This window comes from Rattus norvegicus, chromosome 3 (genome assembly GCF_036323735.1).
Source record: "Rattus norvegicus strain BN/NHsdMcwi chromosome 3, GRCr8, whole genome shotgun sequence".
In the NCBI taxonomy this organism is placed as follows: Eukaryota; Metazoa; Chordata; class Mammalia; order Rodentia; family Muridae; genus Rattus; species Rattus norvegicus.
In genome coordinates, this window is record NC_086021.1 from 24,222,255 (window position 1) to 24,294,343 (window position 72,089).

Genomic DNA, 72,089 nt, shown 5'->3' on the forward strand with positions numbered 1-72,089 from the left:
AGGGAAATGACACCCTTCACAATAGTCACAAATAATATAAAATACCTTGGTGTGACTTTAACCAAGCAAGCGAAAGATCTGTATGACAAGAACTTCTAGTCTCTGAAGAAAGAAATTGAAGAAGATCTCAGAAAATGGAAAGACCTCCCATACTCATGGATTGGCAGGATTAATGTAGTAAAAAATGGCCATTTTGCCAAAAGCGATCTACAGATTCAATGCAATCCCCATCAAAATTCCAACTCAATTCTTCATAGAGTTAGAAAGAGCAATTTGCAGATTCATTTGAAAAAGCAAAAAACCCAGGATAGGGAAAACTATTCTCAACAATAAAGAACTTCTGGGGAAATCACAATCCCTGACTTCAAGCAGTATTACAGAGCAATAGTCATAAAAACTGTATGGTATTGGTACATTTACACAGTGGAGTATATATCACCCAGCTGTTTTAAAAAATGGCATCATGAATTTGAAGGTAAGTGAATGAAACTAAAAAAAAGAATTACCCCAAGTGAGGTAGCCCACACCCAGAATGACAGATATGGTATTCATTCACTTATTAGTGGGTATTTCCTATTAGGTAAATGATAACCAAGGTATAATCTACAGACTCAGAGAGGATAAGTAAAGAAGAGGGCTACAGGGGGGAAGCATGGATCTCCTTCTAAAGGGGAAATAGAATCCTTTCTGTGAGTAGACTGCGGTTTGATGGCAACAGAAGGAGGAGGGATCAGTTGGGGGTGCAGTGAAGGGAAAAAGTAAAATGCAGAGCAAACTTGAGCCTCAGGACCACAGGTAAGACAAACCTTCCTGCTCCAAGCGATCTGCCTGGTGAACTCAGGCCACACAGAGGCAAAATCCCTCTAGGACCGGACACTTCTGGTTTTTAGCGGGATTCCAAAACTCACGGATCCCTGCCCGCAGCAGCTCACTGCTCCCAAACCCCGTGGGAGAGAGAGCTCACCGCCCAGATAAGTGGGCACTCCTGAGACTGCAGAGCGGAAGAGACCACCAACACTGTCCACCCCTGCCAACATCCCTGGCCCAGGAGGAAACTGTATACGGCCTCTGGGTTCCTGGAGATAAGCGCACAGGAGCAGCAGGTCCCCTGCATCTGAGACACCGCCTGAACATGAAGGGACCGATCAGATAAACAGTTCTTTGCACCCAAATCCAGTGGGAGGGAGAGCTAAACCTTCAGAGAGGCAGACACGCCAGGGAAACCAGAAGAGACTACACTCTGCCCACATTACTGATTCCAGAGGAAAACACCAAATGCCATCTGGAACCCTGGTGCACTGAAGATCCTGTAAAGGGCGGCACAGATCTTCCTGGTTGCTGCACCCATGGAGAGCTCATAAGCAACACCCCACGAGCAAACTTGAGCCTCAGGACCACAGGTAAGACAAACCTTCCTGCTCCAAGCGACCTGTCTGGTGAACTCATGACACAGGCCCACAGGAACTGCTGAAGACCTGTAGATAGGAAAAACTACACGCTGTTCCCATAACTGGCTGAAAGAAAACAGGAAAAGAGGTCTACAGCACTCCTGACAGGCTTATAGGACAGTCTAGCCTCTGTCAGAAATAGCAGAACAAAGTAACACTAGAGACAATCTGATGGCGAGAGGCAAGCGCAGGAACCCAAGCAACAGAAACCAAGACTACATGGCAACAACGGAGCCCAATTCTCCCACCAAAGCAAACACGGAATATCCAAACACACCAGAAAAGCAAGATCTAGTTTCAAAATCATATTTGATCATGATGCTGGAGGACTTCAAGAAAGACATGAAGAACTCCCTTAGAGAAACACAGGAAAACATAAATAAACAAGTAGAAGCCTACAGAGAGGAATCACAAAAGTCCCTGAAAGAATTCGAGGAAAACACAATCCAACAGTTGAAGGAATTAAAAATGGAAATAGAAGCAATCGAGAAAGAACACATGGAAACAACCCTGGATATAGGGAACCAAAAGAAGAGACAAGGAGCCGTAGATACAAGCTTCACCAACAGAATACAAGAGAGAGAAGAGAGAATCTCAGGAGCAGAAGATTCCGTAGAAATCATTGACTCAACTCTCCAAGATAATGTAAATCGGAAAAAGCTACTGGTCCAAAACATACAGGAAATCCAGGACTCAATGAGAAGATCAAACCTAAGGATAATACGTATAGAAGAGAGTGAAGACTCCCAGCTCAAAGGGCCAGTAAATATCTTCAACAAAATCATAGAAGAAAACTTCCCTAACCTAAAGAAAGAGATACCCATAAGCATACAAGAAGTCTACAGAACTCCAAATAGATTGGACCAGAAAAGAAATTCCTCCCGTCACATAATAGACAAAACACCAAATGCATAAAATAAAGAAAGAATATTAAAAGCAGTAAGGGAAAAGGGTCAAGTAACATGTAAAGGCAGACCTGTCAGAATCACACCAGACTTTTCGCCAGAGACTATGAAAGCCAGAAGATCCTGGACAGATGTCATACTTACCCTAACAGAACACAAATGCCAGCCCAGGTTACTGTATCCTGCAAAACTTTCAATTAACATAGATGGAGAAACCAAGATATTCCATGACAAAACCAAATTTACACAATATCTTTCTACAAATCCAGCGCTACAAAGGATAATAAATGATAAAGCCCAACATAAGGAGGCAAGCTACACCCTAGAAGAAGCAAGAAACTAATTGACTTGGCAACAAAACAAAGAGAAAAAAAGCACACAAACATAACCTCATATCCAAATATGAATATAACAGGAAGCAATAATCACTATTCCTTAATATCTCTCTCCATCAATGCTCTCAACTCCACAATAAAAAGACAGAGATTAACAAACTGGATACGCAACGAGGACCCTACATTCTGCTGCCTACAGGAAACACACCTCAGAGACAAAGACAGACACTACCTCAGAGTGAAAGGCTGGAAGACAACTTTCCAAGCAAATGGTCGGAAGAAGCAAGCTGGAGTAGCCAATCTAATATCAAATAAAATCAATTTTCAACTAAAAGTCATCAAAAAAGATAAGGAAGGACACTTCATATTCATCAAAGGAAAAATCCACCAAGATGAACTCTCAATCCTAAATATCTATGCCCCAAATACAAGGGCACATACATACGTAAAAGAAACCTTACTAAAGCTCAAAACACACACTGCACCTCACACAATAATAGGAGTAGATTTCAACCCCCGCTCGTATCAATGGACAGATCATGGAAACAGAAATTAAACAGACACATTGACAGACTAAGAGAGGTCATGAACCAAATGGACTGAACAGATATATATAGAACATTCTATCCTTAAGCAAAAGGATATACATTCTTTTCAGCTCCTAATGGTACTTTCTCCAAAATTGACCTTATAATTGGTCAAAAAACGGGCCTCAACAGGTACAGAAAGATAGAAATAATCCCATGCGTGCTATCAGAACACCACGAGCTAAAGCTCGTCTTCAATAACAATAAGGGAAGAACGCCCACATATACGTGGAAGTTGAACAATGCTCTACTCAACGATAACCTGGTTGTGGAAGAAATAAAAAGAGAAATTAAAGACTTCTTAGAATTTAATGAAAATGAAGGTACAACATACCCAAACTTATGGGACACAATGAAAGGTGTGCTAAGAGGAAAACTCATAGCTCTGAGTGCCTGCAGAAAGAAACAAGAAAGAGCATATGTAACCACCTTGACAGCACACCTAAAAGCTCTAGAACAAAAAGAAACAAATACACCCAGGAGGAGTAGAAGGCAGGAAATAATCAAACTCAGAGCTGAAATCAAACAAGTAGAAACAAAAAGGACCAGAGAAAGAATCAACAGAACCAAAAGTTGGTTCTTTGAGAAAATCAACAAGATAGATAAACCCTTAGCCAGACTAACGAGAGGACACAGAGAGTATGTCCAAATTAACAAATACGAAATGAAAAGGGAGACATAACTACAGAATCAGAGGAAATTCAAAAAATCATCAGATCTTACTATAAAAGCCTATATTCAACAAAACTTGAAAATCTGCAGGAAATGGACAATTCCTAGACAGATACCAGGTACCGAAGTGAAATCAGGAACAGATAAACCATTTAAACATCCCCATAACTCCTAAGGAAATAGTAGCAGTCATTAAAGATCTCCCAACCAAAAAGAGCCCAGGTCCAGACAGGTTTAGTGCAGAATTCTATCAGACCTTCATAGAAGACCTCATACCAGTACTATCCAAACTATTCCACAAAATTGAAACAGATGGAGCACTACCGAATTCCTTCTATGAAGCCACAATTACTCTTATACCTAAACCACACAAAGACCCAACAAAGAAAGAGAACTTCAGACCAAATTCCCTTATGAATATCGACGCAAAAATACTCAATAAAATTCTGGCAAACCGAATCCAAGAGCACATCAAAACAATCATCTACCATGATCAAGTAGGCTTCATCCCAGGCATGCAGGGATGGATTAATGTATGGAAAACCATCAACGTGATCCATTATATAAACAAACTGAAAGAACAAAACCACATGATCATTTCATTAGATGCTGAGAAAGCATTTGACAAAATTCAACACCCCTTCATGATAAAAGTCCTGGAAATAATAGGAATTCAAGGCCCATACCTAAACTGCATAGTAAAAGCCATATACAGCAAACCAGTTGCTAACATTAAACTAAATGGAGAGAAACTTGAAGCAATCCCACTAAAATCAGGGACTAGACAAGGCTGCCCACTCTCTCCCTACTTATTCAATATAGTTCTTGAAGTTCTAGATAGAGCAATCAGACAACAAAAGTAGATCAAGGGGATATAGATCGGAAAAGAAGAAGTCAAAATATCACTATTTGCAGATGATATGATAGTATAGTTAAGTGATCCCAAAAGTTCCACCAGAGAACTACTAAAGCTGATAAACAACTTCAGCAATGTGGCTGGGTATAAAATTAACTAAAATAAATCAGTAGCCTTCCTCTACACAAAATAGAAGCAAACCGTGAAAGAAATTAGGGAAACGACACCCTTCATAATAGACCCAAATAATGTAAAGTACCTCGGTGTGACTTTAACCAAGCAAGTAAAAGATCTGTACAATAAGAACTTCAAGACTCTGAAGAAAGAAATTGAAGAAGACCTCAGAAGATGGAAAGACCTCCCATGCTCATGGATTGGCAGGATTAATATAGTAAAAATGGCCACTTTACCAAAGCAATCTACAGATTCAATGCAATTCCCATCAAAATACCAATCCATTTCTTCAACGAGTTAGACAGAACAATTTGCAAGTTCATCTGGAATAACAAAAAACCCAGGAGAGCTGAAACTATCCTCAACAATAAAAGGATTTCAGGGGGAATCACTATCCCTGAACTCAAGCAGTATTACAGAGCAATAGTTATAAAAAACTGCAAGGTATTGGTACAGAGACAGACAGATAGACCAATGGAACAGAATGGAAGACCCAGAAATGAACCCACACACCTATGGGCACTAGATTTTTGACAAAGGAGCCAAAACCATCCAATGGAAAAAAGAGCATTTTCAGGAAATGGTGCTGGTTCAACTGGAGGTCAACATGTAGAAGAATGCATATCAATCCATGGCTATCACCAAAGCTGAAGTCCAAGTGGATCAAGGATCTCCACATCAAGCCAGATACACTCAAACTAATAGAAGAAAAACCTGGGCAGAATGTCAAACACATGGGCAATGGAAAAAGTTTCCTGAACAAAACACCAATGGTTTATGCTCTAAGATCAAGAATCGACAAAGCTTCTGTCAGGCAAAGAACACTGTTGTTAGGACAAAACAACAACCAACAGATTGGGAAAAGATCTTTACTAATCCTACAAATGATAGAGGGCTTATATCCAAAATATACAAAGAACTCAAGAAGTTAGACTGCAGGGAAACAAATAACCCTATTAAAAGAAAGGGTTCAAGTGTGGGGATTTAGCTCAGTGGTAGAGTGCTTGCCTAGTAAGTGCAAGGCCCTGGGTTTGGTCCCCAGCTCCAAAAAAAAGAAAAAGAGAAAAAAAATGGGGTTCAGAGCTAAACAAAGAATTCACAGCTGAGGAATGCCAAATGGCTGAGAAACACCTAAAGAAATGTTCAACATCTTTAGTCATAAGGGAAATGCAAATCAAAACAACCCTGAGATTTCACCTCACACCAGTCCGAATGCCTAAGATCAAAAACTCAGGAAATGCTGGCGAAGATATGGAGAAAGAGGAGCGCCCCTCCATTCTTGGTGGGATTGCAGACTGGTACAACCATTCTGTTAATCAGTCTGAAGGTTCCTCTGAAAATTGGATATTGAACTACCTGAGGACCCAGGTATAACACTCTTGGGTGTATACCCAAAAGATGCCCCAACGTATAACAAAGACACATGCTCCACTATGTTCATACCAGCCTTATTTATAATAACCAGAAGCTGGAAAGAACCCAGATGCCCTTCAACAGAGAAATGGATACAGAAAATGTGATACATCTACACAATGGAATATTTCTCAGCTGTCAAAAACAATGACTTTATGAAATTCATAGGAAAATGGATGGAACTGGAGAATATCATCCTGAGTGAGGTAACCCAATCACATAAAAAGACACATGGTATGCAATCATTGATAAGTGGATATTAGCCCAAATGCTTGAATACCCTAGATGCACAGAACACATGAAACTCAAGGATGACCTAAATGCGAATGCTTCACTTCTTCCTTAAAAGGGGAACAAGGATACCCTTGGGGGAATAGGGAGGCAAAGTTTAGAACAGAGGCAGAAGGAACACCCATTCAGAGCCTGCCCCACATGTGGCCCATACATATACAGCCACCCAATTACATAAGATGGATGATGAAAAGAAGTGGAGGCCGACAGGAAGCGGATGTAGATCTCTCCTGAGAGACACAGCCAGAATACAGCAAATACATAGGCGAATGCCAGCAGCAAACCACTGACCTGAGAACAGGACCCCTGTTGAAGGAATCAGAGAAAGGACTGGAAGAGCTTGAAGGGGCTCGAGACCCCAAAAGTACAACAATGCCAACCAACCAGAGCTTTCAGAGACTAAGCCATTACCCAAAGACTATACATGAATTGACCCTGGGCTCCAACCTCATAGGTAGCAATGAATAGCCTAGTAAGAGTACCAGTGGCAGGTGAAGCCCTTGGTGCTGCCAAGACTGAACCCCCAGTGAACGTGATTGTTGTGGGGAGGCTGGTAATGGGGAGAGGATGGGGAGGGGAAGCCCATAAAGAAGGGAAGGGAAGGGGTTAGGGGTATTTGGACCCAGAAACCAGGAAGGGGAATAACAATCGAAATGTGAATAAGAAGTACTCGCGTTAATAAAGACTAAAAAAAGAAGAGCAGTATATGTTATCATAAAGCTAGGTTCTTCTATTTAAAGATTCTACCACATAAAGAGGAAACATATATTCAGACATACCCATGCCATACTCTACAGGGAAGATAAAAACAAGGGCAAGAAATAGATGTATGTAAACTTATCTGCAGGTCCAATATAATTTTTAATATCAAATATAATCTAGAAATAGACTAAAGATAGTTTTTACCTTAGGGCCAAGGAATATTTGATAGGACCAAATTGGGATTATCTAAGGATCCAGCTTGCCACTATCATTGGACATGAGGACAAAGGACCATGTTTCTTTCTAACATCCTACCTGTATAATTATGACAAATTACAGATGAAATATCTTTTTTCTTTGCCTGTTCTTATGCCAAAATATCTGAAAAAGACTACTTAATAAATAAATGGCTTATTTGAGATTAGAGCTCATGATACAGTGCACAGGAGAAGTAATAATACACAGCTAGTAACCCATCCTGTATTGTCAGCAAGCAGAAAGAGGTGAATGCTGATGTTGCCCCATTAATCAATTAAATTCAGAACCCACATTACAGATATTTCCTGAAGTTTGTCTCCTAGGTGATTTTAGGTCCTGTCAAGTTGACAACAAAATTAATCACCGTGATGTGTATAAATAGCCATGAAAAGAATAAAATAAGAATTTGTGCTTCCAGTATAAAGACCATGCTGCAGATAGACGTGTTTTTTAAATTAAACTCTTTTCTAAAATGAAAAAAGGCATGAAAGGTCAAACCTTTTATGCCTTCCAACTTTTCTAAAACATACAAGATTGAACAATCACATTTTTAAGTAAATTTTTATGGCAATACAATGATACTTTCTCTATGTTACTTGATAATCCCTAAATTTTTTCTATTTTTGTGAGTGTAGGGTTTTTATTATCCACTGTTATTTGTAGAAATTTAGTGTTTACTTAGTGTGCATTCCTTTAGATATAGGTGACTGTAGAAACTAGAGGTTGCCATCCATTCTTTCCTACCTTATATGTTATTTATCTATTTAAAGTTTTACTTCTTCAATTAAAAAATAAAATTAGAGAAAATACATTTTGGTTATATTTTTTCTTCTCATTGAAATCTACACAAATACTCCAAACCTATCTACAAATCCATGTTTATGCTTTTTCTAGAACTCTATCTTTCCCTTTCTTAAGAATATAAAGCCTACCCGAAAATCAACTAAAAATAAACACAGAAGTAATAAGACAAAATAATAACCAAACAAACAAAATGAGATAAGGTACACACAGAGGCACACAAAGAACTGTAGAGTCAATAATGTGCTGCCCAACACTCCAGGGCATTTTTTTTTTCCTTTCTAGTGAGTGAAATTGGTATACCATGATACTGCTTTGGAGAAAATCAGTTTTTGCTTTGTCAGCAAGTTTCAATCACCAACAACTTCTTGCTGGGGATGAGACTTTTTATATATGTTTCCTTCTCAGTGCTAGCTTTTTAATCTGGTTTGAGCTTGCGCAGAAATTGTGCAAGCTGTCAGAGTTCCTATGACTTCATATGTGTATCTGTATGATTGTGTTTTGAAAATATGGTTTCTTTGAAGTCATCACCTAACCTCTGACTCTTTCATTCTTTCTGCCTCCTCTTCCATACAGATGCCTGACATTTTAGGTAAGGGGTATGATAAAAAAATCTCACTTATGATAGTGAGTTCAAAATTCCATCACTATCCAAACTCTATATTAGTTCCCTTCAACTGAAAGAAAGCTTCTCTTATGGAGGCTGAACATGGCACTGATCTACACGTATAGCAACAGTACATTAGCAGGAGCCATTCACTTTATTGCTATGTTCCTTTAGAATAATAAAATTATTGCTTTTCTCTAAATGTATGTGAAAATACACACACACAAACACACACATGTATATATATACATATTTATACATGTTCATATATATACATATATACATATATATATTCTCAGGTTTGTGGGCTACTTTATCAGTGTCAGATATGAATTCTGTCTCACAGAGTGGGGCTCAAATACAATGTAAAAGAAAAGAGGTTGTTTATTCACACATTTATACCACTATTAAGTGAGTACATTTTTTTAACCAACTGACTGTTATAGATTATACGGCTTATATCTAAATATTTTTCCCTTCCAGCATCATAAGCACTAGTCAATAGGAATGAAACATTTATCTGGGCTCTGGCTACTTCTCCATGTTCGACATTGTATGTTATCCTCAGCAGTAAACATTTATTATCATGTTATAGAGAGTAAATAATACCCAGAAGAACGGCCTGTGATGGGAGGGGTGATCTATGGTATCGTCTTTCATCAATGATTTAAGAATAGGCAAGGCATTCCTGGCCGAATGTGACATATGATATCTATTTAGAACTTCATCTTTGATGACTCCATCTATCTTCCTTTCATATAATGTATGTGTGTGTGTGTGAGAGAGAGAGAGAGAGAAAGAGAGAGAGAGAGAGAGAGAGAGGAAGAAGAGGAAGAGGGGAGGAGGATGGTGAGGGAAGAATGAAGAAGGAGGAAGAGAAGAAAAAGAAGAAGAAGAAGAGGAAGAGGAGGAGGAGGAGGAAAAGGAAAAGTCATGTGGAGTTCAATAGAATATGTATTCTATTAGGTTTTAGATAAGCAACAATAACAATTGCTATCATGTATGGTTATTATTTTGACATAGTTCCCACTAAGACTATTGCACGATCAATTTAATTTTATCCTTACAGTGAACAGAGGAGGAATGTTACATCTCTAAGAATATGTAGATTTTCACAGTGTTATATCTTTCAGACATCCACAGATGAAACACAGGTCTGTCAGAAACCATCTATGTTGATCACCATGTTACCTTGCAGCATTACCTAGAGTATGCGTTGCTCAGTTGGAGTCTTGTCCTTTTAGATATCATTTCCAGTTCTTTCTATACTGAAATGGCCAGTGAATGCAGCAATATTTCAAATCACTGCTTCAGTTAGATCAGGTATCTGGAGTTAGTCAGATGGATCAAGAGAAAAGAGACAACATTGATTGCTGACACTGCAGTGCATCGGGAGGAAAGCAAAATGCTCAGTCTGGCAGAGAAGAGCAGTCATTTCAGCTACTTGTACCCAGAGTGTTGAACTAGCAAAATATCTGACTTTTTAGTTTATTTTTTCACAGGACACCTTTGTAAACATGTCAGTTAGAGAAATGCTTGTTGGCTGCTTAAGCCTTAGCTGTGTAGATACAGTATGTCTAAACTTTTATTTCTGCTTGAACTTACTATTTCCAGAAGCCCAAATCATATCATGATACAAAAAAAGAAATGAATTCACAACTTGAAGTAACATTTCAAATCAGTTGGAAACATTCTAAATTATGATTATCAAAACACATTGATTTCTGTTTAGGAGGGGACATTTGAAATTATGAAAAGTAAATAGCAATGGCCACATTCTAAAAGTTCTTAGATGACATGGGGTAGGTTTTATTATCAGACCATAGAAATTCCGAATCCTGACTGTAAATATAATTTACCAAATTTACAGAGAGTGAAAACAGCAGTCTTCAGAATTACTCAGAAGTGACGATAAGACATAATCTAGTGTGGGAAAGAACTTGCTGCAGAAAGAAGAGAATTCAAATTTCTGTGCCTGCACTTTAAAACAGTCATGATTGTATACAGCTATACCCCAGTGCTATGATGACAGAGAAAGAATTTCTGGAGCTTGTGCACAGCAAGATAGCATCAGTATTAGTGAAAGGCTTTGAATTGAAAAAAATGTGTAGAAAATCATAAAAGAGGATACTATTTACTTTCTCTGTCTTCCTCTTGAACACATAGGCATGAAGACACAGACAGAGAGACAGACAGACAGATAGACACACACACACACACACACACACACACACCATATCACACACACTAATTCTTGGTGGTCACGTACTGAGGAATATTAAATTAATAATTTATAACCTTGAACTCATGAAAATGTCCACTTGACCTTTATAATTGCCATTGATCATGAATACTATTTTGTGAACCATGGATGTACATATGTAAAATAAATCAGTTGTCAGAATAAAGTAAGGGCATGACATATTAATATTAGAAAATTTTAAAAACATTAGTTTACTATTTTTTGATGTGTGTGTGTGTGTGTGTGTGTGTATGTATGTATGCTGCATGTGTGTGTGTTCACGTAGGTCTTCTGATTCCACAGCTTGTGTATAGGCCAGATGGCCAATTTCTGTAATGGGTCATTATCTATGGATTCCTATGATTAAAGTGAGGGTGTTAAGCTTGTTCTGCAAGTCCTTTTTCCCTCTTGCTGGCCTAAAATAATTGTCAAAATTTAAATGAATTTCTTATAAGCAATTGATGAAGGTTATTTACTCATCATGAAGTTAGAAGTTCATATTGAAGCTCAGCAAGTCTCTGGAGTGACAATTCCATTTTATGTCAGCATAGGAGACTTGGATATCATTTGATAAGGGCTTATGACTAGTTACATTAATATTCATAAAATGACCAAATTGTATGATCCTTGAAGAAGATACCATTAAATTGGAAGACAAAGAACAAGAGCCAAATAAGTCCAGCAGCTACTGAGATGCAGTCACTGACTGAGCTGAGTCTGAGCAAACACCAAAGAAACAGTGAGCTGTACTGTAGCCTAAGTAACGATACAAGCAAAAGCACTAAAATTCCTTGAATGAGGCATATAGGTATGGGAAAAGCTCTTCAACCTGGAACTTCACTTGACTTAGGCTGCATAAAAATCTACCTTCCAGAAATATACCTAACAATGAAGTTGCTCACCTCATCTCACCTGCATGAAGCTGTATACATACCAAACAATGGACTAAGACTCCCTGCACAAAACACTGGTTATAAACTTTTCTTTCATGATCAACTTCCATTCAAAAGTATTCAATAGCATATCCACATACTGGAGGGAGAAATCTGTTTCAACTGGCCTGAGACAGTTTAGAGTATATACTCAGTAAGTCGTATTGAATCCTCTGGAAAAACTTTCAAGGGAAACATCCTTAATGTCATATACCTAGTGATAATTTAATATGCATTTGATTAAATCAAATGCATCATGGAAACTGATGTTCACAGTAAATTAAGGCTTGCCTAATCAAAAAAAGTCAATCAAAACAGAAATATCCGCACAGAACTCTGAGTAAACAATTCTTCCTTCTCGAGAGGTCCACAAATTAAAGCTACACTGAATACCTGTGTTTCTCACTTTGCTTTTGAATAAAATTTCTTTGACACCTTGCTCTCTGTGACTTCTTGTAATAAGATGAGAACATCCTGGAAACACCTCACCTAGACAGTAACCTCAGATAAAACTGATAAGCATCTTCTTCAAATAATGACACGAATTATGGAAGCTCTAAAAGAACTCTCCTGTTACTTTCTTGTAAGAACTTCTAAGAATGACACAAGCCATGTCTAATCTCATGCCTATTCAATGAAATCAGAAGTTATAAAAAAATTCATCCTAGTGTTGTTTTTTGTACCAATTTCAACTTTAAGATATTAAGTACAATCACATTGGAATTCCTGTTTTCTCAGAAGTTTTGATAATGTCACCTACAATTAAGCAAGAGGAGAATCCTTAATGAATTTCTCTAAAATACATTTGCATGATAGATAAAATATTAACTCTAGAATGGGAATATTAGAAAAATGCTTGTTTCTGTGTTACTGCATTGAAAATGTAATTTATACCCCTTTGTCATTTTCAAAATGCAGATGTTCATAGTATACATATTAGATTATGTGGACTATTAATAATAATAAAAGTTTCTAACAATAATTGAAGAACAGAGCCAGTAGTTTGAGACAATAATGCTTCTGTCACCTTTAATGTATATAGTTTTTGCTATAGGTACACAATGATTTCTACATATGAAAGTCTAAATGCTCTACAGCTCATGCTTTCTGGTTTCAAGAAGTGAAAACTTCAGTAATAGCTTTTAACTTCAAAATCAAAATGAAAACAAAATGCATGAACAGAAAGAACAGAAGGAAAATAAAAGAAGGGAAGGAAGAAAGCATGGAAGGAAGGAAGGAAGGAAGGAAGGAAGGAAGGAAGGGAACAGGAAGAAACAGGAAGAGATTTGGTAAGTTGCTCATTTGACAGGCTACATGCCAGTATGGAAGACACCCTTGGATGAGTTCCAAAACTCTACAAGATCAGGTATGGTTGTTCGTATCTATAATTTATTGGTGAATATCAGACATTCAAAGTCATCACTTGATATATAGTGAGCTTCAGGCAAGTCTGGGGTTTATGAGACCCTGTGGAAAAAAGAGAGAAAGAGAGAGAGAGGGAAGGAGCTAGGGACCTAGGGGTAGAGGAAGAAAGGAAGGACTGACTTCGAGTGATAGCGGTGCAAGATGGCAGCCACCACAGGCTCTGGAGTAAAAGTCCTTTGAATCCGACTGTTGGAAGAGCTGGAAGAAGGCCAGAAAGGAGTAGGCGACAGCACAGTTAGCTAGGGTCTGGAGGACTATGAGGACATGACACTCACAAGATGGACCGGCATGATAATTGGGCCTCCACGAACAATTTATGAAAACCGAATATGCAGCCTTAAGATAGAGTGTGGGCCACTCTAGTATCCAGAAGCATCCCAGTCTGTGAGATTTGTAACAAGAGTCAATATGAACGGCGTGAGGAGTTCTAATGGAGTGGTGGATCCACGAGCCATGGCAGTGTTGGCAAAGTGACAGAATTCCCACAGCATCAAAGTTATCCTGCAGAAGCTGCCACAGCCACCAGAAGGACAGTGTTACAGCCATTAGTCACCAAGGCCCCGGCCTCCCTTCCCCATCCAACCCAAGTCTTCATTTTCCACAGTATTGAATTTTCTAGATCCATCTGTAGACCTCAAAGTACTGGAGAGGAAGCTCCACTCAGAGTTCATCCTGAGACACTGCTCTGATACTAACTTCTTGTCCATTTGAAATACCTAAGTTGTGCTGTGTAACATCATCTGTCGAGTATAACCACTGTCTGCCTGGTTGAACTTCTGGGATCAATAAGGTGTGTTGAAATCGGTTTCCTTTGGGAGCGGTGGGCATAGCTAACGCAACTGTGGACAGACACATCTCACACAATCACCTGCTGCTGGCACTTGGCTTGGGTATGCTTTTGCCCGCCCCGCCCTCTGCCACAGCTGTGTGGTGGCCCATAGAATAGATGGGGAGGTTTCAGGTAGCAGCTGTGGGACTGACCACCACTAGGCTTGGGGTGCTCTGGCTCTACCCATGCTTTCTTAAGTCTTAAGTGATTGCCCCATCCAAGCCATGTTCCCCACTCCTCCATTCCCACCCTTGGTCAAAGCTTAGATTGTAACCTCCCCTCCCCTGAAATTGGCCGCGGGTGAGGAATTCAGAGCTTCCAGTCTCCCCACCTTTATCAAGGGGTGCTGCTTTCCCCTCCTCAAGTCCCTTGTTGCCCATCACCACCCAACACTTGCTGTAGCCAGAAGCCATCAGATGAGGTTGAAAAAGCCTGGCCTCCCTCCCTTAGCTCTGGGCCACACTTGTTCAACTGCCACCAGCCTGGGAAGGGAGCGCTGGGTCCGCGGCCCTGCCACCACCATCAGCTCCTGAGCTTTGAGCTCAGGTCTATAGGTGAACAGAGCAGTCACAGGGCGACTCAGACAGGCCACCGCTCAGGGTCCTAGAATATATGCCTAGAGAAAGGCCATGTGGAGAGTCCTCGGTGCGCATGGATCTGAGTTGGTTCCTTTTCCCATAATTGCTTTGTTTTTACACGTTGAAGAGGTTTGAACAGGGCTCTCAGTCACCCTGACCACCCATCGGGTCTGGAGTGGAGTCTGACAGCTGGAGCAGGAGGCCCTGACTCTGCTCCTCAGTGTTGCTCCTCAGACCCTGGGCAGGGACCCAGAGGAGCTCTGTGTCACCATGTACACAGATCGTTTGCAGATAGGTGGGCCTGGCTCCTGGCTCATTGACAAGCTCCCCACTCTGCTCAGGACCTCTAAATGTTGAAATGTGGATGCATACTGAAATAAAGGCAATTCGAGGTGTTGCAAAGAGGAAAAAAAAAAGGACTGAGCAGATGACACGTTGGTGATTCTTTCTTAGTCCATTCAAGCCTCATTAAGTTTCAAATTTTTCAAACTAGCCATATGTACGGCAAAATTCAAAAAGACAATGATAATAACCACATGGCAGTCACTTGGGGAGGGAATTTGCTCACAGTGGTAGAATGTAAATGAGCCGAGTTGATAGTATAAGAATAAGACAAATCCTCAACTGATTGATTTGAAGTATCTTTTCCCACATATGAGCTTACTTTATTGAGAGGAATCGTGGACATGTCAACCTTTAATGAAGTACAATTTTTTAAGCCTTCTCTATTCCTATTTTCAGTCATGGTGACTTCATGCAGGGTTTTCTGGTAGTATATATCAGAATGATATCATCTTACTAAAATCAATAGGATATACAGTCCAAATTTTTGAATCCCAGTTAATTAAAGATGAATATTTACACAAAATTGTTTGTATCAAATTCGACGAATTTGTTTTCATGAATAAGAAAGGCACACAGAACTAAACCCTTAACAAAAATTAAAATCAGGACCTATAGAAAAGGCTCATGGGTTTTCCTTGGTCTCTAGTAGAGAACCTAAGTTCAGTGTCCAGTATCTATACTTGGTGGGTCATTACTACTTGTCAATCGAGCTCTGGAAATTGGGTACCCTCTCCTACATTTCGCAAGTACCTGTACTCATTTGTGCACACATGTACAGATGCATGAAGCATATATTTAAAACCGCTTTTAAATATGAAAAACTAAAAAACCTCAAAAAGAAAATGAAGGACAAAGAACAATGATTTGAATGTAAGTCATGTTAATGCTGTACATATCTATAAAAGAAGTCATTTAACATAACCTTGAAACAGCATAATTCAGATAGTTAAAATGCAGTCCCACACTCCTACCCAGTATTTAATATCAAATTATTTTCTATAGTTATTCAAATCAATATTCAAATCAATAATTTCTACAGGTGCATTTAATAGTCTTTGTTCATTAAACTAATCAAAATCTATGTTGTAGTTATTTGAAGAGAAAGAATTTTATGAATCACGTGATATCAACTGAATAAATATGAAAATTACGTATGCAAACTTTACAAAAGTTAGTTTCAACACAAAAGTATAAATTTACAATTTAATAAACAAGGAACTAATTGATCAACCAAATGTTAACAACTAAAATTCATCTATGTATGCAATAGAAAATAATATTTGAGATATAAAATTAAGACTTATGTTAGTAAAATAATGCATAAGTTATTTTACTTAAAAAGAAAATCTTATGATCATATTAATACAGCTAGAAAACATTAAGAAAAACTTAATACTCTTAAAAATGAGATACACATGCACACAAATTTAGAAAAGTGTGATACATATACATTATATTATAATGTCACTTCAAAAGATAGAACTATCATTGTGTTTGTTATGAATGAAAGGAAAATGTTTCAGACCATAAACAGAAATAAAATTTTCTGGAATTTTACATAAATAAAAGGCATTTACATAAATAAAAAATTTTAATAACATCTCCATCATAATTAGATGAGTATGTTCCTGCCTTCTGTCAATGAACATTGAATTGATCTCTATTGTATCAAGAAAATTGTGATAGCTGTTAGGTACAGAGAATGAAAAGCTGTCCTCTGGACAGCTCATGGTTATCACACTCATGAACCCACAGCACCTGTGTTAACACAATACTTTCACATGATCAAGCCAGCTAGAGTCAGGGCTTAGATGGGGTGACCAACCCTTACCAATGCCATATTGAGGGGCTTTTGGCATTTGATGGCTACTGGTGAATGAAGAATCATTCATTTGGGGGGGGGTATTGCCTTGGTAATTTGCTTATGCTTCAATAGATTCCCTTCACGAGTGACACAAGATTCTGATTCTTTGATGAGATCTAAAAACTAAAGAGATGAAGATGTGGTGTCAGGAGATGTATTATAGGAAATCTGGTGAGATTTGGTAAAGAGAATGTAGAGTGCATACAAGTATATTTCTTTATATAAAAAATAAAGAAAAATATGAAAGGACAAATGTTTACTTAATTAACAGAAGATAGAATATCTCTATAGAGAAATTCTAAATAGCTTATAAACATAAAGCTAGAAATAATAGATGAGTTTAAAAGATGTACAAATTTTCTTCACTGTTTAAGAGATCATCGTAAGAGATCATGGGAGAGAATGTAATGTATTATAATACACTTTCAAATGTAAAAGATTATAACTTTAGCTTTCTAATAAATACAAGTTTTTCACTGACTGAGATTATGTATAATCAGTTTGAGCTAATTCCTCCCTGTTAAATTATACGCATTTCTAAATTCCTCAGAAAAACAACTTTAGAAAAACTACTTTTAGTCCCCCAAAGTCCAGGGAATTGGGGCAAAAACTCTTCAATGGTTTCTTCAAGCTGTACATAATTATTTTTATATTTATTACTAAACTAAAATTATGATCTTTTACATTGGCACAGAATGTATTTGATACAAATTTAGATTTTTAAGATTTTCTTTAATATAAATTTCTCATTGATTTAAAATTAATATTGTTACTTTGATGTACACGTATTGTGCCTATACAACACATTTCAGCATAGATGGCTTATACCCAGTCCTTTTCTGCTATTAAAAAATGAAGCTGAGATGATTAAGCACGTGAGTTTAAGGCCAAATAGCAAATTCATGTCTCTAAGTTTATTGTTAGAATGCTTTCAAGATAATTTATTAAGATAATGAATGGACAACAGTCCAGATTGCTTATATAGTTAGATGGTTTCTAAAAAACACCGGAAGTCCACAAAATATGACATTTAATGTTAACTTTCATTGAGACATGTCCGCACCCACCAGCTCCCCCTTGGTATATTCAAAGAAGAAATTGAAAATCTCCACCTCCACGTGAGGTGATTTATTGTGGCAGACAGGCACTATGCAAAAATTGCTCCAATTCTTCTACAGACTGATTACTGTCCAGAAAAGGAAACATTGCAGAATAAGTTGGTTGAAAATTTCTGCCAAGCCAGAATGATTAGCCCTTCAAAATTCAGTGTTTCAAAAGTCTGTCTGATGATGCTAGGCCAGAAGCCTGAAGACTTGCTCTCACGTGTTGCTCACAGGGGACTGTGCAAATAGAAAATTGTCTCTATAACCTGTCTCAGTTCTAGAAGCCATGCTAGGCTTCCTATATTTACAGATATATGGCTCATTCTCAGATTACTGGCAGGGTTGAAAACTTAGTATAATCTTATAACCCACTCAGACTATTTAACGTTGACAATACATATTTAATTAGTTAGTTATCAGATAATACATGAGCTAGCCAGGATATAACAGATTTTAAGCCTTTTAAAAGCTAAAATATATAACTAAATGTTCTGTTTAACTGATAAAAGTTGGGCTGGGTGTTAGGTACATCTTATACTTTTAAATTACAGAATGATAATAGTTGTGCTCAACTTATATTTGAGAAAAAAGTTTCTGTTTTTTTTTTAATTAAAAGGGTAAAAGAGTAGATTGATGTCATTATTAAGGGAAGGGAGGTACAGTATAGAACCAGGCCTGTCATTGGATAAGAAGGAAGAATGGGTGGGAGAAAAGTTTTAGAGAGGCTGAGGAAGCCAGAGTGAGAATGTGAGAGCACAGAGAACATGGCAGTAGATGTTTAGATGCCTCTCTGTACATATTATAGGTTGTTATGCCTATTCTCAAGGGATGGGTGTGTACAGGATTTTGTGCTGTCTGGATTGGCAAATTATATCTTATCAATTGGATCAGAAAATATTGTTTGATGTGTTCTTTCTTAAGGCAACTTAATTGAGTTTAAGAGAGTATATGGTGGCCAGATGCATGGGCCTACCAAAGAATTGGGATGTGTATGCCTGGCGTGATGGAAACCCAACCAAGAGAGCTGTGGATGAGGGAGGAGCAGCCCGACAGGGTGCCGTGTTGGGAAGAATAGTGTGTCAGAAAGTAGATGGGGTGGCATGGAGCCACTGAGATAAATTATTGCTATTTCCAATGGCACCAGAAATATTAAGGGAGTGAGACAGCTAGGGTATACCTGGGAACCAGTTCTGTTGGGTTTTTTGTTTTTTGTTTTTTTTTTTTTGTTGTTTTTATTTTTACTTCAGCCCATATATTGTGTATCGAGTGTCCTGAAGGGAAAATATGCTTAAGTCCTTGAGTATGAAGTGATTTATTGCATCATGGCCACATATAACCATGATGGGATACCAAAGACAAAGATAGGAGAGTGAAGATTTTTAATTTCTAAGAAATTATAGGATTTTGGTGTTCCTCAATCATACGATTTTTTTGGGGTAGGATATATACCTTGTGATCTAGACTAATAGATGAATCACAGAAAGAAAAAAGGTGGAGGCAGAGTTACCATTAAAGATTTTTGGGGCCTGGAAATCAGATGCAAGTGACAGAGAGACTACAAGGCCACAGAACAAGTTGCTTATCAATTATATTGAGGTTACAAAGGGGATGGCAGGTTTGAGGAAAGCAGCTAGTTAGACAGGACTGTGATCTAACACTTCCCTGCTTATGAAAGAAAATTCAAAAGTCACATCAGCTGGAAAGTCTTATGAATACTATGAAGTACCTATTAATGTGGGGAGCCAGGACTGCCCAAGGCTGTCTGAAAGACCTGGACAAAAGAATAACTGGAACACTAGTTCTATGCCCTTACCCAGGATCACACTTGTCAAGGCCTGTCTGATGCTGAAGCCAATGTCTTAAAGGAGTCAAGGTTGAGGGAAGAGACTCTTCCCTTAGGTTGTGGATATCAGTTCTTAGGCAGCTGTAACTGTGGTATCCCATGTTCTTTTCGTCAGCATTGTCTGACTTAATCATTTGCTGCCTTAGTTGTTCCCCATGTACAACCACCAGTACCCCCAGGACTTCAAATTATAAATATGATTCTACAATTTCTAATAAAGTGCAAATAAATTTCAAGCAATCATCACAAAAATGTTTACTAACAGCAATCACATTTTAAATCAGACAAACTAAAAATAAATTGAACATGATGTGCTCCAGCTGTATATCCTCGGGACATAACCCCAAGACACCAAATTACTACAGAGGTACTTGTACAGTTTCACCCATTGTTGCTTTTTCCTAGCAGGGAGGAAATGCAATTCATATGAATCCTAATGGGGTGACTGCTCTACATTTCCTATCAGTTATTTTGCTATACTGCCACTATGCCATCCTCACCGTGCAATCCTAGATAACACAGTGATCTATGACTCCAAGATACAATGTTTGACTATGTAATTGCAAATATTGGAAGAGAAATGAAGTCTTAAACACTGCTATATATTTATTTAAATGTCCCTGTTTTTTTTTTTATTCCAGAGACTGTGCTGCAAAAGGTATATACACACTTCTCCCTCATTTCCTCTGCTGAAGGCTGTGTGGCTCAGTTTTATTTCTCATGTGATAAAGTATCAAATTCTCTATACTATTTCAAGAGATGTATCTCTCTTATTCCTTTTCTATTTAAAGAGTCTAAACTGTCCTTATATCAAACTATGCTGTTTATATAACAGGCAAACCCAGAAATATCAACTGTGCTTCACAAGGTAAGTATGCAAAATACGGTTTTATAGAATTGCTTGTAATGCATCTACTCCTATTTTTATTTTCTGGTCTATTCAGGTGTGTTTTATAATATCCACCTGCAGAGTTATCTATGGAAAATTACAAACAAAAGCAAAAACAGAAAACAATTAAGATCTGTTATCAAATCTTAAGCAAACATTCACCACTCTAGGACTGGGAAATTGCTCAGTGGGTAGAAACATATGGACCTGGGTGTGAATATTCAGCATGTATACATAATGCCAGGCATAGGGGATAGCTACACATAACTATTACCTCTGAATCCTGAGGGCTCACTGACCAGTTCTCCAATCCCACACTAAATTTCTAGTTCAACAAGAGAACTTACGTCAAGAACAGTGAACAGCACTAAGGAAGATGCTTGAAATCCCTCTCAGAACTCCAAAAACACATGCACAGATGGGTAAAGCCACACAGTTACAGGCATGCACCACACACTCACATCCACCAACATTCTTACAACATACAACACCACAGATACATAGAAAATGGTTAAGGGACTGCAGGGTAATTCTTAATTTGCTGTTGTCACCCAGCATGTATCTTAGATACTGATAATAACCAAGAAAAGATTAAGCTGGAAGAGAGTTTATCCATAGTTTTAACTTTATTTTTCCTTTATTTTAATTTAATTAAAATGCTTTCGTAAATTTACACCAAATACTATATCCAGATTTATGGAATTCTAGAATCACCCAGGACAAAAACTTTTAAGCATGTCTGAGAGAGAGAGAGACATCAGACTGGAAGAGTTCTAGTGCAAAGGCCCTCCAGCCAGAAGCTGGAACCCAGATGCCCTTCAACAGAGGAATGGATACAGAAAATGTGGCATATTTGCACAATGAAGTACTACTCAGCTTTTAAAAACAATGACTTCATGAAATTCCTAGGCAAATGGATGGAAGTAGGAAATATCATCCTGAGTGAATTAACCCAGTTCGTAGATACTAGTCCAAAGCTTGGAATACCCAAGATACAATTCATAGACCATGTGATGCTCAAGAAGGATGAAGAACAAAATGTGGACACTTCAGTCCTTCCTAGAAGGGGGAACAAAATACTCAAGAGGGAGGGGAATATAGGGACACAGTGGAGCAGAGACTTAAGGAAAGGCCATCTAGATGCTGCCCCATCTGGGGATCTATCACATATGCAGCCACCAAACCTAGTTACTATTGCTGATGCCAAGAAGTCCTTACTGATGGGAGCTTGATGTGGATGTCTCCTGAGAGACTCTGCCAGAACCTCAGTGATATAGACAAGCATGCTTGAAGCTAACCATCGGACTCCATGGGACTCCAATGAAGGAGTGAAGGAAGAGCTGAAAGGGTTTGCAAACCCATAGGAAGAACAACAATATCAACCAGCTAGACTAATCAGTGCTCCTAGGGATTAAAATACTAACCAAATAGTACTCATGTAAAAGCCTAATGCTTCAGTTGCATATGGAGCAGAGGATGGCATTGTCTGGCATCAATAGGAGGAGAAGTCCTTGGTCCTGTGAATGCCCCTTTCTCCAGTGAAGGGGAATGCATGCTATTGAGGTGCAAATGGGTGAATGGGAGGGAAAACATCCTCATGGAAGCAGGGTGTGGGGTGTGGGAGAGTGGGTAAGTGGGCAAGGGAATAACATTTGCAATGTAAATATAAAAAATATCAAGTTAAAAATGTTACTACTGCTCTTAATAACCCTATATGTTTTTAAAATCCATTTGTCTAAATTCTTACTAAGTCTGTTTTGTTTTCACACATGGACTATGATAGATTAACACCATATCTGGGAATATCTTCTCAATATTAGACATAACATCTGAATATGTGATTATTTATATCCATTTTTTGTTCAAGAAGAATCCGATGCCAAAGAAAATTTCCTCTTTTGATTAGCATGGAAATTATATTCAAAATAAGCTAATTAAATAAAGGATACCTGAGTGTATACACATTCATATACATATTCATATATATGAATATGTGTGTATATATGTATACATGATGTAGGCCTCCTTCACAGGGCATTTAGGCCTTAACAGTTCCTTCAGGCCTTCATGTTTTACCTAGACCTTTAACAGCCAGCAGCTTTGCCCTCTGCGCAACCAGTCTACAGAGGAATTCATAGAGAAACCCTGTCTGAAAAACTAGGGGAGGGAGACAAACAGATTAACAGATTGATCGTGCTCTCTCTCTCTCTCTCTCTCTCTCTCTCTCTCTCTCTCTCACTCTGTGTGTGTGTGTGTGAGTGTGTGTGTGTGTGTCTGTGTGTGTGTGTGTGTGTGTGTGTGTGTGTGTGTGTGTGTGCGTGTTCAACTGAGGAGGCACTGGAAATAAATGTTTGCCCCTCCTCTGTAAGCCAGTCCACCCCAATACTGCCTTTCCTTTTCCTTAGTTTGTTTGGTTTATTCCAAGTTAATTGTATCTGTTTCTTTAATTTCCTCTCTATTTCTTTAGTTTAGTCAGGGGTCTTTGCACATAAGCCCTGGAAATCAGTACCTGGAACAGGTCTGCAGCCTGCTCACAGGGTTCTACCCACCTCCACCTCTTAAGTGATGCAATAAGAGACATGCAGCACCATACCTGTTTTCTTTTCACTGTACATTTACTTTAGTTCCAATGTTCATTCAGGTCTGAGAGAGGAGGGAGGGAAGGAGGGAAGAGAGACAGAGAGTAAAAGAGAAACAGTGACAGAGAGGGAGAATTGTAGGTTATTGTTCCATCTCTTCAATTACTGTCTGTTGTTCGCCATCTTGGCAACCATGCCCCGCAACCCTTCCTTGGGTAAGATCAAGCATAATGGCGGCAACCATATAATTCCTGCTTAGTCGCACTGAACACTCCAGTTATCACTACCTGTGGAGAATTGAAAGGGGGCTCCTCTGATCTAGAGAATAGTACCCTTGAATGGAATGAGAAGCACAAGAAGCATTATTTGTTTTGAAACATAAGACGTGGAAAGAACTACATGTGTGGATTTACAGACAGACAGAGAGACAGAGAGACAGGATGGACAGACAGAGAGACAGGAAGGACAGGACAGGAGAAAAAAACAAGAACACAAACAAAAACTCAAAATGGAAGTCCGGTTCCAAATAGTCTCTGTCTGCACTGTCGCTCTAGTGTTGGTGGTCCAGCTTATAAATGCTTATACATGAGTGGTGCGGGAAATGCTCTGGGTGTTCGGTTCAGGTCCAAGATTATTGCGGGTAACTAGACAACAAAGAAAGCAGTTAGACTGACTTCCACAGTGTTTGGTTTCTGAGTGTGTTATCACACAGAATATGTAATGAATTCCAGCAGTAACAGCAGAAACAACCAATGAGAAAGTGTCCTTATAATATTAGTAACTGCAACAAAATGGCAGACTAGCCAGGTAACAGTTCCCTAGCCATTCACTAATCTGACATAGGCCTTCTTCACATTGCATCTAGAGAGGCCTTCCTATCTTCCTCTCCAGTGCTGAGACCAAAGTGAGATCAAAGTCATGCATCACCATGGGTGCCTTCCTTTTCATTTTTTCTTTCATCCTAGGAAGTGTGTGTGTGTTTGTGTTTGTGGTGTGTGTGTGTGTGAGCGAGAGAGAGAGAGAGAGAGAGAGAGAGAGAGAGAGAGAGAGCGCTTTAGAGAGAGAGCTTTAAAATCAACACTCAAGACTTTTTTCTTCCTATCCATATCCCAATCCCCCCAAACCAGCAGTAAAGCCACCAGGACTAGAGACAGAGGAAGATGAAATCTCTAGTATGAAAAACTAGAGGAGGGAGATAAACAGATCTCTCTCTCTCTCTCTCTCTCTCTCTCTCTCTCTCTCTCTCTCTCTCTCTCTCTTCCTCATAATTTGGTAAAGTGTTCCCTTTGTGCTGTGTGGATTCTACTTTATTTAGCAAGTTTCACATCATACTAGCTCCAAAGAGGAGTCAACAGTCTCTTGGCGTGCAGGCAGTTGTTGCCTCCTTTAAATAATTTTTGGTGTGTTTGTTTGTTTGTTTGTTTCAAAACCCAGGGCCTGCCTTCGTTCAACAGATCCAAACCCAGTTCTCCGAGGGGAAAATGGAGTCAAGTCTGAAGTCACCGGCATTTAAGTCATCTGCCATTGACAGTCATAGGAGATGGGAATATCGTGCTTTCTCCAATGGAGATTCACCTGGGTATGCATCAACCACATATAAGGACAGGCCTGGGGTACAACGGGGTGGTGGATGGGGAGGAAGGACCTGGAAAAAGCTTTGCAATGGGAAACTATGATCAGAATGTTGCACAGAAATCAAAATTTGTACTTTAAAAAACAAAAAACAAAACAAAACAAAACAAAAAGCTCCCGATATCTATCCAAAAAGGAAAGGAAAAAAAAAACCGACAGCAGAACTTTACTAACTGCAAATGTTCCATCTCCCTGTATCCAACCACTCCACTCCCAGATAGATAGATGATAGTTTGCACTTCTGTCCCAGTTGGGCTATCGAGATTAAGAAAAGGGGAACCACCTCTGTGGTTATGTGATACACACACGAAATAAAATAAAAGGAGTGGATAGACGTGCCTGGCATTTTAAGATGCTCAATTTCTTTGCCAGCTTCATTTTGTTTCATTCTTTTAAAGGTTTTTTTATTTATTTTCATTTATATGAGTACACTAAAGCCCTTTTCATATACACACAGCAGTAGAGTACATGGGATATCCCTTTGCAGAGGGTCGTGAGCCACTATATGGTTTCTGTGGCATGGAACTCAGGACCTCTGGAAGAGCAGAGCAGTGAGTGCTCTTAACCTCGGAGCCATCTCTCCAGCCCTTCACAAGCTTTATTTAACTAAATATTAAACATGAATCAGAAACGCCAAATCCTGTAAATATGGTCCAGATTCAGCCTTACTTAGAAATCCAGAGCTGGCAGGGCGAGGCTGAGAGTGAGCAAAGGGAGTCTTCCTTTTTTCCTGAGGGTGTGCTATCAATTCCATGACCATTTCCAAACAGGTGGGTGTGAGTCTAACTAAGGTGTTCTTCAGTCATTTGCCATGAGCCAGAGCACTGAAAGGACAGCAAGGGATCAGACATTCACACTGAAATCGTCACTCACTGATTTCAGGCAGAAAACTTGCCCCCCCTAAAGAGGCACCGCCTGGCTCAGTGCTGAAGCAAAGTGCTAGGGCAGCAGCATTATTTCCCGGACAGTCCTTCTGGGACATGTGTCCCACGCTACGTCTCGCCAGCAGGAACGACGCGGCACACACAGGATCCTTCTGCAGAAAAGCTTTAATGCGTCTTGAGAGGGAGAGCATAAGCTTACAATGCAGAGACGCCGAGTGAGGAATAACCGTCCCTTATATAGGAAACTATCCTCGCCTAGGACGTGTCACTCTCTGACTGGTCGCTGCCAATTATGCCAGATGACGTACCAAAGCGTACGTGTCCCTTTGAGTAGGGAAGTTACCAGGTGCCTGCATATTGCCCTTTTTACTAGATGCGTTCTGCTGGATGCCGGTGCCATCTTGTAATGGAGTATGTGAGGACAACTCCTCACATCTCCCCCTTTTCTGTTTTTTAAGCAAACAGGACACCCAGATATAGGAGGGCGAAGACAAAGGTCATATCCTCATAGAAAGTTGGCGAACCTGTACAAGAGAGATACCCTTAGGCTGCTGTTGGGACCCAGGGCACTCCCGACCCGTCGCACTGCCATTTTTCGAGGGAGGGAAAACTGGGGCAGAAACCCTCATGTAATATGACATGCCTTCCAGGGAGCGTATTTTGTAGAACTTCCCTGTGCGATGCTAAGCTTGTTACCCCTCATGGGCTGCTCAAGCCGGACACTCTAATCCTGTGTAATGAACCGAGGTTCTAGGAGTGCAAGAGCTGTCCAGCCGGCGACCTGTTGCTTGAGCATGGTCAACCAGATATCGGCTGACGCTCCTTGTTCAAGGGCTACAAGCGCCTGGGCGATCACTACTTTGTCCTTTCTTGTTTGAGATCTCAATTTGCAAAGCAACCAGAGGAGTAACACTAATCCACAGCAGAGGATCACTCCAAAAAGTCCCACTCCCACCCATTCCTTGAAATAAGAGACTGCTGAGGTGATCCAGGACGACAATCCCTCCGTCAAAGACAGGTCCAGTCGGGTAGAATTTACTTGAATGATGGTCGCTCTCAGCTCCCAAAGTGTCTGTTCAAACTCCGAGGTCCAATTCTGTAACAGATGCTGTGAAAGACTCTTAGACAGATTAGCAGCTCGGGTAAATTTGTCATATTGTATGGAGGTGACACAAAGCCTGGGAGTTTTTGCTCACAGCCAAACTGGGCCAGTTGCCATAGAATGTCTAATTGCTCTCAGACCAGATCTATACTTTGGTTGACAAGCATAAGGCCTCCCTGTATCTGAGTATTGGCCGAGGCCTGTCTGTCCCGAGCCACAGAGACGGTGGCCGATAAATCATTGATAGTTTGGGTTGTCTGTACTGAATTTGACAAGGCCAATGCCGAGGCAGTAACCGAGGCAGCGACTGCTGTCGTAGCAATAATGCCAGCAATAATTGCAGAAATACCAAAATCTGTTTTTCCTCTAAATAAGGTCATGATCCCCGGGGTATCAACAGGGATCGGGATAAAGCGAGGCATGCAGTAACTACTGCGATATTTTATATGAGTAGTTGTCCAGACAGAGGCAGCAGGTTTGATGTTCCCTGTCCAGGAAAATGACAACCGTCCCTTTTCGCACTTTCCTCCAAGTAGCATCGCCATGGGCATAAGATCAGTTCAGCTACTATTAACCCAATGTAAGACCACCACCAGAGAGAACTGTTGCGTTAGCCACAATGTCCTCCTCACCAGTTCCCCATGTGGCCTCCCTTAACCAAGCAGAAGATTGATTACATAACATAATGCAAGGGAGATCAAAAGATGTTTTGTTGAATATGCCAAAACAAAGGCTGCCCTTAAGGGGAAGAGTCCTATTTTCTTTTAGTCGTTCAACCTGTGGATCCTTAGGTAAATAGGCCAATCCTAAATCCCTGTTAGTGGTACATCACCGTCATCGGGAGTGGAAAGGTTGACATTATTCCCCATCGTAGCTCGCCCTGCATCGTTGCTGGCATTCATGGAAGAAGAGTGAGGAGGTGCAGGAGTCCCAGTCCCTTCTTGATCACTTGCTGTGATGCTCCAGAGTAAGTCGTCCTGGGATCCATATGGGATTTTCATTGTCCTGTGGAAAAACACAGACAGCTCCCCTGGATCTTATTAAAACAGGATCCGGGCCTTTCCATTCATTTGTTAATACATCCTTCCATTTGACTAATTCTTTTGTCCTCTTGGGCTCTGAGCAATGTCGCTCAGCAGCTGTTTGTCCAGCTTCATCAAGATTTAAAAAATTTAAGGTAAAAAGGGCCAGAGCAGTGGCCACTCGGGGTGTTGGGGGGAGTTCTATCATAATTCCCCTTCTTTGTTTTATTAAATATAATTTGAGCGTCCGATGAGCACGCTCTATGATTCCCTGTCCTTGAGGGTTGTAGGGCAGGCCTGTCAGTTGGGTAACCTGGATCTGAGCACAAAACTGACAGAATTTTTGAGATGTGTAGGCGGGGCCATTGTCAGTTTTTACACATTTTGGCTTTCCCCAAGCACTCCATGCTTCAAGGCAGTGCTGAATGACATGTATTGTTTTTTCTCCTGTAAGTGGGGTGGCATGTAGAATGCCAGAACATGTGTCTATAGATACATGCACATACTGTAATTTTCCAAAAGTAGAATTATGAGTAACATCCATTTGCCAGATTTGCAATGGCTGTATTCCTCTCGGGTTGACCCCGATGTGAGGAACTGGGAGGAACTGGCAGCACTGTTGGCATTGGGTGACTATATCACGTGCCTCTTTTCTAGTTATAGAGAAGCGGCGGCGTAAAGTTTCTGAGGTGACATGGAAATTGCCATGAAAGGCTTTAGCGGCTTCTAAAGGAGAGGCCAGGGCCACAGCTATCATTTTTGTGGCTTTGTCAGCCAAATCATTCTCTGAACTCATTGGGCCAGGGAGTCCAGAATGGGCCCGTATATGAGTAATGTATACAGGGAATCTTCTATTTAATAGGATAATTTGGATTTTTCGGAAAATATCTGCCACCTTACTAGTGGTTTTAATTATACCGGCGGTTTCAAGAATACTAACAGCATTAACCACATAGGAGGAATCTGAAACAATATTTAGAGGAACCTGGAATTTTTCAATGACCTCCATGACCACTAGGCATTCTACCACTTGGGGTGAGGTTTCAAAATATTGTCGTGAGAATACTTGGGAGTTTACCACATATGCTCCCACCCCTGTTTTTGACCCATCCGTATACACCGTTATCCCCTCCTTTAATGGTCTGTGGGATGTGATGCGAGGGAAAACAATAGGTTGTGATCTTGCAAAACACAATAGGGGGTGTTTAGGATAATGATTATCTATCTTCCCTGTAAAGGATGTGAGCAGCACTGCCCAATCATCAGAGGTAGCGGCTAGAGTTTGGACCTGGTAGGGTGTATATGGGATAATCAAGGATTGGGGTGGAGTCCCAAAATGACAGATGGCAGCTTTTAGGCCCTTAATAGCCAGATGTGCTACTGCGGCTGGATACCAATCAATAATCTTCAAACACACACACACACACATACAAACACAAATACACAGACGAACACGCAGAGGCAGGAACACACACACTGAGTGGATGAAACAAAAGACAAAGTCCAATAATTTCATATACACAAATATATGCATACAAACACACAAACGTATATGCATAGAGACCTATAGACAGACATATGTACATTCACACATAGATTAGTTAATGCAGACCTCCAGCAAGCAGGCATCATATATTTCATACCTGGATGCATAAGTACACACAATAGGTGGCCTGAGAAAGCAACACACACCCAGAAAGGCAACAACCTTTGCACATATACCTACATACATACATATTGTTGATGGGTGAAAGGAACAATATTCCAAACTACCATAGACACAAACATTGCACATACACATATGTGGTGAATGAGGGTGGAAGCTCCAACCCTCATTCATGCAAACTCTGCACATATACATACATACATACATACATATATACATACATACATACATGCATATATGCATACAAGCACACACAATTGATAGATAAAAGAACAATGCTCTAACCATCACACACACAACCCTTACACATATTCACACATACCCATAGTTTATGTTAGAAGAAATAATGCTGCAGCCCACCACACATAAACCTCAACAGAGACACATAGTTGGTGGATGCTCCAATCCCCACAATTTATTCTTCATTTCATCCAATATATATCCCAGCAAAATCTTTCATGCAGTATTAAATTACAATGTGTTTCTGTTTTAGTTTTGTAGTTTTAGTATCTGTTTTAGTTTAGTAGTGAATGGTTAGTGAATGATGTGTTTTATAATACCTTATAAGAAATAACATTACAAGTACAGATAAAGAACAAAAATTAGTACCAAAAACCCATGATCATTCATAACAAAGCAACTTATCATAGATTAACAAAACGTAAGCAAGCAAGATAGTTTTCTCAGCCAGTTTCTCTTACTGGCAGGCAGCAATTAGCAATTACAAAGAAATGAGGAATTATTTTCTTATTTTTCTTAAAAGTAATCTTTTAAGAATCTTAAAAGAATCACACTAAACATTTATATAAAAAGCAGTCATATCTTCCTTAAGTCCTCAGAATGCATATTGACTTATCAGAAATTCGTAGTAAGTCTTATCAGGATGCTGAGGGGAAAATCGGTGTAAGAAATCAATTATCACCAGTCCAGCCTGAGTGAGAGTCATGTCAGCTATTAGTGCCATTGTACTTATATCCTGATCATAAAGATCCTAGCACGAGTGTGCCTTTCTGAACTTCTAATTATTTCCTAAGATTTTCTACATCATAGCCAATAGTAGAAAACATCTCAACCTAGCTTCACTAACAACTTTTATTCCCAATATTTTGTAAGGGTGGAGGTCATTGCTGACAATCTAAGTATCTAAGTTCTTCACAGGTCCAAAGGCTTTTCCTCCTATTGATGCTGGACAGTGCCATCCTCTGCCACATATGTGACTAGAGTCATGGGTCCCTCCTTATGTACTCATTGGTTGGGGGTTTAGTGCCTGGGAGGTCTAGTGGGGTTCGATTGGTTTATATTGTTGTTCTACCTATGGTGTTGCAAACCTTTTCTGCTCTTTCAGTCTTTTCTCTATCCTCTCCATTGGGGTCCCCTTGTTCAGTCCAATGGTTATCTGCAACCATCCTAATCTGTATAGTAGGGCTCTGGCAGAGCTTCTCAGGAGACACCCTTTATCTGGCTCCTGTCAGCAAGCACTTCTTGGCATCAGCAATAGTGACTGGTTTGGTTGCTGTTTATGGAATAGATCCCAAGGTGGGCCAGTCTCTGGATGACTTTTTCTTCAGTCTATACTCCATTCTTTGTCTCTGTATTTCCTCCCATGAGTATTTTGTTCTCCCTTCTAAGAAGAAATGACACATCCACATTTTGGTCATCCTTCTTCTTGGGCTTTTGGTCTGAATGCTCTCTGAGACCAGGGAAACCAAGGATGGGGATTGGGGCTAACTTCAGAGAGTTCTCTATTCTAGGTTTAGAGTGGCTCTTCCACCTTACCACCACCCTAGACCCTTAGCTCATCCCCTGACTCACATGATAATGACTGCGAAACCAAGTGGACAGGTGCTTGAGAATAGCTATCTCAATTCCTGAAAGATCACCCTGTGGCATCTCTACTTGGGTGCTGATAACAGGGTCCAGGGACTTCGGCCTCAGCCCAAAAGTAACAGGAAACCAAAAAAGAACAACCAGGGAACTTTCCTACCTCAGGAAGGGTAGGAAGGAGAGCTTGGTGCGCACACAGAGACCTGCAAGGACCTGTCCCACCCAGTCTTTGTGCCCTTCCCCTTTTCAGCTTGTCAGCAGGGTTGCCAATGTCCAAGTGACCTAGCCAGGTACTTCTTTTTTTTTCTTAAATTTCTTTTTTTTTTTTACTTTACATTTCAAATGCTATCCCCTTTCCTGGTTTCCCCTCCATACACCCCCTATCCCATCTTTCCTCCCCCTGCTTCTTTGAGGGTGTCCTCCAACCATCCACTCACCACTTTCTCCCTCCCAGGAGTTAGCACACTCGGGGAGGTGATGTGGCCATCCCCTTCCAATATTTCGAACAAAGGTTTTAATTCTGCGGAAGGGATTTTCAAAAATGGTCTCAACCAGTTGATATCTCCCAAGAGCTTCTGAAAGTCATTAAGAGTATGGAGGTGGTCTCTACGGATTTCCAGTTTCTGGGGTATAATCTTATCAGGGAAAATAATGGATCCCAGAAAATGACCTGTGTCAGCAATTTGGACCTTTTCTGTAGCAATATGTAAGTCCCATTGTTTAAGGGTTTTTTGTAATAAGGAATAGGCTTGTTTGAGTAATTCTAAGTCTTTATGACACTTCAATATATCATCCATGTAATGGATTAACAGTAAATTTGGATAGGTCTCCCTGACTGGTTTGAGGGCTTCCTAAACATATAACTGACACATCGTAGGGCTGTTGGCCATGCCCTGAGGTAGGACCTTCCACTGGTATCTTTTATCAGGTTCAGTATGATTAATTGATGGGACAGTAAAAGCAAACCTGGGCCTATCAGGGGGGTAAAGCAGAATAGAGAAAAAACAATCCTTGATATCTATTATTACCAAATTCCAATCTTTTTGTAGGGCCGAGAGTATAGGAAGGCCCCGCTGAATGGGTCCAAGGGATTCCATCTGATCGTTAATGGCCCTCAAGTCATGGAGTAGTCGCCATTTTCCTGATAATTCCTTATTACAAAAATTGGGGTGTTCCAAGGAGAGGTGGAGGGCTCCAAATGTCTCAATCTTAATTGTTCATCCACCAGTCTTGTAGCTGCCTGTAATTTCTCAGAGGTTAATGGCCATTTGGGAACCCACACTGCGTCCTCCGTCCTCCATGGTATGGGTCGTGCTGCCCCAATGGCGCCTAGGAAAAACCCAGGCCTTGTTTATGGGGGTTGGCGATCGGTTCAATGGGCGTGAGACGACCCTGTTCTAATCGCCCTAGGCCTTTCCCTTCCTTATAGCCCATCCTTGATATCATGTGGGACACTTGTGGGGGGTATTCATTAGATAAGGTCAGTCCCATGGTCTGCATAACATCCCTCCCCCAAAGATTAACAGGCAGGGGAAGTATATAAGGAATAAATTGTCCCTGTCGGCCATTGGCAGTTGTCCAAGTTAGAGTGGCAGAGCTGATCATAGGGCATGACTGGTAGCCTAATCCTTGTAGCGAGTGAGAAGATTTTGTGGTAGGCCATGATTGAGGCCACCATTTTGTGGAAATTATACTTTTATCAGCCCCAGTATCCAGTATGCCTTCGAATTTCTTTCCATTAATTTCTAAGCTCAATTTTGGGCGGTTGTTAAGGTGAACCACCAAATATGCCGAATCATGACCAGTGGACCCCATGGGTCCCTTGGTATCCTGTATCGTGGCCTGGAAGCACAGAAGGAGTAATAACTGTGCTATTCTATCTCCTTTACTTATGGAAAAAACCCCATTGGGACTTGAACAAAGAATCTGAACATCAAGAGAGCGCTGAGCTTCAACAAGGCCTGGATGGACTATCAGTCCTTGTAGGGCGAGAGATCCTCTCCCAAGGAAAAGGCCTATGGTTCCCAGGGGTAGAGGCCCCACAGTCTGAGCAGGAATTGGCTGAATGCCCATCTGGGGCATTAGAAAGAAGTCTGAGGCCGCATGCACTCACCGCTCTGCTCTTCCAGAGGTCCTGAGTTCCATGCCACAGAAACCATATAGTGGCTCACGACCCTCTGCAAAGGGATATCCCATGTACTCTACTGCTGTGTGTATATGAAAAGGGCTTTAGTGTACTCATATAAATGAAAATAAATAAAAAAACCTTTAAAAGAATGAAACAAAATGAAGCTGGCAAAGAAATTGAGCATCTTAAAATGCCAGGCACGTCTATCCACTCCTTTTATTTTATTTCGTGTGTGTATCACATAACCACAGAGGTGGTTCCCCTTTTCTTAATCTCGATAGCCCAACTGGGACAGAAGTGCAAACTATCATCTATCTATCTGGGAGTGGAGTGGTTGGATACAGGGAGATGGAACATTTGCAGTTAGTAAAGTTCTGCTGTCGGTTTTTTTTCCTTTCCTTTTTGGATAGATATCGGGAGCTTTTTGTTTTGTTTTGTTTTGATTTTTGTTTTTTAAAGTACAAATTTTGATTTCTGTGCAACATTCTGATCATAGTTTCCCATTGCAAAGCTTTTTCCAGGTCCTTCCTCCCCATCCACCACCCCGTTGTACCCCAGGCCTGTCCTTATAGGTGGTTGATGCATACCCAGGTGAATCTCCATTGGAGAAAGCACGATATTCCCATCTCCTATGACTGTCAATGGCAGATGACTTAAATGCCGGTGACTTCAGACTTGACTCCATTTTCCCCTCGGAGAACTGGGTTTGGATCTGTTGAACGAAGGCAGGCCCTGGGTTTTGAAACAAACAAACAAACAAACACACCAAAAATTATTTAAAGGAGGCAACAACTGCCTGCACGCCAAGAGACTGTTGACTCCTCTTTGGAGCTAGTATGATGTGAAACTTGCTAAATAAAGTAGAATCCACACAGCACAAAGGGAACACTTTACCAAATTATGAGGAAGAGAGAGAGAGAGAGAGAGAGAGAGAGAGAGAGAGAGAGAGAGAGATCTGTTTATCTCCCTCCTCTAGTTTTTCATACTAGAGATTTCATCTTCCTCTGTCTCTAGTCCTGGTGGCTTTACTGCTGGTTTGGGGGGATTGGGATATGGATAGGAAGAAAAAAGACTTGAGTGCTGATTTTAAAGCTCTCTCTCTAAAGCGCTCTCTCTCTCTCTCTCTCTCTCTCACACACACACACACCCACAAACACAAACACACACACACTTCCTAGGATGAAAGAAAAAAATGAAAAGGAAGGCACCCATGGTGATGCATGACTTTGATCTCACTTTGGTCTCAGCACTGGAGAGGAAGATAGGAAGGCCTCTCTAGATGCAATGTGAAGAAGGCCTATGTCAGATTAGTGAATGGCTAGGGAACTGTTACCTGGCTAGTCTGCCATTTTGTTGCAGTTACTAATATTATAAGGACACTTTCTCATTGGTTGTTTCTGCTGTTACTGCTGGAATTCATTACATATTCTGTGTGATAACACACTCAGAAACCAAACACTGTGGAAGTCAGTCTAACTGCTTTCTTTGTTGTCTAGTTACCCGCAATAATCTTGGACCTGAACCGAACACCCAGAGCATTTCCCGCACCACTCATGTATAAGCATTTATAAGCTGGACCACCAACACTAGAGCGACAGTGCAGACAGAGACTATTTGGAACCGGACTTCCATTTTGAGTTTTTGTTTGTGTTCTTGTTTTTTTCTCCTGTCCTGTCCTTCCTGTCTCTCTGTCTGTCCATCCTGTCTCTCTGTCTCTCTGTCTGTCTGTAAATCCACACATGTAGTTCTTTCCACGTCTTATGTTTCAAAACAAATAATGCTTCTTGTGCTTCTCATTCCATTCAAGGGTACTATTCTCTAGATCAGAGGAGCCCCCTTTCAATTCTCCACAGGTAGTGATAACTGGAGTGTTCAGTGCGACTAAGCAGGAATTATATGGTTGCCGCCATTATGCTTGATCTTACCCAAGGAAGGGTTGCGGGGCATGGTTGCCAAGATGGCGAACAACAAACAGTGATTGAAGAGATGGAACAATAACCTACAATTCTCCCTCTCTGTCACTGTTTCTCTTTTACTCTCTGTCTCTCTTCCCTCCTTCCCTCCCTCCTCTCTCAGACCTGAATGAACATTGGAACTAAAGTAAATGTACAGTGAAAAGAAAACAGGTATGGTGCTGCATGTCTCTTATTGCATCACTTAAGAGGTGGAGGTGGGTAGAACCCTGTGAGCAGGCTGCAGACCTGTTCCAGGTACTGATTTCCAGGGCTTATGTGCAAAGACCCCTGACTAAACTAAAGAAATAGAGAGGAAATTAAAGAAACAGATACAATTAACTTGGAATAAACCAAACAAACTAAGGAAAAGGAAAGGCAGTATTGGGGTGGACTGGCTTACAGAGGAGGGGCAAACATTTATTTCCAGTGCCTCCTCAGTTGAACACGCACACACACACACACACACACACACACACACACACAGACACACACACACACACACTCACACACACACACACACACAGAGTGAGAGAGAGAGAGAGAGAGAGAGAGAGAGAGAGAGAGAGAGAGAGCACGATCAATCTGTTAATCTGTTTGTCTCCCTCCCCTAGTTTTTCAGACAGGGTTTCTCTATGAATTCCTCTGTAGACTGGTTGCTCAGAGGGCAAAGCTGCTGGCTGTTAAAGGTCTAGGTAAAACATGAAGGCCTGAAGGAACTGTTAAGGCCTAAATGCCCTGTGAAGGAGGCCTACATCATGTATACATATATACACACATATTCATATATATGAATATGTATATGAATGTGTATACACTCAGGTATCCTTTATTTAATTAGCTTATTTTGAATATAATTTCCATGCTAATCAAAAGAGGAAATTTTCTTTGGCATCGGATTCTTCTTGAACAAAAAATGGATATAAATAATCACATATTCAGATGTTATGTCTAATATTGAGAAGATATTCCCAGATATGGTGTTAATCTATCATAGTCCATGTGTGAAAACAAAACAGACTTAGTAAGAATTTTGACAAATGGATTTTAAAAACATATAGGGTTATTAAGAGCAGTAGTAACATTTTTAACTTGATATTTTTTATATTTACATTGCAAATGTTATTCCCTTGCCCACTTACCCACTCTCCCACACCCCACACCCTGCTTCCATGAGGATGTTTTCCCTCCCATTCACCCATTTGCACCTCAATAGCATGCATTCCCCTTCACTGGAGAAAGGGGCATTCACAGGACCAAGGACTTCTCCTCCTATTGATGCCAGACAATGCCATCCTCTGCTCCATATGCAACTGAAGCATTAGGCTTTTACATGAGTACTATTTGGTTAGTATTTTAATCCCTAGGAGCACTGATTAGTCTAGCTGGTTGATATTGTTGTTCTTCCTATGGGTTTGCAAACCCTTTCAGCTCTTCCTTCACTCCTTCATTGGAGTCCCATGGAGTCCGATGGTTAGCTTCAAGCATGCTTGTCTATATCACTGAGGTTCTGGCAGAGTCTCTCAGGAGACATCCACATCAAGCTCCCATCAGTAAGGACTTCTTGGCATCAGCAATAGTAACTAGGTTTGGTGGCTGCATATGTGATAGATCCCCAGATGGGGCAGCATCTAGATGGCCTTTCCTTAAGTCTCTGCTCCACTGTGTCCCTATATTCCCCTCCCTCTTGAGTATTTTGTTCCCCCTTCTAGGAAGGACTGAAGTGTCCACATTTTGTTCTTCATCCTTCTTGAGCATCATATGGTCTATTAATTGTATCTTGGGTATTCCAAGCTTTGGACTAGTATCTACGAACTGGGTTAATTCACTCAGGATGATATTTCCTACTTCCATCCATTTGTCTAGGAATTTCATGAAGTCATTGTTTTTAAAAGCTGAGTAGTACTTCATTGTGCAAATATGCCACATTTTCTGTATCCATTCCTTTGTTGAAGGGCATCTGGGTTCCAGCTTCTGGCTGGAGGGCCTTTGCACTAGAACTCTTCCAGTCTGATGTCTCTCTCTCTCTCAGACATGCTTAAAAGTTTTTGTCCTGGGTGATTCTAGAATTCCATAAATCTGGATATAGTATTTTGTGTAAAATTACGAAAGCATTTTAATTAAATTAAAATAAAGGAAAAATAAAGTTAAAACTATGAATAAACTCTCTTCCAGCTTAATCTTTTCTTGGTTATTATCAGTATCTAAGATACATGCTGGGTGACAACAGCAAATTAAGAATTACCCTGCAGTCCCTTAACCATTTTCTATGTATCTGTGGTGTTGTGTGTTGTAAGAATGTTGGTGGATGTGAGTGTGTGGTGCATGCCTGTAACTGTGTGGCTTTACCCATCTGTGCATGTGTTTTTGGAGTTCTGAGAGGGATTTCAAGCATCTTCCTTAGTGCTGTTCACTGTTCTTGACATAGTTCTCTTGTTGAACTAGAAATTTAGTGTGGGATTGGAGAACTGGTCAGTGAGCCCTCAGGATTCAGAGGTAATAGTTATGTGTAGCTATCCCCTATGCCTGGCATTAAGTATACATGCTGAATATTCACACCCAGGTCCATATGTTTCTACCCACTGAGCAATTTCCCAGTCCTAGAGTGGTGAATGTTTGCTTAAGATTTGATAACAGATCTTAATTGTTTTCTGTTTTTGCTTTTGTTTGTAATTTTCCATAGATAACTCTGCAGGTGGATATTATAAAACACACCTGAATAGACCAGAAAATAAAAATAGGAGTAGATGCATTACAAGCAATTCTATAAAACCGTATTTTGCATACTTACCTTGTGAAGCACAGTTGATATTTCTGGGTTTGCCTGTTATATAAACAGCATAGTTTGATATAAGGACAGTTTAGACTCTTTAAATAGAAAAGGAATAAGAGAGATACATCTCTTGAAATAGTATAGAGAATTTGATACTTTATCACATGGGAATTAAATCTGAGCCACACAGCCTTCAGCAGAGGAAATGAGGGAGAAGTGTGTATATACCTTTTGCAGCACAGTCTCTGGAATAAAAAAAAAACAGGGACATTTAAATAAATATATAGCAGTGTTTAAGACTTCATTTCTCTTCCAATATTTGCAATTACATAGTCAAACATTATATCTTGGAGTCATAGATCACTGTGCTATCTAGGATTGCATGATGAGGATGGCATAGTGGCAGTATAGCAAAATAACTGATAGGAAATGTAGAGCAGTCACCCCATTAGGTTTCATATGAATTGCATTTCCTCCCTGCTAGGAACAAGCAACAATGGGTGAAACTGTACAAGTACCTCTGTAGTAATTTGGTGTCTTGGGGTTATGTTCACAGGATATACAGCTGGAGCACATGGTGTTCAATTTATTTTTAGTTTGTCTGATTTAAAATGTGATTGCTGTTAGTAAACATTTTTGTGAAGATTGCTTGAAATTTATTTGCACTTTATTAGAAATTGTAGAATCATATTTATAATTTGCAGTCCTGAAGGTACTGGTGGTTGTACATGGGGAACAACTAAGTCAGCAAATGATTAAGTCAGACAATGCTGACGAAAAGAACATGGATACCACAGTTACAGCTGCCTAAGAACTGATAACCACAACCTAAGGGAAGAGTCTGTTCCCTCAACTTTGACTCCTTTAAGACATTGGCTTCAGCATCAGACAGGCCTTGACAAGTTTGATCCTGGGTAAGGGCATAGAACTAGTGTTCCAGTTATTCTTTTGTCCAGGTCTTTCAGACAGCGTTGGGCAGTCCTGGCTCCCCACATTAATAAGTACTTCATAGTATTCATAAGACTTTCCAGCTGGATGTGACTTTTGAATTTTCTTTCATAAGCAGGGAAGTGTTAGATAACAGTCCTTTCTAACTGGCTGCTTTCCTCAAACCTGCCATCCCCTTTGTAACCTCAATATAATTGATAAGCAACATGTTCTGTGGAGTTGTAGGTTCTCTGTCCCTTTCATCTGATTCGCAGGCCCCAAAAACCTTTAATGGTAACTCTGCCTCCACCTTTTTTCTTTCTGTGATTCATCTATTAGTCTAGATCACAAGGCATATATCCTACCCCAAAAAAATCGTTTGATTGAGGAACACCAAAATCCTATAATTTCTTAGAAATTAAAAATCTTCACTCTCTTATCTTTGTCTTTGGTATCCCATCATGGTTATATGTGGCCATGATGCAATAATTCACTTCATATTTTCCCTTCAGGACACTCGACACACAATATATGGGCTGCAGTAAAAATAAAAACAACAACAACAAAAAAAACAAAAAACCCAACAGAACTGGTTCCCAGGTATACCCTAGATGTCTCACTCCCTTAATATTTCTGGTGCCATTGGAAATAGCAATAATTTATCTCAGTGTCTCCATGCGGCCCCATCTACTTTCTCACACACTATTCTTCCCAACACGGCACCCTGTCGGGCTGCTCCTCCCTCATCCACAGCTCTCTTGGTTGGGTTTCCATCACGCCAGGCATACACATCCCAATTCTTTGGTAGGCCCATGCATCTGGCCACCATATACTCTCTTAAACTCAATTAAGTTGCCTTAAGAAAGAACACATCAAACAATATTTTCTGATCCAATTGATAAGATATAATTTGCCAATCCAGACAGCACAAAATCCTGTACACACCCATCCCTTGAGAATAGGCATAACAACCTATAATATGTACAGAGAGGCATCTAAACATCTACTGCCATGTTCTCTGTGCTCTCACATTCTCACTCTGGCTTCCTCAGCCTCTCTAAAACTTTTCTCCCACCCATTCTTCCTTCTTATCCAATGACAGGCCTGGTTCTATACTGTACCTCCCTTCCCTTAATAATGACATCAATCTACTCTTTTACCCTTTTAATTAAAAAAAAACAGAAACTTTTTTCTCAAATATAAGTTGAGCACAACTATTATCATTCTGTAATTTAAAAGTATAAGATGTACCTAACACCCAGCCCAACTTTTATCAGTTAAACAGAACATTTAGTTATATATTTTAGCTTTTAAAAGGCTTAAAATCTGTTATATCCTGGCTAGCTCATGTATTATCTGATAACTAACTAATTAAATATGTATTGTCAACGTTAAATAGTCTGAGTGGGTTATAAGATTATACTAAGTTTTCAACCCTGCCAGTAATCTGAGAATGAGCCATATATCTGTAAATATAGGAAGCCTAGCATGGCTTCTAGAACTGAGACAGGTTATAGAGACAATTTTCTATTTGCACAGTCCCCTGTGAGCAACACGTGAGAGCAAGTCTTCAGGCTTCTGGCCTAGCATCATCAGACAGACTTTTGAAACACTGAATTTTGAAGGGCTAATCATTCTGGCTTGGCAGAAATTTTCAACCAACTTATTCTGCAATGTTTCCTTTTCTGGACAGTAATCAGTCTGTAGAAGAATTGGAGCAATTTTTGCATAGTGCCTGTCTGCCACAATAAATCACCTCACGTGGAGGTGGAGATTTTCAATTTCTTCTTTGAATATACCAAGGGGGAGCTGGTGGGTGCGGACATGTCTCAATGAAAGTTAACATTAAATGTCATATTTTGTGGACTTCCGGTGTTTTTTAGAAACCATCTAACTATATAAGCAATCTGGACTGTTGTCCATTCATTATCTTAATAAATTATCTTGAAAGCATTCTAACAATAAACTTAGAGACATGAATTTGCTATTTGGCCTTAAACTCACGTGCTTAATCATCTCAGCTTCATTTTTTAATAGCAGAAAAGGACTGGGTATAAGCCATCTATGCTGAAATGTGTTGTATAGGCACAATACGTGTACATCAAAGTAACAATATTAATTTTAAATCAATGAGAAATTTATATTAAAGAAAATCTTAAAAATCTAAATTTGTATCAAATACATTCTGTGCCAATGTAAAAGATCATAATTTTAGTTTAGTAATAAATATAAAAATAATTATGTACAGCTTGAAGAAACCATTGAAGAGTTTTTGCCCCAATTCCCTGGACTTTGGGGGACTAAAAGTAGTTTTTCTAAAGTTGTTTTTCTGAGGAATTTAGAAATGCGTATAATTTAACAGGGAGGAATTAGCTCAAACTGATTATACATAATCTCAGTCAGTGAAAAACTTGTATTTATTAGAAAGCTAAAGTTATAATCTTTTACATTTGAAAGTGTATTATAATACATTACATTCTCTCCCATGATCTCTTACGATGATCTCTTAAACAGTGAAGAAAATTTGTACATCTTTTAAACTCATCTATTATTTCTAGCTTTATGTTTATAAGCTATTTAGAATTTCTCTATAGAGATATTCTATCTTCTGTTAATTAAGTAAACATTTGTCCTTTCATATTTTTCTTTATTTTTTATATAAAGAAATATACTTGTATGCACTCTACATTCTCTTTACCAAATCTCACCAGATTTCCTATAATACATCTCCTGACACCACATCTTCATCTCTTTAGTTTTTAGATCTCATCAAAGAATCAGAATCTTGTGTCACTCGTGAAGGGAATCTATTGAAGCATAAGCAAATTACCAAGGCAATACCCCCCCCCCAAATGAATGATTCTTCATTCACCAGTAGCCATCAAATGCCAAAAGCCCCTCAATATGGCATTGGTAAGGGTTGGTCACCCCATCTAAGCCCTGACTCTAGCTGGCTTGATCATGTGAAAGTATTGTGTTAACACAGGTGCTGTGGGTTCATGAGTGTGATAACCATGAGCTGTCCAGAGGACAGCTTTTCATTCTCTGTACCTAACAGCTATCACAATTTTCTTGATACAATAGAGATCAATTCAATGTTCATTGACAGAAGGCAGGAACATACTCATCTAATTATGATGGAGATGTTATTAAAATTTTTTATTTATGTAAATGCCTTTTATTTATGTAAAATTCCAGAAAATTTTATTTCTGTTTATGGTCTGAAACATTTTCCTTTCATTCATAACAAACACAATGATAGTTCTATCTTTTGAAGTGACATTATAATATAATGTATATGTATCACACTTTTCTAAATTTGTGTGCATGTGTATCCCATTTTTAAGAGTATTAAGTTTTTCTTAATGTTTTCTAGCTGTATTAATATGATCATAAGATTTTCTTTTTAAGTAAAATAACTTATGCATTATTTTACTAACATAAGTCTTAATTTTATATCTCAAATATTATTTTCTATTGCATACATAGATGAATTTTAGTTGTTAACATTTGGTTGATCAATTAGTTCCTTGTTTATTAAATTGTAAATTTATACTTTTGTGTTGAAACTAACTTTTGTAAAGTTTGCATACGTAATTTTCATATTTATTCAGTTGATATCATGTGATTCATAAAATTCTTTCTCTTCAAATAACTACAACATAGATTTTGATTAGTTTAATGAACAAAGACTATTAAATGCACCTGTAGAAATTATTGATTTGAATATTGATTTGAATAACTATAGAAAATAATTTGATATTAAATACTGGGTAGGAGTGTGGGACTGCATTTTAACTATCTGAATTATGCTGTTTCAAGGTTATGTTAAATGACTTCTTTTATAGATATGTACAGCATTAACATGACTTACATTCAAATCATTGTTCTTTGTCCTTCATTTTCTTTTTGAGGTTTTTTAGTTTTTCATATTTAAAAGCGGTTTTAAATATATGCTTCATGCATCTGTACATGTGTGCACAAATGAGTACAGGTACTTGCGAAATGTAGGAGAGGGTACCCAATTTCCAGAGCTCGATTGACAAGTAGTAATGACCCACCAAGTATAGATACTGGACACTGAACTTAGGTTCTCTACTAGAGACCAAGGAAAACCCATGAGCCTTTTCTATAGGTCCTGATTTTAATTTTTGTTAAGGGTTTAGTTCTGTGTGCCTTTCTTATTCATGAAAACAAATTCGTCGAATTTGATACAAACAATTTTGTGTAAATATTCATCTTTAATTAATTGGGATTCAAAAATTTGGACTGTATATCCTATTGATTTTAGTAAGATGATATCATTCTGATATATACTACCAGAAAATCCTGCATGAAGTCACCATGACTGAAAATAGGAATAGAGAAGGCTTAAAAAATTGTACTTCATTAAAGGTTGACATGTCCACGATTCCTCTCATTAAAGTAAGCTCATATGTGGGAAAAGATACTTCAAATCAATCAGTTGAGGATTTGTCTTATTCTTATACTATCAACTCGGCTCATTTACATTCTACCACTGTGAGCAAATTCCCTCCCCAAGTGACTGCCATGTGGTTATTATCATTGTCTTTTTGAATTTTGCCGTACATATGGCTAGTTTGAAAAATTTGAAACTTAATGAGGCTTGAATGGACTAAGAAAGAATCACCAGCGTGTCATCTGTTCAGTCCTTTTTTTTTTTCCTCTTTGCAACACCTCGAATTGCCTTTATGTCAGTATGCATCCACATTTCAACATTTAGAGGTCCTGAACAGAGTGGGGAGCTTGTCAATGAGCCAGGAGCCAGGCCCACCTATCTGCAAACGATCTGTGAACATGGTGACACAGAGCTCCTCTGGGTCCCTGCCCAGGGTCTGAGGAGCAACACTGAGGAGCAGAGTCAGGGCCTCGTGCTCCAGCTGTCAGACTCCACTCCAGACCCGATGGGTGGTCAGGGTGACTGAGAGCCCTGTTCAAACCTCTTCAACGTGTAAAAACAAAGCAATTATGGGAAAAGGAACCAACTCAGATCCATGTGCACCGAGGACTCTCCACATGGCCTTTCTCTAGGCATATATTCTAGGACCCTGAGCGGTGGCCAGTCTGAGTCGCCCTGTGACTGCTCTGTTCACCTATAGACCTGAGCTCAAAGCTCAGGAGCTGATGGTGGTGGCAGGGCCGCGGACCCAGCGCTCCCTTCCCAGGCTTTTGGCAGGTGAACAAGTGTGGCCCAGAGCTAAGGGAGGGAGGCCAGGCGTTTTCAACCTCATCTGATGGCTTCTGGCTACAGAAAGTGTTGGGTGGTGATGGGCAACAAGGGACTTGAGGAGGGGAAAGCAGCACCCCTTGTTAAAGGTGGGGAGACTGGAAGCTCTGAATTCCTCACCCGCGGCCAATTTCATGGGAGGGGTGGTTACAATCTAAGCTTTGACCAAGGGTGGGAATGGAGGAGTGGGGAACATGGCTTGGATGGGGCAATCACTTAAGACTTAAGAAAGCATGGGTAGAGCCAGAGCACCCCAAGCCTAGTGGTGGTCAGTCCCACGGCTGCTACCTGAAACCTCCCCATCTATTCTATGGGCCACCACACAGCTGTGGCAGAGGGCGGGGCGGGCAAAAGCATACCCAAGCCAAGTGCCAGCAGCAGGTGATTGTGTGAGATGTGTCTGTCCACAGTTGCGTTAGCTATGCCCACCGCTCCCAAAGGAAACCGATTTCAACACACCTTATTGATCCCAGAAGTTCAACCAGGCAGACAGCGGTTATACTCGACAGATGATGTTACACAGCATAACTTAGGTATTTCAAATGGACAAGAAGTTAGTATCAGAGCAGTGTCTCAGGATGAACTCTGAGTGGAGCTTCCTCTCCAGTACTTTGAGGTCTACAGATGGATCTAGAAAATTCACTACTGTGGAAAATGAAGACTTGGGTTGGATGGGGAAGGGAGGCCGGGGCCTTGGTGACTAATGGCTGTAACACTGTCCTTCTGGTGGCTGTGGCAGCTTCATGTTCTCTTTTGACATCATCAGGCGCCTCAGTTCCTGCAGGATAACTTTGATGCTGTGGGAATTCTGTCACTTTGCCAACACTGCCATGGCTCGTTGATCCACCACTCCATTGGAACTGCTCACGCCGTTCATATTGACTCTTGTTACAAATCTCACAGACTGGGATGCTTCTGGATACTAGAGTGGCCCACACTCTATCTTAAGGCTGCATATTCGGTTTTCATAAATTGTTCGTGGAGGCCCAATTATCATGCCGGTCCATCTTGTGAGTGTCATGTCTTCATCGTCCTCAAGACCCTAGCTAACTGTGCTGTCGCCTACTCCTTTCTGGCCTTCTTCCAGCTCTTCCAACAGTCGGATTCAAAGGACTTTTGGTCCAGAGCCTGTGGTGGCTGCCATCTTGCATCGCTATCACTCGAAGTCAGTCCTTCCTTTCTTCCTCTACCCCTAGGTCCCTAGCTCCTTCCCTCTCTCTCTCTTTCTCTCTTTTTTCCACAGGGCCTCATAAACCCCAGACTTGCCTGAAGCTCACTATATATCCAGTGATGACTTTGAATGTCTGATATTCACCAAAAAATTATAGATACAAACAACCATACCTGATCTTGTACAGTTTTGGAACTCATCCAAGGGTGTCTTCCATACTGGCATGTAGCCTTTCAAATGAGCAACTTACCAAATCTCTTCCTGTTTCTTCCTGTTCCCTTCCTTCCTTCCTTCCTTCCTTGCTTCCTTCCTTCCTTCCTTCCTTCCTTCCTTCCTTCCTTCCTTACTTATTTCCATGCTTTCTTCCTTCCCTTCTTTTATTTTCCTTCTGTTCTTTCTGTTCATGCATTTTGTTTTCATTTTGATTTTGAAGTGAAAAGCTATTACTGAAGTTTTCACTTCTTGAAACCAGAAAGCATGAGCTGTAGAGCATTTAGACGTTCATATGTAGAAATCATCATGTACCTATAGCAAAAACTATATACATTAAAGGTGACAGAAGCATTATTGTCTCAAAGTACTGGCTCTGTTCTTCAATTATTGTTAGAAACTTTCATTATTATTAATAATCCACATAATCTAATATGTATACTATGAACATCTGCATTTTGAAAATGACAAAGGGGTATAAATTACATTTTCAATGCAGTAACACAGAAACAAGCATTTTTCTAATATTCCCATTCTAGAGTTAATATTTTATCTATCATGCAAATGTATTTTAGAGAAATTCATTATGGATTCTCCTCTTGCTTAATTGTAGGTGACATTATCAAAACTTCTGAGAAAACAGGAATTCCAATGTGATTGTACTTAATATCTTAAAGTTGAAATTGGTACAAAAAACAACACTAGGATGAATTTTTTTATAACTTCTGATTTCATTGAATAGGCATGAGATTAGACATGGCTTGTGTTATTCTTAGAAGTTCTTACAAGAAAGTAACAGGAGAGTTCTTTTAGAGCTTCCATAATTCCTGTCATTATTTGAAGAAGATGCTTATCAGTTTTATCTGAGGTTACTGTCTAGGTGAGGTGTTTCCAGGATGTTTTCATCTTATTACAAGAAGTCACAGAGAGCAAGGTGACAAAGAAACTTTATTCAAAAGCAAAGTGAGAAACATAGGTATTCAGTGTAGCTTTAATTTGTGGACCTCTCGAGAAGGAGGAATTGTTTACTCAGAGTTCAGTGTGGATATTTCTGTTTTGATTGACTTTTTTTGATTAGGCAAGCCTTAATTTACTGTGAACATCAGTTTCCATGATGCATTTGATTTAATCAAATGCATATTCAATTATCACTAGGTATATGACATTAAGGATGTTTCCCTTGAAAGTTTTTCCAGAGGATCAATACAACTTACTGAGTATATACTCTAAACTGTCTCAGGCCAGTTGAAACAGATTATTCCCTCCAGTATGTGGATATGCTATTGAATACTTTTGAATGGAAGTTGATCATGAAAGAAAAGTTTATAACCAGTGTTTTGTGCAGGGAGTCTTAGTCCATTGTTTGGTATGTATACAGCTTCATGCAGGTGAGATGAGGTGAGCAACTTCATTGTTAGGTATATTTCTGAAAGGTAAATTTTTATGCAGCCTAAGTCAAGTGAAGTCCCAGGTTGAAGAGCTTTTCCTATACCTATATGCCTCATTCAAGGAATTTTAGTGCTTTTGCTTGTATCATTACTTAGGCTACAGTACAGCTCACTGTTTCTTTGATGTTTGCTCAGACTCAGCTCAGTCAGTGACTGCATCTCAGTAGCTGCTGGACTTATTTGGCTCTTGTTCTTTGTCTTCCAATTTAATGGTATCTTCTTCAAGGATCATACAATTTGGTCATTTTATGAATATTAATGTAACTAGTCATAAGCCCTTATCAAATGATATCCAAGTCTCCTATGCTGACATAAAATGGAATTGTCACTCCAGAGACTTGCTGAGCTTCAATATGAACTTCTAACTTCATGATGAGTAAATAACCTTCATCAATTGCTTATAAGAAATTCATTTAAATTTTGACAATTATTTTAGGCCAGCAAGAGGGAAAAAGGACTTGCAGAACAAGCTTAACACCCTCACTTTAATCATAGGAATCCATAGATAATGACCCATTACAGAAATTGGCCATCTGGCCTATACACATGCTGTGGAATCAGAAGACCTACGTGAACACACACACATGCAGCATACATACATACATACATACGCACACACACACACACACACATCAAAAAATAGTAAACTAATGTTTTTAAAATTTTCTAATATTAATATGTCATGCCCTTACTTTATTCTGACAACTGATTTATTTTACATATGTACATCCATGGTTCACAAAATAGTATTCATGATCAATGGCAATTATAAAGGTCAAGTGAACATTTTCATGAGTTCAAGGTTATAAATTATTAATTTAATATTCCTCAGTACGTGACCACCAAGAATTAGTGTGTGTGATATGGTGTGTGTGTGTGTGAGTGTGTCTGTCTGTCTATCTGTCTGTCTGTCTCTCTGTCTGTGTCTTCATGCCTATGTGTTCAAGCGGGAGACAGAGAAAGAAAATAGTATCCTCTTTTATGATTTTCTACACATTTTTTTCAATTCAAAGCCTTTCACTAATACTGATGCTATCTTGCTGTGCACAAGCTCTAGAAATTCTTTCTCTGTCATCATAGCACTGGGGTATAGCTGTATACAACCATGACTGTTTTAAAGTGCGGGCACAGAAATTTGAATTCTCTTCTTTCTGCAGCAAATTCTTTCCCACACTAGATTATCTCTTATCGTCACTTCTGAGTAATTCTGAAGACTGCTGTTTTCACTCTCTGTAAATTTGGTAAATTATATTTACAGTCAGGATTTGGAATTTCTATGGTCTGATAATAAAACCTGCCCCATGTCATCTAAGAACTTTTAGAATGTGGCCATTGCTATTTACTTTTCATAATTTCAAATGTCTCCTCCTAAACAGAAATCAATGTGTTTTGATAATCATAATTTAGAATGTTTCCAACTGATTTGAAATGTTACTTCAAGTTGTGAATTCATTTCTTTTTTTGTATCATGATATGATTTGGGCTTCTGGAAATAGTAAATTCAAGCAGAAATAAAGTTTAGACATACTGTATCTACACAGCTAAGGCTTAAGCAGCCAACAAGCATTTCTCTAACTGACATGTTTACAAAGGTGTCCTGTGAAAAAATAAACTAAAAAGTCAGATATTTTGCTAGTTCAACACTCTGGGTACAAGTAGTTGAAATGACTGCTCTTCTCTGCCAGACTGAGCATTTTGCTTTCCTCCCGATGCACTGCAGTGTCAGCAATCAATGTTGTCTCTTTTCTCTTGATCCATCTGACTAACTCCAGATACCTGATCTAACTGAAGCAGTGATTTGAAATATTGCTGCATTCACTGGCCATTTCAGTATAGAAAGAACTGGAAATGATATCTAAAAGGACAAGACTCCAACTGAGCAACGCATACTCTAGGTAATGCTGCAAGCTAACATGGTGATCAACATAGTTGGTTTCCGACAGACCTGTGTTTCATCTGTGGATGTCTGAAAGATATAACACTGTGAAAATCTACATATTCTTAGAGATGTAACATTCCTCCTCTGTTCACTGTGAGGATAAAATTAAATTGATCATGCAATAATCTTAGTGGGAACTATGTCAAACTAATAACCATACATGATAGCAATTGTTATTGTTGCTTATCTAAAACCTAATAGAATACATATTCTATTGAACTCCACATGACTTTTCCTTTTCCTCCTCCTCCTCCTCCTCCTCTTCCTCTTCTTCTTCCTTTTCTTCTCCTCCTCCTTCTTCATTCTTCCCTCGCCATCCTCCTCCACTCTTCCTCTTCTTCCTCTCTCTCTCTCTCTCTCTCTCTCTCTCTCTCTCTCTCTCACACACACACACACACATTATTTGAAAGGAAGATAGATGGAGTCATCAAAGATGAAGTTCTAAATAGATATCATATGTCACCATGTAAAACATTCGGCCAGGAATGCCTTGCATATTCTTAAATCATTGATGAAAGACGATACCATAGATCACCCCTCCCATCACAGGCCGTTCTTCTGGGTATTATTTACTCTCTATAACATGATAATAAATGTTTAGTGCTGAGGATAACATACAATGTCAAACATGGAGAAGTACCCAGAGCCCAGATAAATGTTTCATTCCTATTGACTAGTGCTTATGATGCTGGAAGGGAAAAATATTTAGATATAAGCCATATAATCTATAACAGTCAGTTGGTTAAAAAAATGTACTCACTTAATAGTGGTATAAATGTGTGGATAAACAACCTCTTTTCTTTTACATTGTATTTGAGCCCCACTCTGTGAGACAGAATTCATATCTGACACTGATAAAGTAGCCACAAACCAGAGAATATATATATGTATATATGTATACATATGTACTTGTATAAATATGTATATATATCTATATGTATATACATGTGTGGGTTTGTGTGTGTGTGTATTTTCACATACATTTAGAGAAAAGCAATAATTTTATTATTCTAAAGGAACATAGCAATAAAGTGAATGGCTCCTGCTAATGTACTGTTGTTATACGTGTAGATCAGTGCCATGTTCAGCCTCAGTAAGAGAAGCTTTCTTTCAGTTGAAGGGAACTAATATAGAGTTTGGATAGTGATGGAATTATGAACTCACTAGGATAAGTGAGATTTTTTTTATCATACCCCTTACCTAAAATGTCAGGCATCTGTATGGAAGAGGAGGCAGAAAGAATGAAAGAGTCAGAGGTAGGTGATGACTTCAAAGAAACCATATTTTCAAAACACAATCATACAGATACACATATGAAGTCATAGGAACTCTGACAGCTTGCACAAGTTCTGCACAAGCTCAAACCAGATTAAAAAGCTAGCACTGAGAAGGAAACATATATACAAAGTCTCATCCCCAGCAAGAAGGCGTTGGTGATTGAAACTTGCTGACAAAGCAAAAACTGATTTTCTCCAAAGCAGTATCATGGTATACCAATTTCACTCACTAGAAAGGAAAAAAAAATGCCCTGGAGTGTTGGGCAGCACATTATTGACTCTACAATTCTTTGTGTGTCTCTGTGTATACCTTGTCTCATTTTTTTTGTTTGGGTATTATTTTGTCTTATTACTTTTGTGTTTTTTTTAGTTGATTTTTGGGTAGGCTTTATATTCTTAAGAAAGGGAAAAATAGAGTTCTAGAAAAAGCATAAGCACGGATTTGTAGATAGGTTTGGAGTATTTGTGTAGATTTCAATGAGAAGAAAAAATATAGCCAAAATGTATTTTCTGTAATTTTATTTTTTAATTAAAGAAGTAAAACTTTAAATAGATAAATAACATATAAGGTAGGAAAGAAATGAAGAAGACTTTGGATGGCAACCTCTAGTTTCTACAGTCACCTATACCTAAAGGAATGCACACTAAGTAAACACTAAATTTCTACAAATAACAGTGGATAATAAAAAGACTACACTCACAAAAATAGAAAAAAAATTAGGGATTATCAAGTAACATAGAGAAAGTATTATTGTATTGCCATAAAAATTTACTTAAAAATATGATTGTTCAATCTTGTATGTTTTAGAAAAGTTAGAAGGCATAAAAGGTTTGACCTTTCATGCCTTTTTTGGTTTTAGAAAAGAGTTTAATTTAAAAAACACGTCTATCTGCAGCATGGTCTTTATACTGGAAGCACAAATTCTTATTTTATTCTTTTCATGGCTATTTATACACATCACGGTGATTAATTTTGATGTCAACTTGACAGGACCTAAAATCACCTAGGAGACAAACTTCAGGAAATATCTGTAATGTGGGTTCTGAATTTAATTGATTAATGGGGCAACATCAGCCTTCACCTCTTTCTGCTTGCTGACAATACAGGATGGGTTACTAGCTGTGTATTATTACTTCTCCTGTGCACTGTATCATGAGCTCTAATCTCAAATAAGCCATTTATTTATTAAGTAGTCTTTTTCAGATATTTTGGCATAAGAACAGGCAAAGAAAAAAGATATTTCATCTGTAATTTGTCATAATTATACAGGTAGGATGTTAGAAAGAAACATGGTCCTTTGTCCTCATGTCCAATGATAGTGGCAAGCTGGATCCTTAGATAATCCCAATTTGGTCCTATCAAATATTCCTTGGCCCTAAGGTAAAAACTATCTTTAGTCTATTTCTAGATTATATTTGATATTAAAAATTATATTGGACCTGCAGATAAGTTTACATACATCTATTTCTTGCCCTTGTTTTTATCTTCCCTGTAGAGTATGGCATGGGTATGTCTGAATATATGTTTCCTCTTTATGTGGTAGAATCTTTAAATAGAAGAACCTAGCTTTATGATAACATATACTACTCTTCTTTTTTTAGTATTTATTAACGCGAGTACTTCTTATTCACATTTCGATTGTTATTCCCCTTCCTGGTTTATGGGTCCAAATACCCGTAACCCCTTCCCTCCCCTTCTTTATGGGCTTCCCCTCCCCATCCTCTCCCCATTACCAGCCTCCCCCCAATAATCACGTTCACTGGGGGTTCAGTCTTGGCAGCACCAAGGGCTTCACCTGCCACTGGTGCTCTTACTAGGCTATTCATTGCTACCTATGAGGTTGGAGCCCAGGGTCAATTCATGTATAGTCTTTGGGTAATGGCTTAGTCTCTGGAAGCTCTGGTTGGTTGGCATTGTTGTACATATGGGGTCTCGAGCCCCTTCAAGCTCTTCCAGTCCTTTCTCTGATTCCTTCAACAGGGGTCCTGTTCTCAGGTCAGTGGTTTGCTGCTGGCATTCGCCTATGTATTTGCTGTATTCTGGCTGTGTCTCTCAGGAGAGATCTACATCCGCTTCCTGTCGGCCTCCACTTTTTTCATCATCCATCTTATCTAATTGGGAGGCTGTATATGTATGGGCCACATGTGGGGCAGGCTCTGAATGGGTGTTCCTTCTGCCTCTGTTCTAAACTTTGCCTCCCTATTCCCCCAAGGGTATCCTTGTTCCCCTTTTAAGGAAGAAGTGAAGCATTCGCATTTAGGTCATCCTTCTTGAGTTTCATGTGTTCTGTGCATCTAGGGTATTCAAGCATTTGGGCGAATATCCACTTATCAATGATTGCATACCATGTGTCTTTTTATGTGATTGGGTTACCTCACTCAGGATGATATTCTCCAGTTCCATCCATTTTCCTATGAATTTCATAAAGTCATTGTTTTTGACAGCTGAGAAATATTCCATTGTGTAGATGTATCACATTTTCTGTATCCATTCCTCTGTTGAAGGGCATCTGGGTTCTTTCCATTTTCTGGTTATTATAAATAAGGCTGGTATGAACATAGTGGAGCATGTGTCTTTGTTATACGTTGGGGCATCTTTTGGGTATATACCCAAGAGTGTTATACCTGGGTCCTCTGGTAGTTCAATGTCCAATTTTCTGAGGAACCTTCAGACTGATTAACAGAATGGTTGTACCAGTCTGCAATCCCACCAAGAATGGAGGGGCGCTCCTCTTTCTCCATATCTTCGCCAGCATTTCCTGTCACCTGAGTTTTTGATCTTAGGCATTCGGACTGGTGTGAGGTGAAATCTCAGGGTTGTTTTGATTTGCATTTCCCTTATGACTAAAGATGTTGAACATTTCTTTAGGTGTTTCTCAGCCATTTGGCATTCCTCAGCTGTGAATTCTTTGTTTAGCTCTGAACCCCATTTTCTTCTCTTTTTCTTTTTTTCGGAGCTGGGGACCAAACCCAGGGCCTTGCACTTACTAGGCAAGCACTCTACCACTGAGCTAAATCCCCACACTTGAACCCCTTCTTTTAATAGGGTTATTTGTTTCCCTGCAGTCTAACTTCTTGAGTTCTTTGTATATTTTGGATATAAGCCCTCTATCAGTTTTAGGATTAGTAAAGATCTTTTCCCAATCTGTTGGTTGTTGTTTTGTCCTAACAACAGTGTCCTTTGCCTGACAGAAGCTTTGCAGTTTTATGAGATCCCCTTTGTCGATTCTTGATCTTAGAGCATAAACCATTGGTGTTTTGTTCAGGAAACTTTTTCCATTGCCCATGTGTTTGACATTCTGCCCAGGTTTTTCTTCTATTAGTTTGAGTGTATCTGGCTTGCTGTGGAGGTCCTTGATCCACTTGGACTTAAGCTTTGTTTATAGCCATGGATCGATATGCATTCTTCTACATGTTGACCTCCAGTTGAACCAGCACCATTTCCTGAAAATGCTATCTTTTTTCCATTGGATGGTTTTGGCTCCTTTGTCAAAAATCTAGTGCCCATAGGTGTGTGGGTTCATTTCTGGGTCTTCCATTCTGTTCCATTGGTCTATCTGTCTGTCTCTGTACCAATACCATGCAGTTTTTTTTATAACTATTGCTCTGTAATACTGCTTGAGTTCAGGGATAGTGATTCCCCCTGAAATCCTTTTATTGTTGAGGATAGTTTCAGCTATCCTGGGTTTTTTGTTATTCCAGATGAATTTGCAAATTGTTCTGTCTAACTCGTTGAAGAAATGGATTGGTATTTTGATGGGAATTGCATTGAATCTGCAGATCGCTTTTGGTAAAGTGGCCATTTTTACTATATTAATCCTGCCATTCCATGAGCATGGGAGGTCTTTCCATCTTCTGAGGTCTTCTTCAATTTCTTTCTTCAGAGTCTTGAAGTTCTTATTGTACAGATCTTTTACTTGCTTGGTTAAAGTCACACCGAGGTACTTTACATTATTTGGGTCTATTATGAAGGGTGTCGTTTCCCTAATTTCTTTCACGGTTTGCTTCTATTTTGTGTAGAGGAAGGCTACTGATTTATTTTAGTTAATTTTATACCCAGCCACATTGCTGATGTTGTTTATCAGCTTTAGTATTTCTCTGGTGGAACTTTTGGGATCACTTAACTATACTATCATATCATCTGCAAATAGTGATATTTTGACTTCTTCTTTTCCGATCTATATCCCCTTGATCTACTTTTGTTGTCTGATTGCTCTATCTAGAACTTCAAGAGCTATATTGAATAAGTAGGGAGAGAGTGGGCAGCCTCGTCTAGTCCCTGATTTTAGTGGGATTGCTTCAAGTTTCTCTCCATTTAGTTTAATGTTAGCAACTGGTTTGCTGTATATGGCTTTTACTATGCAGTTTAGGTATGGGCCTTGAATTCCTATTATTTCCAGGACTTTTATCATGAAGGGGTGTTGAATTTTGTCAAATGCTTTCTCAGCATCTAATGAAATGATCATGTGGTTTTGTTCTTTCAGTTTGTTTATATAATGGATCACGTTGATGGTTTTCCATACATTAATCCATCCCTGCATGCCTGGGATGAAGCCTACTTGATCATGGTAGATGATTGTTTTGATGTGCTCTTGGATTCGGTTTGCCAGAATTTTATTGAGTATTTTTGCGTCGATATTCCTAAGGGAATTTGTTCTGAAGTTCTCTTTCTTTGTTGGGTCTTTGTGTGGTTTAGGTATAAGAGTAATTGTGGCTTCATAGAAGGAATTCGGTAGTGCTCCATCTGTTTCAACTTTGTGGAATAGTTTGGATAGTAATGGTATGATGTCTTCTATGAAGGTCTGTTAGAATTCTGCACTAAACCTGTCTGGACCTGGGCTCTTTTTGGTTGGGAGATCTTTAATGACTGCTTCTATGTCCTTAGGAGTTATGGGGATGTTTAAATGGTTTATCTGTTCCTGATTTCACTTCGGTACCTGGTATCTGTCTAGGAATTGTCCATTTACTGCAGAATTCAAGTTTTGTTGAATATAGGCTTTTATAGTAAGATCTGATGATTTTTTGAATTTCCTCTGATTCTGTAGTTATGTCTCCATTTTCATTTCAGATTTGTTAATTTGGAGATACTCTCTGTGTCCTCTCGTTAGTCTGGCTAAGGGTTTATCTATCTTGTTGATTTTCTCAAAGAACCAACTTTTGGTTCTGTTGATTCTTTCTATGGTCCTTTTTGTTTCTACTTGTTTGATTTCAGCTCTGAGTTTGATTATTTCCTGCCTTCTACTCCTCCTGGGTGTATTTGCTTCTTTTTGTTCTAGAGCTTTTAGGTGTGCTGTCAAGGTGGTTACATATGCTCTTTCTTGTTTCTTTCTGCAGGCACTCAGAGCTATGAGTTTTCCTCTTAGCACAGCTTTCATTGTGTCCCATAAGTTTGGGTATGTTGTACCTTCATTTTCATTAAATTCTAAGAAGTCTTTAATTTCTTTCTTTATTTCTTCCTCAACCAGGTTATCGTTGAGTAGAGCATTGTTCAACTTCCATGTATATGTGGGCATTCTTCCCTTATTGTTATTGAAGACGAGCTTTAGCCCGTGGTGTTCTGATAGCACGCATGGGATTATTTCTATCTTTCTGTACCTGTTGAGGCCCGTTTTTTGACCAATTATAAGGTCAATTTTGGAGAAAGTACCATTAGGAGCTGAAAAGAATGTATATCCTTTTGCTTAAGGATAGAATGTTCTATATATATATCTGTTAAGTCCATTTGGTTCATGACCTCTCTTAGTCTGTCAATATGTCTGTTTAATTTCTGTTTCCATGATCTGTCCATTGATGAGAGCGGGGGTTGAAATCTACTCCTATTATTGTGTGAGGTGCAGTGTGTGTTTTGAGCTTTCGTAAGGTTTCTTTTACGTATGTATGTGCCCTTGTATTTGGGGCATAGATATTTAGGATTGAGAGTTCATCTTGGTTGATTTTTCCTTTGATGAATATGAAGTGTCCTTCCTTATCTTTTTTGATGACTTTTAGTTGAAAATTGATTTTATTTGATATTAGATTGGCTACTCCAGCTTGCTTCTTCCGACCATTTGCTTGGAAAGTTGTCTTCCAGCCTTTCACTCTGAGGTAGTGTCTGTCTTTGTCTCTGAGGTGTGTTTCCTGTAGGCAGCAGAATGTAGGGTCCTCGTTGCGTATCCAGTTTGTTAATCTCTGTCTTTTTATTGTGGAGTTGAGAGCATTGATGGAGAGAGATATTAAGGAATAGTGATTATTGCTTCCTGTTATATTCATATTTGGATATGAGGTTATGTTTGTGTGCTTTTTTTCTCTTTGTTTTGTTGCCAAGTCAATTAGTTTCTTGCTTCTTCTAGGGTGTAGCTTGCCTCCTTATGTTGGGCTTTATCATTTATTATCCTTTGTAGCGCTGGATTTGTAGAAAGATATTGTGTAAATTTGGTTTTGTCATGGAATATCTTGGTTTCTCCATCTATGTTAATTGAAAGTTTTGCAGGATACAGTAACCTGGGCTGGCATTTGTGTTCTCTTAGGGTAAGTATGACATCTGTCCACGATCTTCTGGCTTTCATAGTATCTGGCGAAAAGTCTGGTGTGATTCTGACAGGTCTACCTTTACATGTTACTTGACTTTTTTCCCTTACTGCTTTTAATATTCTTTCTTTATTTTGTGCATTTGGTGTTTTGTCTATTATGTGACGGGAGGAATTTCTTTTCTGGTCCAATCTATTTGGAGTTCTGTAGACTTCTTGTATGCTTATGGGTATCTCTTTCTTTAGGTTAGGGAAGTTTTCTTCTATGATTTTGTTGAAGATATTTACTGGCCCTTTGAGCTGGGAGTCTTCACTCTCTTCTATACGTATTATCCTTAGGTTTGATCTTCTCATTGAGTCCTGGATTTCCTGTATGTTTTGGACCAGTAGCTTTTTCCGCTTTACATTATCTTGGAGAGTTGAGTCAATGATTTCTACGGAATCTTCTGCTCCTGAGATTCTCTCTTCTCTCTCTTGTATTCTGTTGGTGAAGCTTGTATCTACGGCTCCTTGTCTCTTCTTTTGGTTTCCTATATCCAGGGTTGTTTCCATGTGTTCTTTCTCGATTGCTTCTATTTCCATTTTTAATTCCTTCAACTGTTGGATTGTGTTTTCCTCGAATTCTTTCAGGGACTTTTGTGATTCCTCTCTGTAGGCTTCTACTTGTTTATTTATGTTTTCCTGTGTTTCTCTAAGGGAGTTCTTCATGTCTTTCTTGAAGTCCTCCAGCATCATGATCAAATATGATTTTGAAACTAGATCTTGCTTTTCTGGTGTGTTTGGATATTCCGTGTTTGCTTTGGTGGGAGAATTGGGCTCCGTTGTTGCCATGTAGTCTTGGTTTCTGTTGCTTGGGTTCCTGCGCTTGCCTCTCGCCATCAGATTGTCTCTAGTGTTACTTTGTTCTGCTATTTCTGACAGTGGCTAGACTGTCCTATAAGCCTGTGTGTCAGGAGTGCTGTAGACCTCTTTTCCTGTTTTCTTTCAGCCAGTTATGGGAACAGAGTGTTCTGCTTTCGGGCGTGTAGTTTTTCCTATCTACAGGTCTTCAGCAGTTCCTGTGGGCCTGTGTCATGAGTTCACCAGACAGGTCGCTTGGAGCAGGAAGGTTTGTCTTACCTGTGGTCCTGAGGCTCAAGTTTGCTCGTGGGGTGTTGCTTATGAGCTCTCCATGGGTGCAGCAACCAGGAAGATCTGTGCCGCCCTTTACAGGATCTTCAGTGCACCAGGGTTCCAGATGGCATTTGGTGTTTTCCTCTGGAATCAGTAATGTGGGCAGAGTGTAGTCTCTTCTGGTTTCCCTGGCGTGTCTGCCTCTCTGAAGGTTTAGCTCTCCCTCCCACTGGATTTGGGTGCAAAGAACTGTTTATCTGATCAGTCCCTTCATGTTCAGGCGGTGTCTCAGATGCAGGGGACCTGCTGCTCCTGTGCGCTTATCTCCAGGAACCCAGAGGCCGTATACAGTTTCCTCCTGGGCCAGGGATGTTGGCAGGGGTGGACAGTGTTGGTGGTCTCTTCCGCTCTGCAGTCTCAGGAGTGCCCACTTATCTGGGCGGTGAGCTCTCTCTCCCACGGGGTTTGGGAGCAGTGAGCTGCTGCGGGCAGGGATCCGTGAGTTTTGGAATCCCGCTAAAAACCAGAAGTGTCCGGTCCTAGAGGGATTTTGCCTCTGTGTGGCCTGAGTTCACCAGGCAGATCGCTTGGAGCAGGAAGGTTTGTCTTACCTGTGGTCCTGAGGCTCAAGTTTGCTCTGCATTTTACTTTTTCCCTTCACTGCACCCCCAACTGATCCCTCCTCCTTCTGTTGCCATCAAACCGCAGTCTACTCACAGAAAGGATTCTATTTCCCCTTTAGAAGGAGATCCATGCTTCCCCCCTGTAGCCCTCTTCTTTACTTATCCTCTCTGAGTCTGTAGATTATACCTTGGTTATCATTTACCTAATAGGAAATACCCACTAATAAGTGAATGAATACCATATCTGTCATTCTGGGTGTGGGCTACCTCACTTGGGGTAATTCTTTTTTTTAGTTTCATTCACTTACCTTCAAATTCATGATGCCATTTTTTAAAACAGCTGGGTGATATATACTCCACTGTGTAAATGTACCAATACCATACAGTTTTTATGACTATTGCTCTGTAATACTGCTTGAAGTCAGGGATTGTGATTTCCCCAGAAGTTCTTTATTGTTGAGAATAGTTTTCCCTATCCTGGGTTTTTTGCTTTTTCAAATGAATCTGCAAATTGCTCTTTCTAACTCTATGAAGAATTGAGTTGGAATTTTGATGGGGATTGCATTGAATCTGTAGATCGCTTTTGGCAAAATGGCCATTTTTTACTATATTAATCCTGCCAATCCATGAGTATGGGAGGTCTTTCCATTTTCTGAGATCTTCTTCAATTTCTTTCTTCAGAGACTAGAAGTTCTTGTCATACAGATCTTTCGCTTGCTTGGTTAAAGTCACACCAAGGTATTTTATATTATTTGTGACTATTGTGAAGGGTGTCATTTCCCTAATTTCTTTCTTAGCCTGTTTATCCTTTGAGTAGAGGAAGGCTACTGATTTGTTTGAGTTAATTTTATATCCAGCCACTTTGCTCAACTTGTGGTTTAGGTGTTCTCTGGAGGAATTTTTGGGGTCACTTAAGTGTACTATGATTATCTGCAAATGGTGATATTTTTACTTCTTCCTTTCCCATTTGTATCCCTTCACCTCCTTTTGTTGTCTGATTGCTCTGCTTAGGACTTCGAGAATGATACTGAATAAGTAGGGAGAGAGTGGGCAGCCTTGTCTAATCTTTGATTTTAGCGGGATCGCTTTAACTTTCTCTCCCTTTAGTTTAATGTTAGCTACTGGTTTGCTGTATATTGCTTTTACTATGTTTAGATATGGGCCTTGAATTCCTGATCTTTTGAAGACTTTTTTCATGGAGGGTTGTTGAATTTTGTCAAATGCTTTCTCAGCATCTAATGAAATGATCATGTGGTTCTTTTCTTTGAGTTTGTTTATATAGTGGATTACGTTGATGGATTTCCATATATTGAACCATCCTTGCATCCCTAAAATGAAGCCTACTCGCTCATGGTGAATGAACCTTTTGAGTGTTCTTGGATTCAGTTTGCCAGAATTTTATTGAGTATTTTTGCATCGATATTATTGAGGGAAATTTGTCTGAAATTCTCCTTCTTTGTAGGGTCTTTGTGTAGTTTAGGTATAAGCATAATTGTGGCCTCAAAGAATGAATTGGGTAGTGTTCCTTTTGTTTCTAATTTTTGGAATAGTTTGAAGAGTACTGGTATTAGGTCCTCTTTAAAGGTCTGGTAGAATTTTGCACTAAACCCATCTGATCCTTGACATGTTTTGGTTGGGAAACTTTTAATGACTGATTAGATTTCTTTAAGAGTTATGGGGTGGTTTAGATGGTTTATCTGATCCTGATTTAACTTTGGTATCTGGTATCTGTCTAGAAAATTGTCCATTTCCTCCTGATTTTCCAGTTTTGTTGGGTATAGGCTTTGGTAGTAGGATCTGATATATTATTTTTAATTTCCTCAGTTTCTGTTATTATGTCTCCCTTTTCATTTCTGATTTTGTTAATTTGGATATACCCTCTGTGACCTCTGGTTAGTGTGGCTATCTTGTTGGTTTTCTCTAGGAACCAACTCATGGTTTTGTTGATTCTTTGTACATTTCTTTTCATTTCTACTTGGTTGATTTCAGCCCTGAGTTTGATTATTTCCTGCTGTCTACTCCTCTTGGGTGTAATTGCATCGTTTTGTTCTAAAGTTTTCAGGTGTGCTGTGAAGCTGTTAGTGTATGCTCCCTCTAAATTTTTTGTAGGCCCTCCGAGTTATGAGTTTTCCTCTTAGCATTGGTTTCATTATATTTCATAAGTTTGGGTATATTGTAGACTCTGTCTGTAATCACATAAGATGCAGTTGAAACAACTGTTGAAACAACTAAGGACTAAGCCTGGTGGTTTTATATTTTTAATTTTGTTGGTTTTGTTTCTGTTTTTGTTTGTGAAGACAAAGTTTCTCTTTCTAGTCCTGGCTCTTCTGAAAGTAGGTATGTAGAACATGTAGGCCTCAAACTTAAAGGTCCACCTGACTCTAGGTCCAGAATGCTGGGATTAATTGTGAATCAACATGCCTGACTGTTTGTGTGTTTGTTTCATGTTATTGGCTGATGGACCTGGAATGTAGGTTTTTGTACATGTCAACCATATGCTGTTGTGTTGATCTTCATCCATGTCGTGGATTTTGAAATTTGGCAGAGAGAATAGTCTACTTCTCAGGATGGCATAGATTCATGACTTAATACTGCCTAAGCTTTACTGCCTGAGCTTTCTGAGTCATTGAATTGCAGATGCATAACATTTTTCCTGCCTGTTGTGTTTGTCTTGATTTTTTGAAGAAATATGAATATTTTACCTGTGTGCATGAATATCCATATTCTGTATGCCTGGTCCCCATAGTAGGCAGAAGATGGCTTCAGAGTTCCTGAACTTGGAGAAATGGATAGTTGTGAAGACCCCTTGTAAGTATTGGCAACTGAGCCCAATTATTTGCAAGACCAGCAAGAGTTCTTTACTGCTGAGCCATCTCTCCTGTCCTGTGTTGCTTATTTAGGATCAACATTTACATTGCCAATATTTCATCTGTCCGTTTGCATCTATTTAAAAACACCCTCCCCCCCTTTAGTATGATCTCATTACTCTTATAGTTTAAACTTGGCCACTTCAGGATTCTGGAAGATGAATACAGAACTGGAGTGAATGTGTTATTCTTTGTAGGAACACCAGTAAAAACCTCTGAGTTCTTTCTCTCTCTTTTGATTGATTTTTACATGGGAAACAGAGTCTTAATATGTTCCTCTGTGTGTCCTGGATAGACCTAGCATCCAGATCAGTGAAATAAGATGTGAGTCGTTCGTACAACTTCTCTGATGTGTGCTAGTACTACTTGGTTCTTTCTGTCTCTCTCTGTGTGTCTTTCTCTCTGTCTCTCTCTTTCTCTCTCATAATTAGCATCTCTCTTGAAAAGTTATATCCTATTCAAGGAGCATTCAATTTCCTTCTAAGATGACTTGGTAATTCCATTAGAACTTTTGGGTCAAGAAATAAGTGGGGGAAGCACCAGAATCATGCAACTATATTGTCAATGAGGCATACATTTACAGTGATGTCAGTATCATGGTTTCTGATGTACACATGTATGGGATATTTTAAGATGCGGTGACTTATGATGATGTGAATGTGAACTTCACTCAAGAAGAGTGGGCTATGCTGGATCCTTTACAGAAGAGTCTCTACAAAGATGTGATGCTGGAGACCTATAAGAAACTCACTGCTATAGGTAAGATTGTGGATTTTCTTTCACTTTTTAAAATAAGGGGGAAACTGTTTTCTGCAATTTCAGTTAAGAATGAGGTGAATAAATCAGGTTCACTAAAGATAGTAACTTAAATTTTGCCTAATATTCAATAATATATCATACATTTTCACGTACTATATTTTAGGCTGCAACTGGAAAGACCATAATATTGAAGAACATTTTCAAAGTTTCAGAAGACATGTAAGGTAATTGTCATGTGCAAGTTGGTATGGATCTGCCTGTAAAGAAATGTTACTGTGTCCTAGAAGTTTTAAAGATAAGCAACAGTGTAAAAAGAAAAGCCCTTCTTTAAGTGTATAGTTTATTAAATTCTCACAAATCTATGTACCTCAGTGTCAGGTGTCTGACTTTTGTTTACAAGGCTTTCCTCTAAGAAGGAAGACAAGGCAACAATGCCTACAGATATTACCATTCAAATCAGAGCCACATTACAGCTACTCTGTAGAAATGCCAATCTATTTAGTCTCATGCCACTCACATATTGCAGTGTGTGTGTGTACATATATATGATATATATTATAGGTGATAAGTATATGTTTCTAATAAGCAAATATTTCATGGTAAAGCTGATTACTCATAAAGTAACATTTCTAAGTTTAAGTTAAAGAGGCAGTTAATGAGAATCAAGAATGTTGTTGGGGAAAAACATACCACATGCCTATGGTCAACAAAAAGTCAAACTGTGTGAATTCAGTGTGGAAATCTTTTATTTGTTATTCTTCTTTTAATGCCACAATGGATGCAAGCCATGTGGGCATAGGGATATTGGAAGAAGCAATGTACTTCTCATGCTCTCTCTCTCCCAGAACAATTAAAATATATGTAGTAGTCCCCATTTGAACAGACTTTCTCTGTGTGGTACAAGTTTATAATTAGTTGGTTTTCCAACTTCATTGAGAATATATCCATAAACTCACACTGCAGAAAATCCCTGTGAGTACTAGAAATGTGGAAATTCTTTTCTGTTTGTCCTGGTTTACTTGCCAATGTAGTATGCAAGTGTATATTTCACAATATAGGAAAATTTATGCATGTACTCAGTGTGGTAAAGCTCTGAGTTCTTCCATTTCTCTTTAAATATGTAAAAAAAATTCATAAGGTAAAAGGATGCTACAAATGTGAGCCATGTAATGACACTCTTACCATTATAGGTATGGGAAACAACCCATAATAAAGGGGAAACCATGAATGTAAACAAAGTGATTAAAACTTTAAGATGTGATTCCTCTTTACAATTTGACCAAATTATAAAATTAATTCCTATAGATAAAAAGATTCATTGGTGTAGTGATTGTGGTAAACCTTTTACATGTGCCAATTATCTTTGCAGGCATGAAAAAAGTCGTACTGGAGTGAAACACTCTGAATATTCTCACTGTGGTAAAGCCTTTGCATGTCACAGTTATCAACAAAGGCATGAAAGAATTCATACTGGAGAGAAACCCTCTGAAGATATTCAGTATAGTGAAGACTTTGTACATCACAGACATCTCCAAATACATAAAAGAACACATTCTAGAGAGAAACCCTACAAATATGACCAATGTGATAAAGCCTATTCACAACATAGTCATCTCGGAGGACATAAAAGAACACACACTGGAGAGAAACCTTATGAATGTGATCAATGTGGTAAAGCCTTTGCACAACACAGTCATCTCCAAATGCATATAATAATACATACTGGAGAGAAACCTTACAAATGTAATCAATGTGGTAAAGCCCTAGCATCTCATAGTTATCTCCAAGTACATAAAAGAATGCATACTGGAGAGAAACCCTATGGATGTGATCAGTGTGGTAAAGCCTTTGGATATCATGGTTATCTTCAAATACATAAAAGAACACACACTGGAGAGAAAGCCTATGGATGTGATCAGTGTGGTAAAGCCTTTGGATATCATGGTCATCTTCAAATACATAAAAGAACACACACTGGAGAGAAAGCCTATGAATGTAATCAGTGTGGTAAAGCCTTTGCATATTCTGGTCGTCTTCAAATACAGAAAAGAATACATACTGGAGAAAAGCCTATGAATGTAATCAGTGTGGTAAATCCTTTGTGTATCATGGTCATCTTCAAATACATCAAAGAGCGCATACTGGAGAAAAGCCCTATGAATGTAATCATGATGGTAAAGCATTTGCACAACACAGTAATCTCCAAGTGCATAAAAGAACACATACTGGAGAGAAATCCTGTGAATGTAATCCGTGTGGTAAAGCCTTTGCATATCACAGTTATCTCCAAGTACATTAAAGAATGCATACTGGAGAGAAACCCTATGGGTGTGATCAATGTGGTAAAGCCTTTGGATATCATGGTCATTTTCAAATACATCAAAGAACACATACAGGAGAGAAATCCTGTGGATGTAGTCAGTGTGGTAAAGCATTTGCATGTCAGAACGATCTTAAAAGACATGAAAGAATTCATACTGGAGAGAAACCCTACAAATGTAATGAATGTGGTAAAGCCTTTGCGTGTAACACTAGTCTCCGAATACACAAAGCAACCCATACTGGAGTGAAACCTTACGAATATAAGCAATGTTGTAAATCCTTTGCCTCTCATGGTCAACTTCAAAAACATGAAAGAATTCATACTGGAGAGAAACCTTACAAATGTGGTCAATGTGGTAAAGCCTTTTCACAATCAAGCCACCTCCAACTACACAAAAGAACACATACTAAAGAGTAGCCCTGTGAATGTAACCAATGTGGTAATAAAGCCTTTACTGTGATCATCAAAGGTGTAGTGGTTTAAATATACTTGGCCCATAGCAAGTATGGCCTTTCTGGAATAGATGTGGCCTTTGAGGAAGTATGTCACTGGGGGGGGGCGCTTTGAGATCCTATGCTTAAGCTCTACCCAGGGCAGAAGAGTCTTCTGGCTGCCTTCTGATCAAGATGGAGAACTCTCCTCCAGCACCATGTCTGCTTGGACACTGTCATTCTTCCCACCTTGATAATAGACTGAACCTCTGAATCTGTATACCATCCTCAATTAAATGTCCTTTCTAAGAGTTGCCTTAGTCATGGTGTCTTTTCACAGCATTAAAACCCAAATTAAGACAAACAGCATGAAAGATACCACACTAGAGAGAAACTATGAATGTATTGAATATGGTGAAGCCTTTGCACATTTCTATAGTTCTCACTATAACAAAAGTATTCGTACTTCCATTCACTGAACCCCTGTGAATGGAAGCAATGTACAGCCTTTGCCCTTCACAGTTATCTGTGAATACAGGAAATAACACACACTAGAAAAAAGTCTTAGAAATGGGCTCAGTGTGGTAAAATCTTTGTGTTTTGAAATCTGCATAAATACTTAACATTTCAAAAACATGGTATAAGTAAATGCCAGGAGTTTATTGGAAACAAGCTGAGTTAGAAGGTTAGGGATTATGATTAGGGTGGTTGGGTGTGCAGTTAGTATTAGAAAGTTAGGGGTTAGGGTTAGAGATTAGGTTAGGGTTAGAGGATTTAGGACTGGGGGTGGGATTATGTTAGCATGGTGGGGATAGGGTTAGGTTGTGGGGATAGGGTTAGGGAGATAGAAAAAAAGAAAAAGATGGGAATTTGAGGGAGGAAATGGGAGGAGGTTGATTGGGGGAAAGGGAGGGATGAAAATGATATATAGTATTCACAAAATTCTCAAAAATTCTCAAGTTAAAAATCATTTATCCCAATAAATTGGAAAACTCTAAAATAAAGTAAATAGACTTCTGAATGTATATGACTTACCAAAGTAAATCATGAAGATATAAAAAAAAATTGAACAGCTTTGTAAAAAGCAGTGAGTGAAGTAGTGATCAAATATCTACCAAATAAAAAAAATTGCCAGACCTTCAATGAAATACTAACACAAATGCTTCTCAAACGATTCTATTAAATAGCAAAGGAAGGGCACATTACCAAACTATAAAGCTAGGATTATCCTGATACTAAAACCAGAAACAAACAAACAAACAACAACAAAAAAACCCCACCAAACTCCAATATAAATGTATACAAAATTTCTTTAAAGATAACTGCAAACTCTTCAATAATATATCCAAAATAACCATGATCAAGTTGGTTTATTCCAGAGATTAGTGCTGGCTCAATATGTCAATACATTTTATAAATTTCACAAATCTCTTTTTTTGATAGAATAGAAATCATAACATTTTGATAGACATGTAAGGCTTTTGACAAAGCCAACATCAATCATGTCAAGAAACTCAGAATATAAGAAACACATCTCACCATAATATATATGGCAAGTAGTAGTAGCCTTATCAACCAATAAAATTTTATTGAGAGATCTGGGAAATAATCCCATTCATTACAATTTAAAAATCCAAGCCCCCACCCCAAATCTCTTGAACTAAACCTGACCAAGGAAGTGAAAGACCTCTATAATGAAAACTTTAGATACTGAATAAAGAAATTAAAAAGGACACTAGAAGAGGGAAAGACTTTGCATGCTCATGGGATGGCCATACTTCCAAAATCTATCTACAGAATCAATGCAACACCAAGTGAAATTGTGGGGGAATATTGTCAAAATACATTACCGTCAACATCTAGTGCATTGGGGGGCCTGGGTACAGTCGCAAACATCCAGGACACAGGGATCCAAACCAACGTCAGAAGCAACTACACACAGTTGCAAGCTTTATTAATCCTTATATAGATATGAATGTGCATTACTTCAATTTCCATTTTGGCAAGATACCGTAAGATCATTATTCCCATGATACCAGGAACAACTAAGGCAAGACTAAACCAAGAAATAAGACTAAACAAAGGCTTCTCAAAAATTCACATAACAAATCACCCCTCTTCTTATTATCAAAATATACTCACCATTACAAAGAGAACATGAGAACCACTTCCACAGAAACAGGACACAACAAAACATAGTTTAAAGCCAAGTGAGAAAAACATTTTCTTCTCAAGGGCGACATTCCAGCCCCTACTTCCACCTGTCACCAGTCCTTACTTGACCCTGCCTGGGAGCTGCATCTCTATGTCTCAACACATTACATAATGCATGATAACACTAATAAATCCCAATATTCGGTATAATAAGTATTAAGACATTTTTGAAAATTTTACTATAGATCCAAGCTGGTTTTAGAAACACACACAATCATACACACGAATGTGACAAAACTGCAAAACACCAGTCAGGCATATGATGTTCTATCAGTAAGCCCAGCTCTGCTTAGGTGGAGCCCTGGGATTAATTGATAAGACAGCTTAGCCTAAATTATTGATCTCAAGTGACAGGCCCAGCTTCAAAAACAAGGTAGATATTACCTGAGGTCAACATTTGGTCAAGAGATGTATGCAAACACACTATATACAAATGGAACATAATTCAGACTAAAAGCTGTGGCACATGCCAGAACATAGATGCCCCAAGGAATTTACACAAAAAGAAATAACCCAGTTGCCAAGAGACAAATATTATATGATATTTGTACGAGGAGCCTAAAGATAACAAATTGGAAGCAATGTAAAACAGCGTGGTGGTTGCCAAGGGCAATGAGAGGGAGAAGTGAAGAGCTGGTATTTATGACATATAGATTTTCAGTTTGAAATGGTAAAAGAATTGTGGTGATGGATGGGAATCATAATCCCACAATACTGTGAATGTACCTAATGCCAGTCAACTGTCAACGTAGATAAAAATGACAGTTTTTGTATTATGTATATTTTACAAGAATGATAAATAAAAGGTCTTCCCTCACCATAAAGTGAGGTCTTTTTTTTTTAAGATTTAGTTATTTATTTTATGTATATGAATACACTGTAGCTGTGTTCCGACACACCAGAAGAGGGCATCAGATCCCATTATAGATTGTTGTGAGCCACCATGTGGTTGCTGGGAATTGAATTCAGGATCTCTGGAAGAGCAGCCAGTGCTCCTCACCACTGAGCCATCTCTCCAGCCCAAACGAGGTCTTTCTGAGGTATCTGTTGAAATCTCAAAGAAAACTCCTTTGAGTGACTTAGTGTAATGGAGGCAGCTGTTGGCTGTGAGGTGCTGAGAAGAAGGCAGAATCATAGAGAAGCCTGAGTGCTCTGCACAGCACTAACTCCCAGGCAGTACTTAGTTTACTTTCCTTTATAAAACTTTACAGAATGAAATTTTATGCCTATCTGTTTGGGTTGATTAATCACACGTACTTTCACAAGAAGTCAGCATTAGATGCTTCCTTTGTCCTCAAATGTCTTTTTCTTTTCTTTCTTTTTTAAGGTTTGTCACTAAGGCAAGGGTGTGTGAAACCCTTGGCTGCACTGGTGGTGGCCTGCAACATGCAATGATTTCTTTATTCACTAAATGTCTGTGCCATCTTTGGCTGTGGAGAGATGCTCAAATTCATAAGAAAATATAGTCAGTGCTTCTTTAGAGATTTCCACTAACATTTCATGTAACAAACATCAGTTTATTACTCCCAGGATGGCGAGCCGCCTCAAGACAGGATAAGCAGTGAACAACACAACACTTAGCATTCGATATTGAGCAACTCAGATTCCAGCTCTGAGTCCCAGACCACTGGAGCGCTAGACAGCGTCCTAGAACCTTCATCTGCAAAACTGACTAAATAGCACATACCTTTCAGGATTACTACAAAATTAAGGGTGAAACATGTAAAACTGTGCAGGCCCTGTCTCTTAATGGATACTAAATAAGCAAATATTAGTCACTATTTCTATCCCTGGTGTTAGTGTCATTAGAGAGCCTGTGCAGGATAGGGGACAACAGTAAGTGTTCACTGGTAAACTTTTTCCCCCCACATCATAAGCAATAATGAGAGATTGAGACTAAGACAACTCTAGCAATTAGCATTTTGGGTTGATTTCAATGATACCCTTTTATTTGGTCTTTTTAACTCTGAACTTTGCTAATATTAAACCCATCTTTTTATCTGTTTTTAAAAACAAATTCATGTAAAATGTAATACTAAAGCAATCTGACAACTGCTTTTTCTTTTTTTAATTATTTATTTATTTAGTATGTGTGTGGGAGTGTGGAGGCCCCTCAGAAACTAGAAGTGTCTGGTCCCCTGGAGCTGGAGTTAGAAGCAGCTGTGAACCTTCCAATGTGGGTGCTGGGAGTCAGGTCTCGATCCTCTTCAATGGCAGTCTGTACTCTTAACCACTGAGCCATCTCTTCAGCACCATAACTGCTTCTCTTAGTAAAGAAAGGAATACCTGTTTTAAAGTTGTATCACATTACATGGTAAGGACTATCACAAACAATAGATGCTGTTAAAAAAGAAATACAGGTTGTGATTTAGCAATTAAGAGCTAGAAGACATGCACAGTGCAACAGGTGTCCCTTTCGTTTTGCCTCTGTCAGATTTGCATCAGATGTAATAATGGAGCCATCACTCAGGTGGGAGGTTCTCAAAGACTGGACACAATATTGCCCACCAAGTTTGCAGAGCAAATGCACGTTGTCCCGAATTATTGTATATTCTTCAAGCCTGTGACCTTCCCTAAATGATTTTTACTGTTTGTTGTAATTTGTTTTCTATGCTGAAGTAAACACAAAGATCAACACCAACTCGAGGGTTTTATTTATTCTGTTTCACAACTTATAGTTTATCAAGAAGGGAAATCAGGGCAGTAACTCTGGCAAGCAGGAACCTGGAAGCAGGAATTATAGCAGAGACCACCAAGGAATGCTGTTCCCGATGGTTGGCTCAGCTTGTTTTTTCAGATGACTCAGGACCCAGGGGTCACACTGCCCACAATTCATTGGGCTTTCTCACATCCACAATTAATCAAGAAAATGCCCAATATATTTGCACACAGGCCAGTCTGATGGAGGTCTTTTCTCAATTAAGAAGTCCTCTTTGAAGATGAGCCTCACTTGTGTAAGGTTGACAATAAAAACAAAACAAAACAAAGAAGCTCACAACAACAAGAGAAAAACCCAGCATGTTGTTTTCTGATGTTTCCTGTATTTCACTTCCCCTAGAAAGAGTGGGGCCCAAAAGCTTCTGAATCATATCGGGCTGTACTAAAGTACAATAATGCATTTACTCATTTTTCTCCCATTTAATTTATCTTAGATATTTTATCCCAGCAAAACTTCAGAGGACAGAGGGGAAATTCTATGCTGCATATCAGCTCAGTTACTCACCAATGGAAAAATTTTTAGTGCAGTTTTTTTTTCTTTTAAAATTCAGGGTTATGTTGTTTCTGAACAGAAAGAACTGCACCAAGTCCATTATTACACACCAAATAGCTTTGAGAATAGGTTTGATAATGCTTTTTTTTTTAAAGAACAACTTTTAAAGATTTCATGCATAGTAGTACACTGTTGTCTTCAGACACACCAGAAGAGAGTACTGGATCACATTAGAGATGATTGTGAGCCACCATGTGTGTGGGAACTGAACTGAGGACCTCTGAAGGAGAAGTCAGTGCTCCTAACCCCTGAGCCATTTCTCCAGCCTTTGATAATGTTTCTTAATGAATCCATCCTATAATTACAGGGTAAAACAATATTTGCTTTCAAAACTTGAACAGTTGTGAAGACATTCAATAACAACTAATATTTCATTCATGGTTTGTGAAGCTGCTTTTGCATGTCTAATGCTTAGTAAAGTTGTAGTGGATACATTTTTTATTGGATTTTTTATTTACATTTCAAATGTTATTTATTCCCTTTCCTGGTTTCCCAGATAAGCACCCTATTCCATCCTCCTCCCCTTCTTCTGTAAGGGTGTTCGCCTTCCCCAACCAACCCCTCTTCCTGCCTCCCCACCCTGATGTTCCACTACACTGGTTCAGCCTTGGCAGGACCAAGGGCTTCTCCTCCCATTGGTGCCCAAAAAGGCCATCCTCTGCTACATATGCAGCTTGAGCCATAGGTCTGTCCAAAGTGTTTTGGGTAGTGGTTTAGTCCCTGGGAGCTATGGTTGGTTGGTATTGTTGTTCTTAGAAGGTTGTAAACCCCTTTGACTCCTTCAGTTTTTTCTCTAGTTCTTCCAATGGGGACCCCATTCTCTCAGTTCAGTAGTTGGCTGCTAGCATTTGCCTCCGTATTTGTCATGCTCTGGCTGAGCCTCTTAGGAGACAGCTATATCAGGCTCCTGTCAGCATCCATCTTGTAGCTTCATCAATATTGTCTAATTTTGGTGGCTGTATATATATGAGCTGGATCCCCAGGTGTGGCGGGCTCAGAATGGCTGTTCCTTCAGTCTCTGCTCAAAACTTTGTCTCCATATCCCCACCTATGAGTATTTTTGTCCCCCCTTTTAAATAGGACTGAAGCATTGGTCCTTCT

The 72,089-nt window shown here is 39.1% G+C and overlaps 2 pseudogenes; one reads left to right on the forward strand and one right to left on the reverse strand.

Annotated features, from left to right (window-relative positions):
• Positions 1–45,212: 45,212 nt before the first annotated feature.
• Ube2v1-ps11 (ubiquitin conjugating enzyme E2 V1, pseudogene 11) lies at positions 45,213–45,980 on the reverse strand (annotated as a pseudogene).
• A 15,899-nt stretch (positions 45,981–61,879) lies between these two features.
• Znf844l-ps4 (zinc finger protein 844 like, pseudogene 4) lies at positions 61,880–69,056 on the forward strand (annotated as a pseudogene).
• The last annotated feature ends 3,033 nt before the right edge of the window (positions 69,057–72,089 follow it).